The sequence below is a fragment of the Pinus tabuliformis genome, chromosome 3_2 (assembly GCF_031772625.1).
Source record: "Pinus tabuliformis cultivar Carrire ecotype Pingquan chromosome 3_2, CPIR1, whole genome shotgun sequence".
Taxonomy (NCBI): Eukaryota; Viridiplantae; Streptophyta; class Pinopsida; order Pinales; family Pinaceae; genus Pinus; species Pinus tabuliformis.
In genome coordinates, this window is record NC_142302.1 from 745,508,708 (window position 1) to 745,580,796 (window position 72,089).

Genomic DNA, 72,089 nt, shown 5'->3' on the forward strand with positions numbered 1-72,089 from the left:
ACATAAGTATCTATACATATAAGTATTTATTGAGATCATTGTATTTTTTGAAAATATGGAAGTCAAATCTTTGAATTAACACAATTTATGGTACCACTGCCTTATGAAGTCCATTCATTCGAGTATTTATGAAGTCCATTCAAAAATTTCTTCAAGGTTCAAAGTTCAAATAATTAACATGTAGCCTAAAAAAGCTCAGATTTGAAAAAGAGATAACCCAAAGATGTAGATTATACATCTCACATTTATATATCCTAATTTCTAGACATTGAAATGACACTTTCTAGCATACTATTGTGAATTTAGCCTAAAATGCTACGAAAAAGTATTGATGGTTACTTTTGTTAAAAATGGAAACTAGGGCCAAATTCCACTTTGAATGGCTCCTTTGGGGCTAAATAATTTTGGCATTGAATTCCTCTTTTTGAGAGGACCAAAATCAATCTAAAGATCATCAAATTTGGATAAGTAGAAGTGGAATTTTGAATTTATGTTTCTGTCATGTAAATTATTTAGGTCGGCCTCAACTATATGTTGGCTTAAGAAAATAAAAAGTCACATCCCCTCAACTCCATTGAATTGTATATATAGAGGAGAATTCCCTCTCATTTGGGACACATCAATCAAAAGAAAAATATATCTTTGTGGCAGCGAAGATTAAGGAGGATAAATTCAACTACGAGTCAAGGGGACCCAGCAAACAACCACATAAGAAGGTACACTTATACGTAACATAAGTTTCATTTGGATTAAAGTGCATGAAACAATTTCAAGCTAAACAAACTTCAACGGGAAATCTCACAGGTGACATACTACAATTTGACAATTAGCAGTCGACATTGTTTCTTCAAGTCCATAACTGAATGATTAATCATTCAGAATTGGTTAAGGTGCAAAACTTAAAAATTCACTTTAAGGACACTTGTTCCATTTAAAGAGTCATAAAGGCTAAATTTAAACTTAAGATGTCAGCAGCCAGAAAAAGTATTAAGCGCTCAATAATCCAACAATTGTAACACTTTCAAGACCTTTTAAATATTCATAATAGTGACAATTGTGAATCATTGGGATAATGCATTCCATTAAATTATAATCTCAGTTGTGCACATTATATTTTGGATGTATATAGAGCTTTACAAGTTGAGTTAGTTTATTAGCAACAAACCAATTTCATCAACATTCAGAAAATGAAAATGAAGATAGAAATGAATGAAAGGAGATATCTACCTTGTAGGATAGTTTAGTAACCAAAGCGCAGAAATATAGAATTTGGACATAGCGTTAACCACACTTTTGGGACTTTAGCTTCCCAAATAATTCACTTTCTTGTCATCGAAACCCTCTACAAAGAGGGAAACTTTAATAATTGTCAAGGTTTAGAGTTAGAAATATTATGTGAAAGTTCCTGTAGATGGAGATCTTGCTCCCTTATTTCAATCACTGGGTAAAACTACAAGTCACACATCAAAAAAGACCGATGTCACTGATGTGAGTATTTATTCCTTTAGGTATCATGAAGTTTGTGGGTGCTACACACACACATATATATGTGTGTGTGTGTGTGTAATTAAGCCTATAGGTTGCATGTAAGCCTTTCAATGCTCTTTATGCCAGATGTATTCTTACAATGGTCAATGGCTCGTAGGTAAAACCATTGGATAACAAAAATCAATGTTGGATAAAGCAAATAAAAATACCAACTGCAGAACAGAAGATGATAGACCCCAAAAGTTTGCTACCAAATCTACATTTTCTAGTAGACCTTAGGATATACAGTAGTTGCAACTATTTTCATGTCATAGTTAGGATAGAAAGAAACAAGGATAAATTACAAGTTTCCATCACTGATTGCATCAAAATGTTGATATGATTATCAAAGCATAGTGATAATGGTTGCAAGGTGACAAGAAATAATGCATATCTAATTCACAAATTGTAATTATGTATGCTTCAAGACTGAACTCATAGGCTTGTAATTGAACTCTTACAATCATCAAATTAATTCATGCACTATCAAGCAATATCATCAGTGATATATTTCCTTATAAAATATTATGCCTCATACCTTGAATTCGACCTAGAGTTTAATGCACATTCCAATCATAAGAAGTACTAATCCCAGATAAAATGGGTAACCGAGTTAGGGACTAATCTTTTCCACCTAGCCATAGATTGGGCAACATTGTGGCCTTTCTTGCTACCAAATCACCCCCGAGCCAGATTCTAGGGCATAAGGAGGTTGCTCAAGAACAAAAACAATCAGGAATCCAAAAAAAAATCTCGACCCCGGGCTATTAAGGGGAAATATTGAAGATGCAGTTGAACTCATCGACAAAATGCTTGATTGGGGTTTTCTGTCTTGGAATGCAATCATTTTAGCGTTTTCCCAACAAGGCCACAATAAGGAGACTCTGAAGCTTTACTTTTAGTTGAAGCTTGCAAGTTCAAGGCCAGACCAATTTACATTGACAAGTGGTCTAAATTCATGTGCCAACTTGGCACGTCTGCAGTGTGGTGCGCAAGTTCAAGCTTAGGTAATCAAAGTGGGATTCGAATCAAATGCCTTTCCAGAGCTTGCTCTTATTGAAATGTATGTTAAGTGTGATAGAAAGGAGGATGCAATCCAAGTGTTTGATGACATCTACGTGCCTAATGTTTTCACATGGAATTATTTGGTTGTCAGATATGCCCGATGCAGTAGGTTAGAGTGTGCAAGGTAATTGTTTGATATGATTCCTGAGGGGGATGTGGTCTCTTGGAGTAAATTGATTGGGATCTACACCTAACATGTGTATAGTGAGGAATCCCTCCAACAGTTTCGTGAAATGCATAGGTATAGCATGAGGCTGAATTATATTACTTTCAATAGTTCCCTCAATGCTTGTTACCTTACACTCCATTTAGCAAGGAAGACATCTACATGGCTTGATAATCATAAGTGAACTTGAATTGGTTGTATTTTTTTGGAGTTCCCTTGTAGACATGTATACTAAATGTGTTGGAGTATAGATGATGCACACCTTCTATTTGATAAAATGGTTATGTGAGATGCCATTTCATGGACATCAATCATTACGAGTTTGGCACTTTAGAGAGTGCACACCAATTATTTAATATAATTCCTACAAGGAATGTAGTTTCTTGGAATGCAATGATGGCAACATATGCCCAAGTTGGGTATGATGATAAAACCCTACATATTTTTAGAGAAACGTTTTTGGCAAGAATGAAAACAGATTGGGTCACCTTTGTTAGTGTTTTAAGTTCATGTGCCCATTTAGCAACTTTGAAGTAGGGTAGGCAAGTCAATGTACACATTATCAGAAGTGAACTCAAGTCAAAATAGGAAGCCACATGACTTGAAGACTACCATGCACATCAAATTGGTGGGCCATGCAATCTAGCGAAAGCTAGCTGCTGTGGGGTTTGAACCTGCAACCTGCCAACGACAACACCTGTAGAAATTTTGAATAATATGACACATATTCATAGAGATTATCTTGATTATACACTTATAAGTAGAACATGCATAATACATAACCTCCTCTACATTGATCATCAATTTACAAAAGCAGAAACATTCACAGGTGCACATAGAAGCATCAATCAAACTCATTAACACAGTATGTATCCCGGGGAAAGCATCTCGCTAAAAACCCCAACTATCTGTATATTATATTGATTGAATCATGTAACATTACAAAGTACAATGCTTATCACAATAAATCCAGTACCATCTCCACCTGTTACACACAATACAGCTCAGATCTCATCTCCAAATCTATTCCACTGCTTACTTGCCTCCACAGCTCAATACCTGCTCAAGAATGAATTAGAAAGGTTTACCAGACTCGTATTTAACCTCCAAAGAATCACTCACAATGGGAAAGACGTGAGCAGCGGCTATAATACTTGGTATTGGCCAATTCATTAGCATACTCAATCCCTTTGATTGTGCAAATCATCATGCACAACTATAGTCACAACTGATAGCAATATGATCCTCTAACACCTGTCCCTGTTGAACTGAACATGCACTGACATGCAACCGAGTTAACTGATGTATTTTATAGTTTCATTATGAGTTAATAATTAGTTTAACAACTCATCATTAGTCTATTTGCAGTTAGACTAATTACAACTAGTTTAACCAAGTCAAACTGAACACAACTTCATTAACTCTACAATCAACTCCACCAAACTCAACTGCTTGAGTTCTAACTGAAGTCCCTGCATGCAACAACTCAACTAAACATAGGAAACTTGTATTTCCTTCTTTCAGCTGCATGTGCCACATCTTTAGCTCAAACTGAAGTGCTCCAAGAGAATAAGATCAAGTTTATAGTCCAAATATTATTATGACACACTAATATTTGACTTTTCTATTTTTGACAGCCAGTCTAAAAATAGACTTTGATCACTCCTGCTGTGATCAATCCTGCTGTGATCACTCGCACTATGGTCACTCCTGCTGTGATCATCCCTGCTGTGGTCACTCCTGCTGTGATCATCCTTGCTGGGATCCAAAAATAGAACTTGCGCCATAATTTGCCTACGGGCCCACTTAGTGAAGGCGACTCCTTTCCACTAAGCTCCATCATCTTGTTGCATTCTCAACAAGCATTTCTTGTTGCACACTTTTCAACATTCCCTCTCAACAAGAAAGGCTTCCTCTCAAACCCGATCCTGTAACTCTGGAATGTTCTCCATGCAACACATCTGGCCGGTCCACTTGCTCTGTCATTAAAGTCTCTGACTGTTATTGCCTCTATCGACTGAAAACTCTGCATCTCTGTGCTCTTCAGTATCTGACTGCTCTAGCCTCTGTCACTTTGATCTCTGATTGCATCTGTGTTGCTTCTAGTTCTATCTCCTAGCATTGCATCCACACTGCACCTCCCAACTGACCTCCCTGTTGGGCTAGAAACACCCTTTGATGCTGAAGCTCTACCTGTTGCTGACAAGTGCTCCCTCTCTAACATCTGCGCTACTGCAACATCTCCATGCATCTCGCACCATTGCACACCTCTCTGTGCCACCTAGCAATGTGCAAAACACTTGTTCCTCTCGCATTGTTGCAACCTGCTAGCTATGCATTGTCCTGGGATTCCCTGCACTGTCTCTCTCTCTGCCGCTCCATCCACATTTGTCTCTACCCAATCAGTCAGTTCTTGCTACTACACATCAGGGCTCCCGTAGCAAGGTCTCATCCAAGAGGTTGGGTACCTCAAGGATCTTACCCCTCCTTGGGATGATCACTCTACATCGCCCCACCTCCTACCTGGAGGTATGGCTGCGTGTGATCCCTCAGCCCACCTGGCTCGAAGTTTCCCCCTACTAGAGATCTCTGGATGAGTAGATGTCTCTACTCGATCTCCTCTCAGCTTCCCCTGTTGTGGCTCCTCCACAACCTTGTGAAGCTGCTGCACCAATCATGGCTCCTCCACAATCGTCTGAGACTTCTTCTGGCTCTGCATGTTGAGAGGTAATATACGCTCCCTCTCAACCACCAAGTCTCCATCAGTTGCCTCACTGCTCAAAGCTTCGCATGCATCTTGAACCTCAAGAGCATACAGGTTCCTGACCCATGAACCAATCTCATGACAACGAAAGCATCTCACCTTCGACTTGTCAACCTTCTTCCCATCATTGGAAGAACTGGATTCGAAAAGAGAAACCGTCTTCTTTCCCTTCTTCACCTTACTCACTAAGGCACAGTTCTCCTCATCATGCATAGATGAATAAATGTCTCTGGTGCTCCGTCTGATCTCCTCCTGTATCAAATCCGACCATGGTCATTCCCAATTTGGCAGCTTCTCCCTTCCATTCACCGAGTCCTGGTAGCTATGCCAACTCTTAGGAAGGTAAAGGAGTGCTAGACTCACCATCTTCATCCTCAACAGTTACCCCCACACTTCCCTGCTCATCCGGGCATTAGTTGAACTTTTTGAGATACTGGGGCATACTGTCTCAATTCTCAAACCTAATGTTTCTCAGTTTCACTCTTGCTTTGGAATTAAATTCGAATTCCACCAGCTGAAAACTCAACTGCTTCCAATCTAGAATTCGTGAGAACAAAGTATTTCTTGTACAGAGATTGACTATCTGGGCATTCACCGGATATCTCACCTTCCAAAAGAAGGATGAATCCAGAGGCTACCTGGCCCGAATACAGACTCTGCCCGAAGAAATAGAATGTAAACACTTTCTGAATAATAGATCTGATGATCAATCCCGCTTGATATCTGTAAAAATCTCTTCTACAAATCAAGCAACTCTGATACCATGTAGAAATTTTGAATATTATGACACGTATTCACCAGAGATTATCCTGATTATACACTTATAAGTAGAACATGCATAATACATAACCTCCTCTACGTTGATCATCAATTTACAGAAGCAGAAACATTCACAGGCGCACATAGAAGCATCAATCAAACTCATTAACATAGTATGTATCCCAGGGAAAGCATCTCGCTAAAAACCCCAACTATCGGTATATTATATTGATTGAATCATGTAACATTACAAAGTAAAATTCTTATCACAAGCAATCCAGTACCAGCTCCACCTGTTACACACAATACAGCTCAGATCTGATCTCCAAATCTATTCCACTGCTTGCCTGCCTCCACAGCTCAATACCTGCTCAAGAATGAATGAGAATGGTTTACCAAACTCGTATTTAACCTCCAAAGAATCACTCACACTGGGAAAGACATGAGCAAAGGCTATAATACTTGGTATTGGCCAATTTATTGGCATACTCAATCCCTTTGATTGTGCAAATCATCATGAACAACTATAGTCACAACTGATAGCAATCTGATCCTCTAACACCTGTCCCTGTTGAACTGAACATGCACTGACATGCAACTGAGTCAACTGATGTATTCTATAGTTGCATTATGATTTAATAATTAGTTTAACAACTCATCATTAGTCTATTTGCAGTTAGACTAATTACAACTAGTTTAACCAAGTCAAACTGAGCACAACTTCATTAACTCTACAATCAACTCCACCAAACTCAACTGCTTGAGTTCTAACTGAAGTCCCTGCATGCAACAACTCAACTAAACATAGGAAAACTGATCTAGCTTTTCTTAAATGTTGCAGAGACTCCTCCGTCATCCCTGTCTTTGCCCAGATTAAGCATCGCCTTAACACTCCTCATAACCATCAGGTTTTCCTCAAGGCGAGCTTAGCGTTATTACGAGTAGAAATCAGCAGGGTTAGAAAGTCCTTGAATCAGGTTTCTCGGTTTCTGTTAGATTTGCATCTAGATCTTGGGAACTTATTTTCAGCCTCCCTTTGGGCCAGAATAGATGCATGTTCAGCTTTGAAATCCCTTCGGTTAGAAGAGATTCGAAAGCTGGATCAGGTTTCTAAATTTCAAAGGCTTGCTGGTAATTCTGTTAGATCCTTGGGCGAGGTCTACCGTAGCCGGGTCTCATCAGGCCAAATCTCAGCGCTCAAGGAATGGTTATCTGAGCGCTCAGGTGGGATCTCTGGTTCCCCTTCTCTGGAGGTCGCAGCTCCCTTGGATGGAACCGGTCCTCTGTCCGATCTGCGTTCTCCTGTATTGAGTCCTGGTTCGGCGACGGGTTTTGATCTTGGTCACCCCTGCGCTGTTGGTAGTAGGTCTTCCGTGGCACCTTGCAGATCTATGTGGAAAAATCCAGGAGCAGGTATGGTGGGTTACATCTCCCCCGAGATGGTTGGTTCGTAGCCAGTTTCTCCCTCGTCTGGTTTGGGATCTGGTTTGTTAGAGTTCTTAGACCGCAGCCTCCACCGCACTGAAGAAAGCATGGTTTCCCGTGCCTCCTGCGGTTCTGGGTTGGCTTCTCCTGTTAACCGGTTTCCCCTCTGCGCAGAAGAAGGCAGCGCTTCCATTACCCTTCTCGGTTCGATCTCAGGTGCCAGCGCGGTTTCTGCGGGCTCTCCTCTGGTCGCTTGCCCAGTCAAATGCAACGCTTCTCCTGGTGGTAATCTGATTGCAGCGGACAGTAGCTTGGGTAATCTTGGCTCGATTCCTTTGCAGATGTTCGTGGCGTCGGCTCCGAAGCCTAGACCAGCATTTATACCCTCTTATCCGGCGGTGGGTTCTTTGGATTCCTTTGAAGTCGTTGTGGCAGCGGACTCCATTGATGGGAGCATTCAGGCGGACGGTTGTCTAGTTAACCATAGCTCGGATTCCTCAGTTGTCGATGTGGCGTGCTGCGCTGCTGGAGCGGACGCCGGTGATGGGAATATTCATTGTTCGTTGTCTAAGCAGCTTGCCCGGCCCGTCGATTTTAATAGGAATTATCGCATCGAGATTAACTGTGGGAAGGAGAGCGGTTCAGCCATTAACATTGGTAAGGTTATTAATACTCATAATAATAGTTATGATAATTATAATAATTATAAGGTTATTAATATGGATAATAATGTTAATATTAATAGGAATTGTGTCGATTTTAGTATTGATAATGATAGAGCTACTAATATTGTTAATAACATTAATTATGATAATAATAATAGTGTAGATATTAATAATAATATTAATAATTCTTTTAATAGTAATAGTTTTAGGCATAATGATATTAATATTGATAATGGTGGAGATACTAATATTGTTAATAATATTATAGATATCAATAATTTTATTAATATTAATAATTCATTTAATAATAATAGTTTTAGGCATAATAATAATACTAGTATTAATAAGATTTATGAAGATAGTTATATTCATAGCAAAGAAAATATTATTAGTAATAATAATAATAGGATGATTGAAATTAAGAAAGATATGAGGAATAATTCTAGAAAAGGTTATAATAATCATAGTATTAATCTTCCTCCTTCCTCTCATAACAAGGTGATCAATATTTCCAGTTTCTCTTTTCCCCCTGGCGTCTTTAAGGTTTTGAGTAAAGGGCTAAATTTTGCCTTAGCCCCTAAGAAGATCCCTGTGGATGATACTATTTGTGACATAGAATTTGGGATCAGAGGTTTACCTGATAGGGCCAAGGATACTATTAGGCAGGACTGTGCAGTTGTCTTAAGAAAGGCTAAACCCCTTAAGAGCAACCTTAGCAAGGAAGAGTCAACAGCTCTCAGGTCCTTAAACCAGAACAAAGATATCATTGTTCTTAAGGCTGATAAGGGTGGTGCTGCTGTCATCCTCAACAGGGCTGATTACCGTAGCAAAATGTTGGATCATCTTCTTAACAGTGGTAGCTACAAAAAGCTTCCCAAGAATCCTGTAAAGAAGGTTTCTAGGAATGTGGCTCTTGCCATTAAATCCATTAGTTCGTTGAGTTCCCTTCACCATAAACTCATTGAGAGCAACCCTATTACTCCGAGGATCTATGGTCTCCCCAAGATTCATAAGGAAGGAGCTCCTTTGAGGCCCATTGTCAACACTATTGGAGGTCCTACCTACCTTCTTGCTAAGTTTCTTGCGTTAAAGCTTAAGCCCCTAGTTGGTCGTACGGAGTCCTTCGTTAAAGACTCTGCTTCCTTCACTGAGGAACTTAAGGACATTAAGCTTGACCCTGGGGACATTCTTGTTAGCTTTGATGTTGTATCCTTATTCACTTGCATTCCTATTAAGGAGGTCTTGGAGGTGATCTACTGCCTAACTGACCCTGACACAGCTAGGTTGGTTGAGATCTGCCTCACTTCCACCTTTTTTAGTTTTGAGGGGGAGTTCTTCGAGCAAACCTGTGGTGTCGCCATGGGTTCCCCCCTGTCCCCTGTTGTTGCCAATCTCTTTATGGAAGATTTTGAGTCTAAGGCTCTGAATTCTTCTCGTCTCTTGCCTAAGCTCTGGAAAAGGTATGTGGATGATACTAATGTCATTTGGTCTCATGGCCAATAAGAATTAGATCTTTTCTTTGAGCATCTCAACAGTCAATCCTCTGCCATCAAGTTCACTAAGGAACAGGAGGTTGATGGGTGCCTCCCATTCCTGGATATTCTTATTTCAAGGAATGGTGATGGTTCCATCGCCCACCAGGTTTTTCGGAAGAAAACTCATACTGAACAATATCTCCATGGCAGTTCTCACCATTTCCCAGCTCAAAAGATGGGTGTTCTCAATACCCTTGCTACTCGGGCCCTAAGGATCTCGGATAATAAGAGTTTTGAGAAAGAAAAATCCCATCTCCTTGATGTCTTTGTTGAGAATGGCTATAGTAGATACTTCGGTGAGAAGGATTTCCGAAAAGCCACCATGAATTCTCTGACAAAAAGGGAACCGAAGGAACGGATTCCAGGTGTTCATCTTCCTTACGTTCAAGGGACCACTGATAAGGTTGCAAGGATTCTCAGGATGCATAGTGTCCCTGTGACCTTTAGGCCCCTTAACACCATTCGTTCGTCCCTCAGATTAGTTAAGGATCCTATTGACCCCAAAGATATGAAAGGGGTTTATATGATCCCCTGCTCCTGTGGGACCCCTTATATTGGTGAAACCGGTCGCTCCATTAATCAGAGGATTAGTGAGCACGCTGCTGACCTTAAACATAGGAGAGTTAAGTCTTCTGCTTTAGCTGAGCATGTGGAAAAAACCAATCATCATGTTTGCATTGAGGAGGCTAGTGTTATCGCTAAGGTTTCACATTTCCATCATCGGAAATTTAGGGAAGCTATTGAGATTGAAAAGAGATCCAACAATCTCAATAGAGATGATGGCTGGAAAATCAGCAGGTGCTGGGTCCCAGCGCTTTCTTCTTAGTCGTTTTTCCTGTCTCTTTTATTATTTATATTTTGTTATTAGTACTTTTAGTTACTATTATTTATTAGTCAATTACTAGTGAATATACAAATAAGAAACTATTAAACATTTACTTTACTAGTAATCGTTTTCCTTTATATTTATTTTATTATTTATTTTTAATAACTTATTTCTGTTATTATTATGATGTAATATTAGTATTAGTATTTATGTACTTAATCACTTAGTATTTTAATTATTATTTATTTTTTTGTTTATTTATTAACTACTACTAAATACTACTATGTAGCAATATAATAAACGTCTATGAAATACTGTTATTTGGTAATCGCTTTTTCTTGTTATTGATTTATTTTCTATAACTTAATTCTTTTATTATTTTTTCATTTATATAAATTAAATAAAACAATGTATTTACTTTTATATTTATTTATATTTTTCATTTTTTCACTTATTTATATATTCATTCATTTATTTAATAAATAAATAAATTATTATTATTATTTTTAATTCTTCTTTTATATAGTTATATATTTATTTAATAAATTATTATTTTTCTTCATTTGCTTATTTATCTTACACCTAATATAAGTAAATTTATATAGTTATATATGAATTTATATTTATTTACCTCACTAATAATATCATTTATATAAATTAAATAAATAATTTACTTTTGCTATTATATTTGTTAATTTATATTTTTATATTTATTTATTTATTTAATAAATAAATAAATATAATTTATTATTATTTATATATTTATTTAATAAATAAATAATTTATTATTATTTTATTTATATATTTAGTTATCTCACACCTAATATAACTAAATTTATATATTTATATATGAATTTATATTTATTTGCCTCACTAATAATACCATTTATATAAATTAAATAAATAATTTACCTTTGCTATTATATTTATTAATTTATATTTTTATATTTATTTTTTATTTAATAAATAAATAAATATAATTTATTATTATTTATATATTTATATATTTATTTAATAAATAAATAATTTATTATTTTATTTATATATTTATATATTTATTTAGTTATCTCACACCTAATTTAACTAAATTTATATAGATTTATATATATTTATTTATTTTTGATTTATTTATTATTATATTATAATTTATCATTGATATATTTAGATATTTATTTATTTATTTCTTACCTAATATAACTAAATTTGACCTTGCTCCTTAAGTCAACCTTTGGCCAGGTAACCGTTGGTGTCTCTGCTCTAGCTATTTAAACAGGCTAAGCTGGATCTGTTCTTCAACTTGTCCTGACGATGAACCACACTGGTTGGTTCGAAACGCGTCGACAAATGGTTTCTCATGTGATTTTCGCCGAAAAATCTATCATAAACATAGGAAACTTATATTTCCTTCTTTCAGCTACATGTGCCACATCTGTAGCTCAAACTGAAGTGCTCCAAGAGAATAAGATCAAGTTTATAGTCCAAATATTATTATGAGACAATAATATTTGACTTTTCTATTTTTGACATCCAGTCTAAAAATAGACTTTGATCACTCCTGCTGTGATCACTCCTGCTGTGGTCACTCCTGCTGTGATCATCCCTGCTGTGGTCACTCCGGTTGTGATCATCCCTGCTGGGATCCAAAAATAGAACCTGTGCCATAATTTTCCTGCGGGCCCACTTAGTGAAGGCGACTCCTTTCCACTAAGCTCCATCATCTTGTCACATTCTCAACAAGCATTTCTTGTTGCACACTTTTCAACAACACCCACATATGATTTTGCAACAGAAGTGGTATTCCTAGTGAGATGTTAGAGTTTGCAAGGGAAGTGTTTGTTAAAATTCCACTAAGAATATGCGTTGAGGCAGTACAAATGGTCTCACTCTCAAGTTTACTACCCAAGTTTAACAAAGGGTGGATTAGCTTCACAAGTAGCACCAAATGCCTCTATATTCAGAAATTCAATTTTATTTCAAGCTGCTCAAAGCTAAAACATAGCTTTGTTCTTATTAAATATCCACTTAAGGCGTCATACAATTGTCGCGTCTTATCAATTTACAATTTGGCACATAGCAGTCACCAAGAATGTTTACGAAGATCCAAAATCATTGTTGTCTCTTCCATCTTTTTCAAAGAAAACTTTCACCAAGTTGGTAATATTTCTATTTCAACAAAAATGAATACTCCCTCTATTAGCACCTAAATCTGCCTTAGGCTGAAGAAAGGCAAAAATTAGGGTAACCACAAACCACACTCAGTCTGGTAGCTAGCCCTACCAGAGTAGGAGAGGGCTCTCTCTGAGTCACGCTTAGTGAATAGATGATCGAAAATGGTTTGAGATGACTTACAATGCAATATTTACCTTAGGCTAGTAAGTGAATAGGGATTCTAAAAATAAATTTATGAATGACCGAGCTTCTGGGATGTTATGGGACCGACGCTCAGCAAAGAACAGAGAATTTAATATAAAGGCACAGATTATTCCGTGAGGCAAGGTATGCGGAAAATGTAACAAGTTAGTTTGAGGTACCACGGCATGAATAGATTGCTGAAGAAAGTGAAAAGGGCATAGTGACATGAATTCTTTTCAACAGAAGAATAGCACTGAACATGAAATTTTCCCACAGGCAGAGCAATAAAATTGAATTCTAACTAATCTCACTCAGAAAATTTCACTGGAAATGAACATGAATCGAATTATGAAACATAACGAAATACATATGAAAACATAAGAGACACATTTGCTACACTCACAACCACAAGAATCTCATGAAACAGAGCCACTGCCTTTCATTAATTCTCTGTAAAAAATACACAGTGAAGAAAAAAGTTTCTTTCCCAAAGTCTCCCAGAAGTTACAAGCCAACCAACCCTTTACAAATAACTTGCATACAATATATAGAATGTGTGAGGAAGAGATAGAATGCCGAGGGGTTGGGAAGTTACTCGAATCATTACAAAATGGAGATGGAGAGGCAACCATCAGCTACAAGTGCAGCACTACAAACATGACATTTGGCATTAGGTGACCATTTGCCTTCCTTCGCCACTTGGATGGAAGTCAATCTGGAGAAAAAACACTTTAAATGCCACCTTTGGTGCCAAAAACCGAAGTGTAGATGACCAGGCCCACTTAGAGAAGTCGCGAACCGAAATTTCGCGAAACGGAAGCAAATTGGCAATTTTTTCCTCTGTGCGCCGCGCCATTTTCTCTGTGCATCGCGATACTTTGGGGCCTGTTCTGGGGCACTTGTAGGTGTCCAAAATATGCCCAAGCGGGCTTATTGGAAAGCCTGTCCTATCTCCTTTCTAACCCCACTTGAATTTTGAATTTGGTGCTCATTTTCCCCTCCAAATAGTCATTCTCCCAAGACTACTTTCTGTGTGTCAAAAAAGTGGCAGAGAGGCCATTTGTGTGTGTTTTTTGACCTTTAGGAGACCCAGATCTTGCCCAAATCTCTTGCCCAGACACTAGTAGTCATAATTTTCGATGATGAATCCAAATCTGCAAGCCATTTCTCAATTGGAGCCCTAGAATTTTAGCGTCGCGCGGGAGAAAATCCCTGTTTTTTTACCAAAAAATTTCCCTGTGACCAAAAATTGCCCAAATTTTTTGGAATTTGGGCTGGAATTTCTCTATGGGGTGCCATGCTGAGCCAAGGAAGCCTCAGCCAAGATTCTAAGCCTATCTTTCTCTTTTGCCCGTTTTTCCCTTCTTGTTACTTTCCTCAATTTTGCTTTTAAACTCCTTATTTGGGCCTGTGCACTCATGTTTCGTACCCTGTAACAGAAAGCCATATGTCTCAATAGAGCAAGGTCCTGGTTGGCTTTGTCTAGCAGCCTCTCCAAATGCATGTTGACCCTCTCAAGGTTGGCCTCCCGATCCTCATTGATTGCTTGCTCCAAATATGTGAGCACAACCCTTCTTCTTTGAGCAGCCTGATGATGCTCACGGATGTTCTGCAGCTCCATGATCGTCTGTTGGTCCTCAAGCTATTTGTTTCTCTGCTCCAGGTAGTTCATGTTCCATTTGGCCCTCTCCAAGTTAAGGGAAAAGGATTCAATCACTTACTGCTGCTCCTGGATGGTCTCTGTGAGCTCCTCATTTGTTGGTTCTGCATCTGTCTCATCATCCTAGAGGAGAACAAACTCGGTCTCTCGCTCACCTGATGGCCCTTCCTCCTACACTGGCTCCTTTCCCTTACCCTTCTCCTGTGATGCTGATGTCGGAAGCGAGGCCCCTTCCAGCTCGGGTGGAGATAACACTCACTTTGCTACTACAAATAAGGGTCTACTGCCTTTTTGATAGGTGATGTATACTGGCATAGTGGCAGTATCATGTCGCTCATACTAATGAGATGGCCCCCCTACCTCATGCTCTGTCTCTGAAAACACCAGTGGAGTGATGAAGAAGTCACGGGAGATGAAGTCCTCCCAAGCAATACCCTGCAATCCCAACTGATGGTCTACCAAAATCCGGATAAGGGAAAAGTGATACACACTGTTGAGCTGCTGTCGAGGGGTCTTGTGCTGCATGAAATTTCTCATCCTCTCTATGTTCCCACAGATGAAGAATGGGAGGTTCATCATTCGCACCCTGGTAAAGTGCATGAGCAACCTGATGTGATAGGAATAAAGGCGAGAAAACCGCCCCTTGCAACTGAAGTACTTCATGATCAATTTCATGAGCGGGTCATACTTGTCTTTCAGAAATCTAAACGGAAAAACTCTTGTGAGGTGGCTCAAACAACTTTCTTTCATGTAAGGCTCATAATGATGCCTCTCTACCTTCTTTTTCTTATGCCACTGCTCTCCAATGTTTGGTATGCTTGTTGCCACTGATATGGTCTCGGGTGTCAATGTGAAAGTGACCCCAGCCAAGATGGATTGTCCTCCATGTAGGTGAAGTGAAAAAAGTTGGCCAACTCATGATGAACTCTGACATTCGCCACCCTTTGACAAAATTCGAAACATGCTAAGTGCTGGAAGCAAGACATAGCAAGAGGGCATGTCTGCAACTCGGTGAGGGTGTTTGGCTCGTCTCTAAGATGTTTGCCACTCCGGTGAGGTCTCCTTTGGGTCCTTTCTCCTGAAGCTGTGTCACTATGGGTCTCCTCCTCATACTCTGATGAAACTTCTGATGCCATTACTGCTGTTTGTACCCTGAATTTTATGTTGCCCTTGAATTCCAATGAAGCTGGTAGTTGCTTTGAAAATCTGCCACCAAGGGGACAATAAAACAGGGAGTATTAGGAGGGGAATGATGAAATAGGGATAGGGATTTAAAGGGAGAGATTTATCATGGATTTGGGAGTAGTTTGGGTATAGGGTTGATGGGGTAGGTTTTGAACATATTGGCAGCACTGTCACTGTAGCATAAACCCTAGGATCAATGATTTCTTTGTTTCCCCTTTGTTTGCTTTACAATTTTTTTTTTTGCATTTGATTTCTACCCCTACAACCATGCTATCCCTTTCAATTTTGGTGCAAGAACTAAGGTAGGTGGCCTACCTTTCAAATTTGGTGAGCATTCAAAAATATTTAGGTAGATTGGATAGTTTCTGGACCTTGTATTTCTATGCGCTGTGCGCTTTGTCCAGTGCGTCGCGCGCTTGGTATGCGCCGCGCCAGTGTTATATTCACACAGTGGGCGGGCCTTGTGTGCACTGCACACAATGAGTGCACCGTGCTCTTTGGTGTGTGTGCCGCGCACTATGAAAACACTCAAATTTTCCCCTAATCTTTAACTCTTCGACTCTTTGACCATGCATACCTCTCCCAAATCTTTGCTTGCCCAATAAGATGGTCCTATGGTGATTTTGCATTAACCAAACAGTGGAGGAAAAGGGAGAGGGTTTGGTGGTGACTTAGGGCAGGGGTTTAGGAAAAATGACAAGGAAGGATGGGGAAAAAATGATAGGTGAGGGGAATAGGTGAGTGGAGTGGGGCCTTGGCAATATCAACACAAATTTACAACCTCAGCCTTCGTATTCTTGTTGATTTTCTCATGGGTGACATTATGCGTTTTGGGTGACATTCAACCTCTTCGCAAACACCATATCCTTGACAAAACTTGATGAGCAGGTGATGTCATAAGGCTTACCTCTCAATTTGATCGCTTTCCCCAAAGTTTGAAGTGGTTTGGCACCGTTTCTTGGCCGCTGGACTGTGTGCACCACGTTCAATTCCCAGTGCGCCGCACACCTTGTATGCACCACACCCGTGTAATCTTTCAACGGTGGGCTGGCTTCGTATGCATCACACCCGGTTAGTGTGCCGCGCCCCTAATTATATGCACCGCGCACTCCCAAAACCTGCTTCCGCTCACTCAGACTTCTCCAATCTCACCCTCACACCTTTGAAATGCTTTCTCCAAGTCTTGCAAGAGCACAATGCTTTTGATTTGGGTCAAAACATGTATTTATAGCCTTGGAGGAGATGGGTTTGATTTTTGTCTCTTTGAAAACCCTTTTTATAATGTTGAGTTTTCCACTTTTTCATTGACCTTTTAACACACTGATTTTCACTTTCGCTTTGACATTTTGGCTCAAATGATGAAATTTTGGGCACCTCTTTGCAGGGACTGTACGACAGAGCATTTGGCCATGTAAATCATAACTGCATCTGAAAATTCAACTGGTGATGTTTTGGAAAATTTTGTCATAGTTTACCTTGTTTGACTTTTCTTCAAAACAGAGTTTTGAAGAAGAGTCAATGTCTCTCCAGGTGATGGTGAAGCTTTCTAAACCATAGCTATGTAAGGTCTCCCTATGGCTTGCATGGCTTGTTCTGGACATGTTTTCAAAGACCAAATTGATGAATTCCTAGACCCAAACATAAAAATGACTTTGTCCTATAAAGGACCAGACCTTGATTGTCATGAGCTTCAGTGATTATGGACAAAGACCTGAGCCAGCAGGAGCTAGACATGAGGGAAAATGACTAGCATGAATTTCTCCATCAGATCATGGCATGTCCCTAGAGAAATGCAGTTGCGTGAACGGAGCGGGACACCTGAAATTGAAATGCACAAAGAGTTTTGATCTCTGATGGAGGGCTGACGAGACCGACTCTAACATTGGCTCCAATGGGGGATGGTAGCTCCTTGGAGATTCCAAGAACAACAGATCTCTGGAGGAGCTAGATAGTGCCTTTTGTCCATTGGGCTATGGAGTCATCGTTTCGATAAACAGCACAAGACTCTGACTTGTTTATGAAACTGAAATGACCAAGAAATTGGCTCTACTTGACATTGAAATAACTTAAAAACTAACTTTACAGACTGAAACCAAACTGAAATAAAAATGGTATTTACAATGACAGTGGAAGCAGTGTTAATAGATCAGCAGTGATACCACTTGAGTAGCCGACCATTGATCGGCCCTCCAGGACAATCTTCCCCATTCATTTCCTTCAGAAGAAAGGCATTCTGACTCCTATATGCTGCAATCTTGAAAGGACCTTTCCATAGATTTTCGAACTTTCCGTGCTTTCCTTTTTCTTCATTCCTTGCATCCCACTTCATCACCACATCATCCAACTGAAATTTATCTGCTTTTGCTTTTCTGTCATATATTTTCTTTATCTTCTCCTACAACTTGGATGTGTTCTTGAAAACTTCTTCTCTTGTTTGCTGCAAGTGGATCATTTGATTCAGCCTTCTCTGCATGGGATCTTCTTCACTGCCAGCCTCCTGAAGAGGTTTGACCACCGAGGCAGCAAGAGAGTCGGGGAATATTGTGTCAACTCCATAAACAAGCTCAAATGGTGACATACCAATAGACTCTTTCTTACTGATCCGATCTGCCCAAAGCGCATGAATCAACCTCTTGTTCCAGCTCTTCTTATTTATTTCCAGCAGCTCCTTGATGATGTTGACCAAAGATTTATTCAAAGATTCCGCCAATCCATTGCCTTGCAAATGATAGGCAGTTGAATGACCCAAAATTATGTGATATTTATGACAAAATTCTACCATCCTTTTCGATTTGAAAGTTGCTGCATTATCAGTGATTAATTTGTTTGGACAACCAAAGCGAGACAAGATGTTATTTTCGAGAAATGAAATGATTACCGTGTCTTTGGCTTGTCTGGTAGGGGCTGCCTCAATCCATTTTGTAAAATAGTCTGTCGCTGTAAGGATCCATCTATGCTATCTAGAAGAGGCGGGATGAATTTCCCAAATGAAATCCAACCCCCACTGCTGGAAGGGAGTGCTCACTTCAATAGGCTTAAGTGGCAAAGGCTGTAATTTCTGTTTTCCTTCGAAAATCTGACATTTATGACAACGCTTGACCATCTTATGCACATCAGCAAACAAAGTAGGCCAGTAGTATCATGCTCTCAAAATTTTGTTCGTTGTTGATTTCCAAAAAAAATGACCACCACACTCTCCTCCGTGGAAATCCTCCATGACTTTATTTGCCTCCTCTTCCACCAAACAATTTAGCAAAATGCCACCGGGATCTTTCCAATACAGTGCAGAATTCAAAATACAAAACTTGGCAGCCTTCAATTTGAGTGTTCTCGCTTTGTCTCTAGTCATGCCGGGCGGTGGTGATAAATTTTTCAGCACATATATTATATCTGAATACCATGGGGACAAAGCAAACATTTCGGATACTTTAATTCACGTTCCTTCCTCATTCTCATCGGACATGGAAGCGATAAGATTTATGTCCAATGCATGCAAGTTTGATTCGGCCATTAGCTTCGCCAACCCCTGTCCTTTGACCAGATTTGTAGGCTTTATCTCCACATCATATTCCAGCAAGGCTGCAATCCATTTGCCTCTTCTCCCTTCCAGATCGGTCTACACTAAAACATCTTTTACAACAGTATTAGGAACATAGGCCAGAATGTGAGAATGTAGGATATATACCTGGAAATCCTTCAATGCCTTCACCAATGCCAGGGCTTGCTTCTCAATGATGTTGTACTTTAAAGCTGCATCCCTTATAGCCCTGCTGAAGAATGCAATGGGTCTTTCATGATCATCTCTCTTCTGTAATAATACCGCTGCCATAGTGTGCTCAGAAGCAAATGAAAACAATATGAAATCCTGAGTGTAGTCCAGGCTGACTAGAACTGGAGCTGAAGAAAGGGCCAATTTGACAAAGTTGAAAGATTTTACAACCTCCTCTGTCCATTTCATCTGGCTGTCCTTCTTGAGCATGTTGGTCATTTCTTTTAAGTGTTCTGCAAGATTAGGCACAAAAAGACACAGAAAATTCATTTTACCATTGAATGATTGTATTTCCTTTTTGTTCCTGGGAAGATCGATTTGCTGAATTGCTGCACACGTGCTAGGTCTATACGAATGCCATCCTTTGAAATGATGTGTCCAAGTAATTTGCCTTCCTCCATGGCGAACAAGATCTTCTTAGGATTCAGCGATAGACCATATTTCCTGCATTTTGAAAGACAATTTTTAGGTGATGCATGTGCTCTTCATCAGATTTGGAAAATACCGTCAAATCATCCAAGTACACCACCAAAAGCACATCCTTCTCATTTGCAAAAGCCAAGTCCATTGCCCGCTGAAATGTGGCACCTGCATTCTTTAAACCGAAGGGCATTTTGGCATAGTGAAAGGTTCCCCATGGAGTGGTGAATGCTGTCTTGTCTCTATCATTTTCATCGACAGAAATTTGGTTATATCCGGAATAACCATCAAGCAGTGACATACGAGATGCCCCCACTACTCGCTGAAGTATATGGTCCATCTTGGGCAGTGGATAGTTGTCCTTCAATGAGACCTTATTTAGATTTCTGAAATCAATGCATAGGTGGATCTCACCGGTCTTCTTGTGTACAGGCACTAAGTTAGATATCCAATCTGAAAATCTGATGGGCACAATGATACCTGACTTGTACAACCTGTTTACCTCCTTTTCGATAGATGGCAGCAACTTTGGATTTATCCTTCTCAGCTTTTGTCTAAATGGTTTTTGATTGGGCTTGATGGGTATTGTGTGCTGAATAACATTTGTATCATAGGTATTTAAATCAAAATAATCCCAAGCAAACACATCTGCAAATGAAGCCATCAAACTAATGTATTTGTCCTTGATCTTTGGCGGTAATGCTTTGGACAATTTTACCAACTTTGGATTGGAAGCTGTACCGATGTTGACTTCTTCTACACCCTTCTCTATTGGCTACAATGTTGGCTTGCGGGCTACATAATCCTGATCAAAATTTTCCTCTAGAGGTATCAAGCCTTTAGGAATGATGTTATTCTTCAGCTGCAATACGTCCATTTGATTGATCTGCACTTCATCTGTACCATTCCCTTTGCCTTCATCGATTTCTACATCAATTGAGGTTTCTTTGAACTTGCCTTTGTTGAGTAGAAAATCCTTAATCTCCTCATCATCTTGAAACACTTGCCAATATCCCTGATTGTCTGGAATGGTTGGACGATAATTGACATGGATTTCAAACTTATTGCTGGAGTTCATGGGGATCTTCAAGCTGTTCACTGCCTTGGCAAAAGCATCAGCAATACTATTTTGTATATGAGGTACACATGTCAAGGTGTATTCTGAAAATAACTTCAAGATGTCTAAAACTGCATTACGGTAGGCCCACATCCTAGGGTGTTTTGCTTGATACTCACCTATGACCTGTTTTATTTCCAACTCGGAGTCGCCATATACCGAAATCCTCTTTGCATTCAGCTTTCTAAGAATCTTCAGGCCATCAATCAGAGCTTCATACTCAACTTCATTATTTGAACATTTAAAGGTCAGCTTGTAAGAGCAAACTCTCACGCTGCTAGGCACTTTGTTTGGGGCGGAGAAAGGGCTGCGTACCCAAATTCCAATTTCAGTGCCATCATTCCCTATTGATCCATCGAATTCCATGGTCCACAAGCCTTCTTCCTCCTCTTGTAAGTGTTGGAAATCTATTTGCCACGCGTTGTCTTCTTGATGTCCTGTACTTTCAGCTGATTGCCCAACATTTTGCTTCTTTTCTTGTCCTTCTTTCTTCAAAATTTCTCTGAAATTTTCCGCTATTTCTGGTATGTCGTCTGCTTCTACTATCTGACTATCTATCATATCATTTAAACTATCTGAAAACAAAATAAAAGACTCTAAATATGTATGTACATAATTAATAGGATGATTTATAGGTTTCCCCTCGCTTGTGATCATATATTTCATTTTTTGTTCCCGATATAACTTCCTCATTTGTCTAAACTCTGGGATTGTTGCATAGGAGAAATCCAGCTGTAGTGTCCCTTTCAATTTCGCTACCCAAGACCTGGAAAGAAGCATGCCAAACCTTGGAGGAATATCTGCTACCACTACACCCATGAAAACATTTTTCATAGGAAGCTGATCCAAACTCACAACTAAGTCTTTGATGAGTCCTATACACCTTACTCTGCTGGAATCGAATGAATAGAGATCATGATATTGCTGGGTGATGTCCAGACCAAGCTTAGCCATGATAGCCTTGGGCATAAGATTGTGAGAATCTCCGCAATCGAACATGGCATTATGTAACACAAAATCATGCAATTGTAAACTGATATAGAAGGGTGGCACATCGCTATCGGGAGACTCACCATTCATTGTTGGTCCAAAAATCATTTCAGGCTGATCATCTTCTACATTTACCATGTCAGACATTGGGTCCAAATTCAACATTTTAGAAATCTGTCCTCTATAACTGTTGTTCTTCATTATTTCAGTCAAGGGGATGGATACCTTTAACTTAGAAATCTCATTCTCTAGGCTAAAAGCAGGAGCTTTTTCTACCTCTTTGACTCAGATCTCTTTCCTTTCCTTTTCTTTTGATGTCACTGGTTGCTGTGATTGTTCTGCTGATTTTGATTTTCTGCTCTCTGGACCAAGCGCCTCCTTTCCTTTTCTTTGTGTAGCTGATGAATTTTTTTTTGTTGTTTCACCCTCCTTCTTTTTCTGAATTGGTTTGGCCGGCACATCTCTGTTTCTAAGAGAATATTGCTGCTGTTGTGTGGAAAAAGCATTCATATACCCCCTTTGATATTCTTCTGATTCTTCTTCCAACATGGTGTTGCTAGCTAGAATAAAATCAGTGTCTTGGTGTGCAGTTGAATTCACTGCACATTCTTCCTCTTCGGTAATGTAAGTAGGTAGCTCATCTGGAGTAAAGAGGTGGTTTTCTTCACCTATTACATTCCTGTCCTCATCTAACTCTGGTCCATGCAAAAAAAATTGCTGCAAAGGTGTTTGTACGGCTGTTGTGCTCTCTGCTCTTGAGTTCGTTGATCTCTCTGTTGTATTCTATATTGTGGCTGCTACTGGTCACGAAAGTTAGGATTTCTAACTTGTGGCTCTGGCTTGTCAAGTTTTACCCATTCAAGCATCTGCTCTACCTTTTTAAGAAGTTGATCCATTGAAGAAGATTCTTCTTTCACCGTGGTGTTTTTCTCTGCTTTAGCTCTAGCTCTTTTGGACAGCAGATTTGCCTCAACGCTGATCGCAATTTTCTGCATGTCTTCCATTGTGGCCGGTTCTCTTTCTCTTAATTGGCATGCCATGTCAACATCAAAACCATCTAGAAATTTCATCATTTCTAGTCCCACATGCGGCTTTAGATGATCTGGAATTTCGTTATAGACTGCATTAAATCTAACACAATAGTCTTGGACCGACTCACCAACATTCCGTTTGATTTGTTCATATTCGGCCAAAATTTGAAGGGGATTCTTTTTCACTTCCCACTGGTTCAAAAATTGTCTTTGTAGTTCAGCCAAGGTAGTGATACTTGCTGCCAGAAAACCTCTGAACCACTTCCTCACATCACCTGCAAATGTGTGTACAAAGAGCCTTATTGCCACGTTCTCCGCATCGATCTCATGAAGTTCATAGCAGTCTGCCATTTTGTCTACATGTTGTTGAGTAGTAATGATGTTAGGAGTGCCATCAAAAAATGGGATTTTAGTTTGATAATCAGTTGGCATATCATCTAGGACTTGGGGTAGAACAAGGGGTGCAAAATGGGTAGCCATCATTCTTGGTGGATTTGGCCTTGGAGGTGTTGGAGGAGTGTGCGCAGTTTGCGAGGGGCTTGCAATTGGAGTTTGGGGCTGCGTTGCAATGTAATTATCAATTAATCTATTAGCTCTTTCTATTTCAAGGTCTATAAGAAATTACGGATTGGGGATCGTATAATCAACAACCCTTTTGGATTTAGACTCAAACAGTGATATCTCAAATTGTTCGTCAAACTCAAGCTCTTCAAGATACTCAAAAATGTCGGGACATGAAAGGGATTTGAACACGGGAGTTATGGTTCTTTCTTGACGAAGGAGTATTGGGATCAAATTGGGGTTTTCGTAAATATGAGGAGGATCCGGGTCTGGATTTGCTATGGTATATCGTCTCGAAGCCAGCTTGCTATTGAGAAAAATTACAGGACACAACCAACTTACTCAGCCTTTCCAATCCTAAGCTCATCATCCGAAAGCCTAGAATTATTATAAAACAAGGGGATTTGACTTTCAACTGATCCCCAGTGGAGTCACCACTATGTTAGCACCTAAATCTGCCTTAGGCTGAAGGAAGGCAAAAATTAGGGTAACCACAAACCATGCTCAGTCTGGTAGCTAGCCCTACCAGAGCAGGAGAGGGCTCTCTCCGAGTCACGCTCAGTGAATAGATGATCGAAAATCGTCTGAGATGACTTACAATGCAATATTTACCTTAGGCTAGTAAGTGAATAGGGATTCTGAAAACAAATTTATGAATGACCAAGCTTCTGGGTTGTTATGGGACTGGCGCTCAGCAAAGAATAGAGAATTCAATATAAAGGCACAGATTATTTTGTGAGGCAAGGTAGGAAAAAAATGTAACAAGTTAGTTTGAGGTACCGCGGCATGAATAGATTGCTGAAGAAAGTGAAAAGGGCATAGTGACATGAAACCTTTTCAACAGAAGAATAACACTGAACATGAAATTTTCCCACAGGCAGAGCGATAAAATTGAATTCTACCTAATCTCACTCAGAAAATTTCACTAGAAATGAACATGAATCGAATTATGAAACATAACGAAATACATATGAAAACATAAGAGACACATTTGCTACACTCACAACCACAAGAATTTCATGAAACAGAGCCACTGCCTTTGATTAATTCTTTGTCAAAAATACACAGTGAAGAAACAAAGTTTCTTTCCCACAGTCTCCTAGAAGTTACAAGCCAACCAACCCTTTGCAAATAACTTGCATAAAATATATAGAATGTGTTAGGAAGAGATAGAATGCCCAGGGGTTGGGAAGTTACTTGAATCATTACAAAATGGAGATGGAGAGGCAACCATCAGCTACATGTGCAGCGCTGCAAACATGACATTTGGCATTGGGTGACCGTTTGCCTTCCTTCGCCACTTGGATGGAAGCCAATCTGGAGAAAAAACACTTTAAATGCCACCTTTGGTGCCAAAAAACCGAAGTGTAGATGACCAGTCCCACTTGGAGAAGTCACGAACCGAAATTTTGCAAAACGGAAGCAAATTGGCAATTTTTTCCTCTGTGCGCCGCACCATTTTCTCTGTGCGTTGCGCTATTTTTGGGCCTGTTTTGGGGCACTTTCAGGTGTCCAAAATGTTCCCAAGTGGACTTGTTGGAAAGATTATCCTGTCTACTTTCTAAACCCACTGGAATTTTTGAATTCGGTGCTCATTTGCCCCTCCAAATCTTTATTCTCCCAGGACTGCTTTCTGTGTGTCAAAAAAGTGGCAGAGAGGCCATTTTTGGGTGTTTTTTGACCTTTAGGAGACCCAGATCTTGCCCAAATCTCTTGCCCGGACACCAGTAGTCATAATTTTCAATGTTGAATCCAAATCTGCAAGCCATTTCTCAATTGGAACCCTAGAATTTTAGCGTCGCGCCACACAGGGAGAAAATCCCTGTTTTTTGCCCAAAAAATTTCCCTGTGACCAAAAATTGCCAAATTTTTTTGGAATTTGGGCTGGAAGTTCTCTATGGGGTGCCATGCTGATCCAAGGAAGCCTCAGCCAAGATTATAATCCTATCTTGCTATTTTTCCCATTTTGCCCTTCTTGTTGCTTTCCTCAATTTTGCTTTTAAACTCCTTATCCAGGCCCGTGCACTCATGTTTCGCACCCTGTAACGGAAAGCCATCTGTCTCAATAGAGCAAGGTCCTGGTCGGCTTTTTCTAGCAGCCTCTCCAAATGCATGTTGACCCTCTCAAGGTTGGCCTCCAGATCCTCATTGATTTCTTGCTCCAAATATGTGAGCGCAACCCTTCTTCTTTGAGCAGCCTGACGATGCTCACGGATGTTCTGCAGCTCCATGATCGTCTGTTGGTCCTCAAGCTGTTTGTTTCTCCGCTCCAGGTAGTTCATGTTCCATTTGGCCCTCTCCAAGTCAAGGGACAAGGAGTCAATCACTGACTGCTACTCCTGGATGATCTCTGTGAGCTTCTCATTTGTTGGTTCTGCATCTGTCTCATCATCCTGGAGGAGAACAAACTCGGTCTCTTGCTCACCTTATGGCCCTTCCTCCTGCACTGTCTCCTTTCCCTTACCCTACTCCTGTGATGCTGATGTCAGAAGCGAGGCCCCTTCCACCCCGACTGGAGATAACACTCGCTTTGCTGCTGCAAATAAGGGTCTACTGCCTTTCTAATAGGTGATGTATACTGGCATAGTGGCAGTATCCTGTCGCTAATACTCATGAGATGGGCCCCCTACCTCATGCTCTACCTCTGAAAACACCTGTGGAGGGATGAATAAGTCACGGGAGATGAAGTCCTCCCAAGCAATACCCTACAATCCCAACTGATGGTCTACCAAAATCCGGATAAGGGAAAAGTGATACACACTATTGAGCTGCTGTCGAGGGGTCTTGTGTTGCATGAAATTTCTCATCCTCTCTATGTTCCTATAGATGAAGAATGGGAGGTTCATCATCCACACCCTGGTAAAGTGCGTGAGCAACCTGATGTGATAGGCATAAAGGCGATAAAACCGCCCTTCGCAACTGAAGTACTTCATGATCAATTTCATGAGCGGGGCATACTCGTCTTTTAGAAATCCAAACAGAAAAACTCTCGTGAGGTGGCTCAAACAGCTGTCTTTGATGTAAGGCTCATAATGATGCCTCTTTACCTTCTTTTTCTTATGCCACTACTCTCCAATGTTTGGTATGCCTATTTCCACTGATATGGTCTCGGGTGTTAATGTGAAAGTGACCCCAGCCAAGATGGACTGTCCTCCATGTAGGTGAAGTGCAAAAAGTCGGGCAACTCATGATGAACTCTGACATTCGCCACCCTCTGACAAAATTCGAAACATGTTAAGTGCTGGAAGAAAGACATAGCAAGAGGACATGCCTGCAACTCGGTGAGGGTGTTTGGCTCATCTCTAAGATGTCTGCCACTCTGGTGATGTCTCCTTTGGGCCCTTTCTCCCGAAGCTGTGTCACTGTGGGTCTCCTCCTCATACTCCGATGAAACTTCTGATGCAATTACTGTTGTTTGTACCCTGAATTTTATGTTGCCCTTGAATTCCAAGGAAGCTGGTAGTTGCTCTAAAAATCTGCCACAAAGGGGACAATAAAACAGGGAGTATTAGGAGGGGAATGATGAAATAGGGATAGGGGTTTAAAGGGAGAGATTTATCATGGATTTGGGAGTAGTTTTGGTATAGGGTTGATGGGGTAGGTTTTGAACATATTGGCAGCACTGTCACTGTAGCATAAACTCTAGGATCAATGATTTCTTTGTTTCCCCTTTGTTTGCTTTACAAAAAAAATTTGCATTTGATTTCTACCCCTACAACCATGCTATCCCTTTCAATTTTGGTGCAAGAACTAAGGTAGGTGGCCTACCTTTCAAATTTGGTGAGCATTCAAAAGTTTTTAGGCATATTGGATAGTTTCTGGGCCTTGTATTTCTGTGCGTTGCGCGCTTTGCCCAGTGTGCCACGCACCGGGTATGCGACGCGCCAATGTTATATTCACACAGTGGGCGGCCCCTATGTGCGCCGCACACAATGAGTGCACCACTCTCTTTGGTGTGTACGCCGCGCACTATGAAAACACTCAAATTTTCCCCTAATGTTTAACTCTTCGACTCTTTTACCATGCATACCTCTCCCAAATCTTTGCTTGCCCAATAAGCTGGTCCTATGGTGATTTTTCATTAACCAAATAGTGGAGGAAAAGGGAGTGGGTTTGATGGTGACTTAGGGCAGGGTTTAAGGAAAAATGACAAGGAAGGATGCGGAAAAAATGATAGGTGAGGGGAATAGGTGAGTGGAGTGGGGCCTTGGCAATATCAACACAAATTTAAAACCTCTGTTGGGTTGTGTTATATTCTTTCCACGTAGTTAATAAGGGGTTTGAAGGGCACCCGTAACCCCACTTTATGGGGTTCGGTGCAGCGCCCTGAAAATTTTTGGTTTTGGACCATATGTTAGGTTGGGCGGACCCACCTATGGTTTTGTGCATGATTTTCACACATGTTTTTTGGACGCGATGGTTTTCGGTCCATGGTATTGGACGCAATGGTTTTCGGTCCATGGTATTGGATGCTCCGGCATGTATAAATATGTATTGTAACATTGAAAGGAACATAATGAAAAATCAAGCTGGTAGTCCCGGTTTTGGGATCCAGGGAAAAATCTCTGTGCATATGTGTTTTATGGGTTATGCTCTCGCATTGTTTATTTTCTTTGTTTAAGAATTCGTATGCAGGTAATTTCTGTACAGGGTTAAAACCTACATTTGGTATCAGAGCTGTTTTGGCTTCAAGGGGACGCCTTTGTTGTTGAGGGGTTTCGCTCAGGCCTGTGGTAGACCCTGTTCAGTGGGAGATCTGCGAGATCGATTCTAGTGGTGAAAGAAGATGGCGAGCAGTGGAAAGATAGAGATTGAGAAGTTCAATGGTCAGAATTTTGAGTTGTGGAAACTCAAGATGGATGATCTGTTGGTGGATAAAGATCAGTGGATCGCGGTAGATCCGGGTACTAAACCATCGGGAGTGACCGATGAAGAATGGAAGAAGTTGGATCGGAAGGCAAAGAGCACAATACGATTGTGTGTCTCGGATTCAGTATTGCTGAATGTATCAGGGGAAGCTACGACAAAGGCTTTGTGGGTCAAGTTAGGGACTTTGTACCAATCTAAGTCTCTGGTGAATAAACTGTTCCTGCGGAAAAAGTTGTATAACCTGAGGATGAAAGATGGAGACTCGGTGACAGAGCATCTGAATGCGTTTAATACTGTGGTAAGTCAGTTATTATCTGTTGATATTAAAATTTCAGATGAAGATAAGTGCATCAGTCTGTTGTGTTCTCTTCCAGATTCATGGGATAGTCTGGTTATTACAATAGGTAGCAATGCAACTGCTTTGCAGTTTGATGAAATAGTCTCAGCCTTGCCGACGGAGGAGATGAGACGGAAAAATATGGACAACCAGAATGGTGATGCCTTGTCTGTACGAGGACAGTCCCAGAACAGAAACAAAAATAAGTCATTGAGTGGGAGATCTAAATCTAGAGGGAGATCTAAATCTCCAGGAAAACCTACAAAGGTGGTGTGCTGGAAATGCGGAAAGGAAGGGCACTTCGGAAGGGATTGTAAATCTAAATCTCCTGATAAAGGAAAGGGATCTGATGATGCCCCTTCTGCAGAGGTGAAAACCACCTCAGATGAAGGTGGGGATGTGTACTTGGCTTCTTCAAGTACACATGTAGATCATGAGGCATGGTTGATTGACTCAGGTGCATCCTTTCACTTCACTCCCCATAGAGAGTGGTTCTGCGAGTATGAGAAATACGATGGTGGTGATGTCTTCTTAGGAGATGATAGGAAGGCTAGAATCATTGGTCGGGGAAAATTAAAGTTGAAGTTGCAAGGTGGAAGGGTTAGAACACTTCCGGGTGTTCTACATATTCCTGCATTGGCCAGAAATCTTATTTCTGTAAACAAGTTGGATGATGCAGGTGTAAAGACGGTGTTCGAGAAAGATACCTGCAAGATGGTTCGAGGGGCACTGATATTGATGCAGGGAGTTCGGATTGGAACTCTGTACAAGCTGCAAGGTAGCACTGTTGTTGATGGGTGCAATAGTTCTATGGTTCCTAAAAATGGAGTAGAAAATCTAGTGGTCTATGGAGAGAAGAACATGTTGTGGCATCAAAGGCTTGGAAATATTGGAGAGAAGGGCCTTCGAATACTTCATGGTAAAGGTATGGTAGAAGGTATGAATGATATCTCTCTGGATTTTGATTTCTGTGAAAATTGTGTGTATGGGAAGCAAAATCAGGTGAGTTTCCCCTCTGGTGGTAAGAGGACGAAACAAATATTAGAGCTTGTGCACAGTGATGTGTTTGGACTTGTGAAGGTTCCATCACTGGGTAAGTCTGTGTACTATGTATCATTTATAGATGACTTCTCAAGGAATACATGGATATATTTCCTTAAGAAGAAATCTGAAGTCTTTGACAGGTTTAAAGAATTTAAGGCTCTGGTGGAAAATTAGACAGAGAAGAAGATAAAGGTGTTGAGGACAGATAATGGTGGAGAATTTTGCAGCAAGGAATTTGAAGAATTCTATAAGAAGTGTGGTATAGCACGGCAGAAGACTACTCCAGAAAGGTGTTGCTGGTAAAGGTGGACACTTTGAAGAATACTACAGATGCATTGACAAAATCTGTGAGCTCTGAGAAGTTCTCTTGGTGTAGAGAAGAAATGGGAATCTCAGGGCTGAAAAAATGACTAAGCTCTCTTGTGGCCCCCTGTGGAAAGAAAACAACAAGTGGGAGATTGTTGGGTTGTGTTATATTCTTTCCACGTAGTTAATAAGGGGTTTGAAGGGCACCCGTAACCCCACTTTATGGGGTCCGGGGCAGCGCCCCGGAAAATTTTGGTTTTGGACCATATGTTAGGTTGGGCGGATCCACCTATGGTTTTGTGCATGATTTTCGCACATGTTTTTTGGACGCGATGGTTTTCGGTCCATGGTATTGGACGCGATGGTTTTCAGTCCATGGTATTGGATGCTTCGGCATGTATAAATATGTATTGTAACATTGAAAGGAACATAATGAAAAATCAAGCTGGTAGTCCCGGTTTTGGGATCCAGGGAAAAATCTCTGTGCATATGTGTTTTATGGGTTATGCTGTCGCATTGTTTATTTTCTTTGTTTAAGAATTCGTATTCAGGTTATTTCTGTACAGGGTTAAAACCTACAACCTCAGCCTTCATATTCTTGTTGATTTTCTCATGGGTGACATTCAACCTCTCCGCAAACACCATATCCTTGACAAAAATTGATGAGAAGGTGATGTCATAAGGCTTACCTCTCAATTTGATCGCTTTCCCCAAAGTTTGAAGTGGTTTGGCACCGTTTCTTGGCCGCTAGACTGTGTGCACCGCGCGCCTTGTATGTGTTGCGCACGTGTAATCTTTCAATGGAGGGCTGGCTGCATATGCATCGCGCCCCTGATTATATGCACTGCGTGCTCCCAAAACCTGCTTCCGTTCACTCAAACTTCTCCAATCTCACCCTCACACCTTGGAAATGCTTTCTCCAAGTCTTGCAAGAGCACAATGCTTTTGATTTGGGTCAAAAAATGTATTTATAGCCTTGGAGGAGATGGGTTTGATTTTTGTCTCTTTGAAAACCCCTTTTCTAATGTTGAGTTTTGCACTTTTTCATTGACCTTTAAACACACTGATTTTCACTTTCCCTTTGACATTTTGGCTCAAATGATGAAATTTTCGGCACCTCTTTGCAGGGAGTGTATGACAGAGCATTTGGCCATGTAAATCGTAACTGCATCTGAAAATTCAACTGGTGATTTTTTGGAAAATTTTGTCATAATTGACCTTGTTTGACTTTTCTTGAAAATAAAGTTTTGAAGAAGAGTCAATGTCTCTCTAGGTGATGGTGAAGCTTTCTAAACCATAGCTGTGTAAGGCCTCCCTCTGGCCTGCATGGCTTGTTCTGGACATGTTTTCAAAGACCAAATTGATGAATTCCTAGACCCAAACATAAAAGTGACTTTGTCCTGTAAAGGACCAGACCTTGACTGTCATGAGCTTTGGTGATTATGGACAAAGACCTGAGCTAGCAGGAGCCAGACATGAGGCAAAATTACTAGCATGACTTTCTCCGTCAGATCATGGCATGTCCCTAGCGAAATGCAGCTGAGTGAATGGAGCGGGACACCTAAAATTGAAATGCACAAAGAGTTTTGATCTCTGACGGAGGGCTGACCAGACCGACTCTAACACCCTCTTCGGGCCTATAATGTTTGTCAGATTGGTAAAAAGCTGTGAAAAATAAATGTTTTATTGCACTAATTTCATAGATATGGACTTGAATTCCATTTGCGTTAGTGTAACTACTTACTGGTTCTGGTGCAAACAAACATATTATTAGAGTGGCACTTGAATTCTGGCACTCGTTTGAAAGTGGTGGTTCCCTGATATTTTATATTGTGAATGGGTGACTAAAATATAGGACTCTTGACCCGCATGCAAAAATATTTCATTTCAAGGATTTGGTGATATACCCAAGTGCATATTGTAGACTAGGATGTATATGCAGTAGTTGTCGAGATTCAACAATGAAGCACTAGTCGCGTCTTCATGACCCAAATGCAAGAAGTTTGAATCCACATGTCCAAAATGTCATTTTTGGTATTTGAATAGATATATAGTAGGCTAAGTAAATATATATGACATATACTCAGTGGTTGTGGACATACAATGAAGTACTAATCAAGCACACCATGAAAGATAGGTTACTACAATGTCTAAGCAATTATTCAACCTCTTGTCTTGTTGAGAACCAAGAAAAAAAGTATGAACAAAGAAATTGAATGCATATATATTTTGAGCCATGATTATCCTACTTTTGGGTTGATTTGGTACAGACCATTGTAGACTTTGCAATCAAATGAAGTAGTGAAGTTGAAAGGGGAAGTTTAGAGTAGGTAATGAGCATAGGATGAATGCTACCATCATATCAGGGGCAAAATCTTCCCATAGCAGGCTTCAAAACCAGGTGGATATACAAAACATACATGGGTATTTTATTTGTTATTAGGGAATTATATATTGTCTTAGCATGCCTTAAAATGATGTGGTAACTTTCAAGACAAATGAGTATTAGCCTTTCCTATCTTGTTATTCTAGGCTTTTTAGGTTCATGGCTACCTCAGGTCTTCTCTATTAGAGTGTTTTCTAACATAGCCCAGGGCACAAGGAAATGTAGTGAAAGTTGTGGGAATGCCTCAATTCCATATCCTTTCTATATCAATTCAAGGCATTGTCAGCTGGATGGATTCAAATTGCAATTATATAATAATACTGTGAGGATTTAAGTGAAAAACCTTTACTATAAGTTTCTCATCAGATGGGATCATCATCAATCCTCTCTAATCTTCCTATCCTAAAAACCTCAAGGGCTTCAGTGTCAAAGGCATGAATAATTATGCAATTTTTGTTAGCAACTTTCTCCAGTTATCTGACTGCAAGAACACTACAGATTGTCTGCTGAAGTGCAATATTCCTTATATGCAGAGCTGCAATGAGTAGTGCATGTTTGATAGGACATTTTTCTATCCCCTTCTGAATGAGACAATATGGCACCATGGAGATGATGACTTTGCTCACTTCTCCTAGTTGTAGTGCCAAAGTTTCATTAGTTGGATACTCACACCCATATTGACCCGTTTGGATGCAAAGTGTGGGCTAAGTGGGAATTGGGTGTTATGGGCACTTTTTGATGATGTTCACTATGACCCCAATGTGGTCTATCAACATGTAGTAGATGTAACTAACAATGTGAGGTGTGCTTCTAAAGATGGCTATCAAGGAGATGAGTTTTGTCAAGGCACTAGATACGTAAGAGTATGCAAAAAGCATGGTGAGAAGTCATACGATAAGGACTGTTGAAGAGATCACAATGCAACAAAGAGAATAATCCTTGCGACTGGGCTTGTGGCAGCAAGTCTTATTGCACTTTCTTTACATAGACAACATAAATAATCTAGTTTTTGAATTAGACAGTCCAAGGAAGAAGCCAACTTGCAAAGCTTCTACCTATGCACTCTGAAGAATTCAAACTTGATCTATTCTCTTATAAGCTGTTGGAGAAGGCCACCAAAATCTTTGCTACTACAAAAAAAAGTGTGGACATAGTGCTTGTGGGACTATATATGCTAGGAGGCTTGCTGATGGTCACCTTGTTGCTATAAAAGGGATTCATTTTGGGAGTTCTCATGGAGTAGATAAACTGTTAAATGAATTAATATCTTCTCAACATTGAAACAAAATAAAACTTAATACAAATTCTTGGTTTTGTTTATTAACTGAATTTGTCTCTACTTGAACCGAGGGTTTATATATACTAATTTTGATGAAGCGATGATATAATTTCCTACATTGTTTACCTTGTTGAAGTATGTTACAATTCTAGAACCAAGTCAGTAAGAAGCAAAGTTCATCTCTGTCCTACTTACTATTTTTATTCTGCTAGTGTCAGATTCTGCAAATCAGTGTTCTAGAGATTAGATTATTGCATACAGGGTACAAGAGCTATGTGCCATCATTTTCAGAGCAATGCATTAAAGAAATATACATAAAGGGTTGGGAATGAGTTGAAGTGTCATCCGCTCATCGAGTAGTGAACAAATTGGATAAAAGGGAGTAGCATCCAGATTCTCAATTGGAGCACTCTAATGAAAACCATAATTCCCTAGACTCTATTTATTCTCAAGCATAACTACTAGATCAAATTCAAAGGTTGTACAAGATAAAATGACAAATGTTATAGATCAGTGCAATTCCATTTTTTTGAGAAATCTCATCAGATAATTGGCATTCAATTTAAGTTTCAAGAATAGTATTTTGATATGAAGAAGCCTGTGGATACTAGTATGGTTGATCTTCAAAAGTTCTATGTAAGATTAGGACAAGACATAGGGTACCTTCAAAAATTAACTTCACAGATATAAAAGAAAATCACTGAAGTGGCTAGCACTATATCATCTCAATTAGACAATATTCAAAATAAAATAGATGACATTGGCAATGTAGTGAATTTGTCATTGGGTCAACAGAAACTATTACTGGATGACCAAAGTCTTGCTTTGCAAGGCCTTGATACTCTTACACAAACTCAAGTTGAAGCATTTGAATAAAGCAAGTATGAGTACAACAGCTTGCTGATAATGCTTGCCAGCACTAGCTTGAGTTCACTACTTACTAAGAGGAGCTTCAGCCAACTCATAATTTCCTAGCATAGAGCTCCTCTGTGGTTTTGTCAACTCAGGAAGCATTCGAGTCAAAGAAAGCCACTATGGTCATGGCTCAGAACAAGTTATCTTCATTGCAAAATGCCATTCTTCTTGAATCTCAAGCTATTAATACCATCTTCTTCTACTTGATTATGAGGTGTGTGCTCTATATGTTGATAAAAACAAAGCCAAACCAATAAGTTCTGATGTGTTTTGTACTCTGTACTTTGCATATCATTTGCCATTGAGTTCATCATAGCCCATTTCAAAGGCAGTGTCTTTCATAATGATGAGCCCCGGAAATGGGTAACTATATGGGCTCATTTTGCCTATTATTCTCATTTAATCCACCATTCTCCAAAGTTTTATGCATGCTTTTGAATATATTTATGTTAATTGTGTGAATGGGAATAATCACTTTACCACAAGGTCTAATGCGTGCTTATTGCAGATTTTTGGACATTTTTGGACCAAGATCAAGAATTTATGAGTAGATTGGTAGCCAAATACGAAGAAACAAGGCCGAGGATTTGTAGGAGGGGTGTCTCCTGCACTAAATGACCCCTTCCTCTAGTTCTCCACCATCAGCTTAGAGTTCTACAGCCCACCAAAGATGATTTCAAGGGGCAGCCGAGCAGGTCTAGTGAAGTGGCTAATTAACTACAGTTTTGGGTAGCCAAGCTCCTAAAGTTAAGGAGGACTGTTGGGGGTCCTCAGTTGCATAAGTAGGAAGGCTTCAAGCCTTAGGAGTTTAGTCATTTGTTAGTCTATTTTCACACTTTAATGCAGCCTTGTATCAACACATTTTCGAGCTTCTTCTTGTAAACAGTTTTTGGGATGTAACTATTAGTTTTTGATCAATGAAGATGAATCCAGCTTTGCACCAGCTCTAATCTTTCTTAGGACGTTGTATCTCTTGGGGTTGGGTCCAACCCAAGTGCCCAGTACCTCCTTTGTGTACTTTTATGTGTTTTTCTTCCATTCATAGAATAAATTCTATTATTTAGGTTAAAATCTTCCTTTAGTACTTAGGCTGTTTTTGATGATTAAGATAGCTGTTCATGCTTTAGGTTGATTTGAAAGTTTGGCAATAGAAAAGATCCACAAAAATGATACCAAGCAGTCCTTGATCTCATTTCTCCCTCCTTGGGATCATGAATTGAGACCAAGGTACACTTGCTGCCACAAAACATTGTTTTTACTTTCCAATGCAATTGCTAGTGTTAGATTTTAAGTTGGAGAAGTTGATATCAGTTGTGTTTCCATGTTTAGATCTATTATTTCTTAGCTTCCATAGCTCTCTTGCATGATTTTCTGTCTATAAACTTCTGTTCATCATATTTCTGGTTTTTAAGGGCAAATTAGGTGAAAATGGATAGATCTTTGTTCTTTAGTCTTTGTTTGGATCAGTTTTGGAAAGTAGTGTGCAGAGCACCTGTAATAAATTCCTACCTACCCTTCCTCCATCAAAAAACCTGCTCCAGTCCCTCACTCAAGATTTCTTCCCTTCATTCGCCACACTTTCCCAACTTTCCCTAATTTCTACATTTTTGTGCAACATTGATTTCTTCATCCTTGAACAAATCCAACCATATTCATCACTCCTTAGCTTCATTTACCAGGTCATACACCTATTAACATCCTTATCCATCCTTCATTTCCACTTCCCCACCATTTTTCCACCATCAAACCTCTAAAAACCACTTTCGGCCTGTTCCTGTAGAACTTCCTGTAGAATTTCCTGTAGATCCTCTGCAGCCTCCTCTAGAAGATAACGCGAGCGATTTTTCAAGATCTGAGTGCAGTGGAAATTTCTAGAAGGGTGCTAGGGACCCCTTAGTTCATTTCCACACCTTCCTAACCCCCTGAAAACACCCACTCCATTTCCTTTCGCCAATAGACCTCTACACAGTAAAAAATAATTAGAACACATGCATAATAATTCTGCATAAAATTGCTCAAAAATACAAAAAGATGATTTTTCCATATTTCCCTTTAGAAGCAGCTTAAACACATGTATTTTAACTCTACAATAGTCCATGGCATCCATTTTAGTAGTTTTACATCTCTTTTCTTGCACAAGTAGGGTTAGTCAGTAAAACTAGGGTTTGCATTTCGTTTCAACTTTCATCTTCTTTCTGCGAGTAGACTAGCCTCTTTTTAGTTATCTTTCGTCCATCACAGTTAAAAGCTTCTTCTAAGAGCTCATAGATGTTGGCCTAATCTCCTGGCAAACTTGTGCCAGCTGATCAAGTGACAGCCTGCAGTAAGAGCTAGTACTTGTGCATATAGTACCGTCGCTTCCAAGTTTGTTACGAACTACCGGGTTGATAAACGTAAAGTAGGGAGTCCCAGGAGTTACATCATCATTGCTGCAATACTGGAGCTCACCATCTTTTTGGCGTCGTTGTCGGGGAAGTGTCAGAGTATTTTGTGACTACTGCTTTTCTTCTATTTTCTACTGCAACCTTCTACTAAGTAGTTTATTTCAGCAAGAGTCGAGTAGTTGTTTCATTTCAATTCTACAAAAGTAGATTAGACAATTTCCTACTTTCATTTCAATTTTTCAATTTCATTTCAACAAAATAGATTAGTCCTTTCCTGCTTTCATTTCAATTCTGCAATTTCATTTCAGCAAAATAGATTAGTCCTTTCCTGCTTTCATTTCAATTCTGCATTTTCATTTCAGCAAGATAGATTTTAGTTAGTTGCAGTTCAATCTATTTCAGTTTTTGCAGGTACAAGCAGAAAAAAACAAAAAAAATCACCCAAAAAAAGAGATTTCATTTCATGCCTCGTAGGAACAGAGACAATTCAGGAAAATTCCTACCCAACACCCCCACCACATCACTGAGTCACCCTTCTCTCTTCTTTGGTGGCAATGATCCTAAAGAACCTATAGGTGAACCTCCAAAGATATACAAAGATCCTATAACAAAAGAAGAGCAAGAAACTATTCCTCCAGAGACCATGGCTGAAAACAGAAACGGTAGAGGAAATGGGGAGAGAGTAGAAGGTACCTTTCCCATCCGAGAGACCATTGGGGACAAAAAAATGAAAAACATCAGTCCCTCATCCTTACCTCATTTCCACGGATTGACTACTGAAGATCCTGATACCTTCTTGTCTGAGTTTGCTGTCCTTTGTCAAACTTATGACTATGCAGAAGATGAGAAAAAGTTGAAACTCTTTCCTTCGACCCTCAAGGATGCAACACTCCACTGGTTCATGGGGCTACCTGGAAATAGTATCACAACTTGAGCTCAAATGCAGCAAGACTTTAACAAAAAATACCGGGACTACTGTAGGCCAAAGGATACAAAGGAAGAAATCTTTCGAATGACCATGGGAAGTGATGAATCTTTAGAAGACTATGAAGAGAGATTTCAACTCAGTTATAAAAGGCCAGGTGCACACTTGACCCCAAATATCTGAAGTTGGTTTTTCTCAGAGGAGTCCCTGAAGACCTTCTAGATACCCTCCATTTGTTTGCCGGGGGATACATCTACCAACTACCTTATGATGACATAAAGACTGTATTTAGAAACCATTCTAGGGAAGCTAGAAAGAGAGGTAGGGGAAGTCAACTTTTAGCCAGTACCCCCTTATCTAGTTCATTCCTTAAAAACAAGTTTGCAAATCAGATGGAAGATTTCAAGAGCAAGATGAGATAGACCATTTCCATGAAAATGGATACCTTGTGAATCCAAAAGAAGCAAGAAGAAGTTGAGAGGGCTTTGGCCATATTTTGTCCCAGCTGCACCAGAAAGCATCCTAGGAACGAATGTCCATTGCACTCTGTAGAAGTGTGTTTTGTCTGTGAAGAAGGCCATCCTACAAATTAGTGCCCTTCCTTCCCTGGATTTAAAGATATGTACCAAGGGGCTGAAGGAGCCACTAAACCACTCCACTTCATGAACCAAAGGAGGCCACGTGGACCTAGACCTTACCAGCAGGGAATGCAAGGGACATCCCAAACTTATTACAACACCAATCAAGCCACTTCGATGCCTTCTTGGGCTTCCCCTGATCATCCTTCCTGGTCCACACCCCCTCCTTGGTCGTATCCTCCTCAATACCATACTCAATTAGCTGCTCACTCGTTTCATTCTCACACTCAACCACAACCTCAGTGGAATGCCCTCATCAGGGGTGGAGGCCCCAATACAACTCTCCTCCCGCTCTTTTGCCTCCACCACCTACTCAACCACAGCCATTACCTCCTGCTCCTCCAAGACAACCCAAGATACCTGCTCAACCGAACCCAAACCCCAATAACGGACAAGCCCAACAGGTATATACTGGAGAAACCACATGCCCTACCTATGTTGTGGAGATTCGGGAGATCAACCTATGATCTGGGAAGGTCCTCCCAAATAGCCAACCTCCTCCTAAGGAGGATGAGGAAGAGAAACAGGAAAGTGAACCCAAAGCTATTGCACCCTTTCCTGAGAGACTAACTAGAACCATGCAACCAAACCCATAAGAAACTAAACTTCTGGGAGAACTTAAATATTTATGTGTGAAAATACCACTTCTCCAGGCCATAAAAGATGTACCAATCTATAATAAGTTGATCAAAGAGAAGTGTTTCAAGCACCCAGGTAGGCGCAAGAGAGATGCTCCAACTATCAATGTCATAGGACAACTATCTGACCTGATGTTGGGATGGGTAATCTGTCCAAAATATCTAGACCCTGGGAGTCCTGTAGTCGATGTCCACATAAATGGCACCATAATGCCCCACACTTTGATTGATCTAGGGGCTACCATTAACGTAGTGACCAAGGACACTATGCTCAAACTCAACCTTCAGAGTTCCCTAAGAAAGACCTCAACAGTACTGCAGTTGGCAGACCGCTCCACTGTGACTCCTGAGGGGATTTTGGAAGATGTCATCTACATTGATTCCTGGGAGTACCCTACTGACTTCTTGGTCCTTCAGCCAAAGGCAAAACTCATTGGGTATCCCTTCATCTTGGGAAGGCCTTGGTTAGCTACTGCAGATGCTTACATCAGTTTTCGAGCTGGGAGCATGACCATCAAGAATGGGCATATGTCCAAATAGCTAGTCCTATATCCTCCTACCCAACCTCTACTAGAACATAACTTACCTCTCTAGTTGGAGGAGGAAGATGAGGATGAAGTCTACTCTGCCCCATTGTGCACAGCAGCAGCCACTAGGGGAGGTCCTCAAACCGAGTATGATCTTGTTGAGAATTTGATTCAAAATCCACTCCCTAGTGTGCTACCATTATAAGAGTTGGTGGAAGAAATCCAAGCCATTGCTTTAGTTGATCTCTGTGTGGCTGATTGAACCTCTCTCTGAGTTAAGAATGTGGAATTTGGACCTAAAAGAACCTTGAAGATCATCTCATCCCTATCCACCTCTCAGGAGAAAGCGCTGTGTAGCTTATTGAACAACCATTTGGATGCTTTTGCTTGGAGCTATAAGGAGATGAGAGGAGTCCATCCTTCAGTCTGTACCCATCACATCTACATTAAAGAGGATTGTAAAATAGTCAGGAAGCCTCAAAGGAGGATGAATCCAACCCTTAAGGACATTGTCAAAGAAGAACTACACAAGTTGCTGGATGCAGGATTCATCTACCCCATCTCTGATACCGAGTGGGTTTCTCCTTTGGTGCTTGTGCCCAAGAAAAACGGGAAGTGAAGAATCTGTGTATATTATTGATAACTTAACAAAGCCACCAAGAAGGACCATTTCCCTTTTCCTTTCATAGATCAAGTGTAAGATGGCCTGGCAGGGAAGAAGTTCTTTTCCTTCCTAGATGGGTTTAGCGGGTACAATCAGATCCAAATCAGCCCGAAAGACCAAGATAAGACCACTTTCACTTGTCCATGTGGTACCTTTGCCTATTGGGTCCTTCCCTTCAGTTTTAGAAAGAAATTTCTAGCTTAAACAATCATAAGCCTCAGGCATGACAAATTTGATAAGAATCTAGGGTGTTTATTCTTTCTCAGGGAGTGTATAGGTTCATGGGAAAGGATAATTCCATCTAGAATTCATTGACCTTCCACAAAGCCTCTTTATTACAAATATGTGATGGAATTAAGAAGGTGTTTTAAACAATAAGAAATAATCTTTGTTATGATTTATAGAAAAAATTTCACATTGAAATGGATCAAAGTGTATCTATTGTTTTAGCTTCCTGATCCTTGGGAATGAAAGATAGGAATGTATAACTGAAGACTTGGATCATTGATCCTGAAAATATAAATTCCTCCATAATATGTTATTTCATCAAGCCTAAAATTAATATTATGGTAAAACCATTTGGGTCCGGAGATTTGTGTGGAGTGAAATATTTAACTACCTACTCCAATTATTCAAGGGATATTAGTTACATGAGATTACTATTCTATTATATTATGGCTAGAATTGGAATGGCCTCCAATATCGATTGAGTAGCCTTATATTGATCCAACTTGGGTTCCTAAAGTAGAGAGTTAGAGTGTTTAATTAATTCCTTTTATATATCATCATGCTTTTAATCTTAAATCCTTGCTTTGTTTTTAGAGAGGAGATGTGATTGGAACTTCTACATTGAAGGAGAGACTTATGGAAGAAGCATGTGTTGTGACTTACTTCTTTCAACCATATAATTATTAACTTCTTCTTCCATAATTTATCTTCCTTTGCCCTTAGGGTTAGCTCACTTGGTCGAGTCCCTATCATTAATGCACCTCTACTATTGATAGGCCATGCATTCAATTATCTCAACAATATCAAGGTCAGACTCCATGCTTGATTCAATAGGAAGTGATCCCTTTAGGTGGATATACCTGGTAAGAATATTCCATGGACATAGTGGTCACTAATCTCTGGGGACCATGAACCACATAGATTTTTTTTATTTTTTTTATCTTCCTGGAAATCTCATTTGTATAGTTATTTCCTTAGTTTCTCTTCATAATGAAGGAGAACCTTATTGGTTCCATGCTCAATTAGAGAATATGGAAGATAAACCATATATTCATCCAACTTTCTCTTTACTTCAAATATATTCCCAAAACATTTCATGTTTCATTTCCTAATGCTACTCTTTACATAGTTTAAGAATTGTTGGATCTAATACATTTTGGTTCTAGATACAATGTTGTCTTCTTTCCACCATTGAGTCGTACTAGTGATGAAGTCATGATGCTCTAGCCAAAACTTCTCAAATTTGAAATTGCATGGTATTTGTTGGATTGTATCTTCCCATGTTAGTAGCACTAGCCAGTGGTCCTAGCCCACAAATGGAAGAATATTTTCCATCACTATTGCATATTATTGGAAACATGACTTGTAAACCAAGAAATGATCCAATCTAACTATTTTCCAGTCAATTCCTCCCTTCTAATTGTTACAAATGAATATTCCTTTAATAATTTGAATGTCTATCATGAAAAGATGATTAGTAAATTATTTAAATATTTGGCTATCCACACATAGTTTTTAAATGCCTCCGTTCCTTTTTTGAAGAGAAGAGATCATGTTAGAATCCCCTACTACTATCCATAGGTGATTTTTGTTGGGAAAAATACTGAGGGGGGGGGGAATCAATTTTTTAAAGAATCAAAATAATAATTTTCTTTTTTGAAATATATACGTGACTTTGCTGAACCCAATTCGTGTATGTATGTGACTGTTGTAAATGAAACTAGCGTATGCTTAGTAAAATTGTAAAACAACTAATTCTTTATCTCTTAAACATAAACTAGAACGTAAGAGATTTATCAGGCATTTGATAAGAAGTAAGCAGGTGCATTAAGAACAGAATAAAGTATCACACATAAGCAACACACATGAACACTAGTATTTAAGGTGGAAACCCAATGTGGGAGAAAATCACTGCTTCTGTCGTCTCAGTCTTCAAACTTATTAATATAAAAAACTTCTTACATTCCTATACTAGTGCAAACTCATGCCAGTACGAAGGCACCCACCTACTAAATGCTAAAACCTTCACTTGTTCTCTAGCTCCTACTAGAAGGGAGCTCCAACCCCCTCATCTGATTACCAGCTACTACTGGTAGGAAGCTTTGAAATCCTCACTAAAGGATCCAACCTTCAGCAACATACATGGACCACGTTTCATAAATTTTCACACTAGATCCACTTGCTTTAAGACATCACAACTTGTAGATCAACTGAAGCAAACACCAACTTAATTCAAACAGAATAGTGATATCACTATACCCAGAACACAAAACTATACTCAGAATGTTGCATCAACACACAGAATCAACTACAACCCTGATCATTCATATGCCAACATGTATATGCTACTTCACTTAAGGAAACCGGTGTGTATACACACTTTTCAGTAGAGAAACTTGCGTATAGATCTCAATATACTAAAAACTTGTAATTATGAATCAGACACAAAGTTGATCAAAGTTATAATGAAATATTTTGTTAGCTTACAGAACCCTCATACGGTTAGCAACATTGATAATATTTTCAACCAATAAACATGTACCCAAATTCAACTTCGTCATTCAATCAGTTCGACTTCAGACATTATCACTCAGCCCTGGTCAACATGAGGACATCATTGACAAACAACAGAGATACAATAGCAGTGATCAGGTTGATCAATCATTTATGAACATAAAAACTTCCTTTATATACAAGGCTTTGAAGAAACGAACTTGTGTGTATACACAACTTAACCAAGACTAACCTGCATACAGATATACAAATTTTGACCTAAGATTTCCCAACTCTTCAGAACTTCAGAAAGACCTAGATCATAATATTCAAAGATAAAAACATGCATCAATACTTAGATCTAGTTAATACATGAGAAGATCACACAATGGAAAGTCATTTCATGTCTAATGATCCTAATCCATCATTGTATTCATCGGTGCATAATTATTTCAGATCTATGTGTTAATTATGGCCCTTACAATGCAAAAAATACTTTAGATTGAAGTATTCATCAAAAACACTTTCACATGCACACTTAGCACTTTTATATTCACCTCCTTATATACTTAGAGCCTTAGATAATACCATGAGTCAAAACTACACTAGCATCAGTGGTAATGTTATGAACCATCTCACAAAAAGATAGAAAAGATAGATCAACGACTTCAAAATCAGTCTCTTCGAGAGGGATACCTCATTTACATTACATAAATGAACAATTCTTGCATGATACAAATGTCTAAACCTCCTTTATATATATAGGAGTCTAAGGGGTCATAATATAATCAAAGCTAACATAACAATAATAATATAAGGGCACAACAATAACAATAGTGAGCTTCTATGGGGCACACTAATAACAATAAGGGCTACAATGACAATAGTAATGGGGGAATAACTAGTATTATAAGGACCTAACATGCCACTATCCTTCAAAAGAGTGTTGTCCTGAACTCTTGAGTAGTTATGGATGCTTATGTATAAAATTCTCATCCTCCCACGTGGAATCTTCAGTGGGTAAGTTCTTCCACTTGATTAGATACTCCAAAATTGATCGATTTTGTAGTTGTCAAGTTCTTGTTTCTGTGACTGCTTCAGGTTCCAATATGATTTTTCCTTCCTCATCATGTTCTGGCAATATTGTTTGAATTGGGATCTTGTCACCTTTAACCTTCTTTAAACATGAAACATGGAAAACTATATGCACTCGGGAAGCTACAGGAAGCTCCAATTTGTATGCCATAGTACCAATCTTTTGCAACACCTTGTATGGACCATAACACATTGGTGATAATTTATTATCCTTCTTAGCTTGCTTGAGGGACATTTTTTTATATGGTTGTAGCCATAGGAATACCCAGTCACCTACATCAAAACTTCTTTCACTGTGATGCTGATCTACCTGTTGTTTCATTCTATTCTGCAACAATGTGAGGTTATCCTTGAAGAGTTTGAGAACTTATTGTTGATGCTCAATGTGATCTTCCACTACTTGAACCTTAGAATTTTCTCTTAAATATAATGTGATGAATGGTGGATGATATCCATAAATTTCCATAAATGGGGTCATTTTTGTTGTAGTATGGAAGGAATTGTTATAACACCATTTAGCAAGAGGAAACCATTTGATGCCTTGTGTCTGTTTATCAAAGACAAAGCAATGAGGATATCCTTCCAAACATTTGTTTACTATCTCAGTTTTCCCGTTAGATTGAGGATGATAAGATGAGCTATGAGATAACTAAGTATCGAGATAAGAAAATAATTATGTCCAAAAATTTCAAGTGAAAATGGGATGTCTATCGCTTACAATAATCTTTGGGTTTCCATGTAGCTTTTGAATTATTTCCATAAATGAAGTAGAAACTGTATTGGCTTTAAATGGATGAGATAATGCACAAAAGTGTGCATACTTGTTAAGTCTATCGACTACCACCATGATGACACTCTTTCCTTTGGACTTGGGTAAACTTGTGATAAAATCCATTGAAACCTCCTCCCACCGTTGTCTTGGAATGGATAAAGTTTGTAATAGACCTGGGGTCTTAATTGTTTCAACTTTATTTTTTTGGAAAACCAAACATTCTACCACAAAATTTTGAATATCTGATTTAAGACCATCCCAAAGAATTTCCTTCTTAACCTTGTTGTAAGTTCTTAAAAATCCTGAGTGCCCTCCTAAGGGAGAAGTGTGCAATTCCATAAGAATCTTTTGTTTGAGTTGGGAATTCTTACATAGGTATAAGTGATCTTTGTACCATAACGAATCATTTTTCCAGCTAAATGTATTAGATGTACTGGGATCTTGTTATATATTTTGAATGAGTGCCCACACTTCTTCGTCATTCTTCCATTCATCCCTTACTATGTTTTTCCAATCTGGTTAGATAATAGAAATGGAGGAAAGCAATGCTTCAACATCCTCATCCTTTCTTGAGAGTGCATCTGCCACAACATTTTTCTTCCATTTTTTGTAGATGATTTCAAAGTCATAACTCAACATATTTGTGACCCATTTTTGTTGCTCTTTAGAATATAATCTTTGTTCTAAAAGGTATCTAAGACAATTGATCTGAAAAACACCCGTAAGTGATCTCAGTTGATTAATTAATGAATGAAGGTATTACAAACTCATGTGTTGGTGTGTGTCTATGTTATCTTAGGCAACAGATCGATCAGATTGCAAAATACACAGACACTGGAAAATGGAAACCAATAAGAGAAACACAATAAGAAAATGCAAGAACACAACAAATTAATATGGAGTTCACCCTATCCTTTAGGGCTACGTCTTCGGTCCAGCTTTCAGTGGTGGCCTTCTTTTATTGTGTCTTTAAAACAGAGTTTTTACAATGAAGAGCTCAATTTGAGTCTTCTGAAATAGATGATGTTTAGTAGGGTGGTTCTTGGATTCCCCAAGCCACTAGAGTGCATAGACTCTTCCTTACCAAGTCTCGACCTCACAGGTCTCAATGGGATGAGTCCAATTTGGTACTTAGTTCCAGACAGATATCCTCTCAGGGATTGCTTGAACCTGTCAAGCCTGGCTCTGTCTGCTCAATGCTACCTTAGGTCAGCTCGGCTCTCTGGTCTCTGCTTCTTGCTTTTCTCTGTTCTAGCTCTCTGTCTCCTTCTTTCTTCTCACTCGCTTATTCGCTTGTTCTCTGTCTGTTCGTTCATGACTTAAAGCCAAGATGTCATTGACTATTCGCTTCCTCTTCGACCCCTTCGGATCACCTACTGTTGTTCGCTTGGAGTTCCCTTCCTCTGCGTCATCACCACTGTGTAACATCTCACAGGGAAGTGGCCACTTGTCCTCTCATGAACTGCACCAGCTCTTCCTCAAACGGTTCGGTATCTTGGTTAAGCTGTGTAATGATTCACCCGCCAACTTAGTGGTCAAATAGGACTTCAGACTTTTATATGCTGTAACTTATTTCTCCTTCCAGATCTGGTTTCTCATCGGGCGAAATCTCCGCTGTTAGATCTGGAGCCCCTGGATCCTATGGTGTTCACTCTTATCATGCAGTTGACTTGCTTCACCATTAGCCCACGATGATAGGTGGTTTTCTCTCTCATCTGCTGGACACGTGTCATGCAATGTGTGGAATCGCTCGTTCTCTACCAAATCCGCTTATTGCCCAAAGTGTTTCCGGTATTTCACTGTTTTTGGAGCACAGGACCCGCCTTTCACTTTAGTGCTTTCCCTACAGTTTCTCGGTTTCCCATGCAACCGAGTTCTCAGGGCCTTTCCTTCTCAAGGGGTTTCGCCCAATGATGTGCTAATCGAACATCAGAAATGGCCTCATTTTTCTGATCCAGACTTCCTAACTGCTAGTTTGCGTCCTGCATGGTCTCCATGGGCCTCGGTCATTGCGATTTGACTGAGGTCTTCGTCGTTCCTTGCTAGTTAAAAACTACCACTATTCAGAGGTCCTTCCTGATAGCTCTTTGTTCACAAGTTTCTAAATTCTGTCATGATTTGATACAGTCATAGAATTCTGATAATCTTTCTTGCATCCAATTCGAATTATGGCCTTCCCACTGAAAAAGCTTTTGGAGCACCAAAAGTTGGCTTTCAAGCATTGACTAAGTGAGGATACAATTGTCTCACTTGTCCAATCTCTATCCATTTTTCACTGCTCAGCTTTGAATCCTTGAGACCAACTCTGAGGTACTCAACATCTCCCGTAAGCATCGTCCTCACCTTCCTATCCAGAACTATGTCTTCCTGCAATTCATTAAGATATTCAGGTAGCAGGTCATCAATAGAAGGCAATTGACTCTGCTCTTCGGGATCTTCAATTAGTGAGGGTTCAAATAATCTCAAGCAATCTTCACTTACGACTGAGTAGATTTGCATGTAAGCTTGTAGATCAAGGCAAAAAGCATTCTCACCAATTTTCTCAAGTATCATGAAAGGTCCATACCTAATAGGTTTTAGCTTTTTACCTTCCCCTTGCATTCTGTCTTTGTTGATATACAGCCAGACTTGGTCACCAACTTGGAAACTATGATCCATCCGATTCTTGTCATGCCTTGCCTTGTATTTGGCTTGGCTCTTTTCTAGCTATTCTTGTACTTCCTGGTGTATCTCTTGGATTTGTTCAATGAACCTAGTTTCCTTATCCACATCGTTGTGTCCCTCAACTATGGTGTCTTTACCAAAGACAAAATCCAAAGGAGACCTTGGTGTGAAACCAAAACAGGTCTCAAAAGGAGATCTCCGTGTAGAAGAATGTTTTGCTCTATTGTAAGCATGCTACAAATAACATAAATGTTCATCCCAAAGCTTAGGATTTTTGCTGCAATATCCCTTGAGGAACTGGATCACTGTCCTGTTAACTACTTATGTCTGGCCATCAGTTTGTGGATGAAAAGCTGTGCTTTTCTTTAGTTTGGTGTCCATCAGTTCCCACAGACTTGACCAAAATTTACCCACAAATCGGGTGTCTCGATCAGACACAATGGAAGTGGGTAATCCAAAATGAACCCATACATGTTGAAAGAACAGTTTTGCAATTTGTTCAGTTGTAATCTGTTTATTACAAGGTATCAAAATACTTATTTTGTTGAACGTATCCACAACAACATACAGATAATCATGAACTTTCCTAGATTTAGGTAGTCCTCCAACAAAATCCATGGAAACACTTTCCCAAGGGTGAGAAGGAGCTGGTAATGGAGTGTACAAGCCTATTTTTCTATTGCTGGGCTTGATTTTAGCACACATAGTACACCCTCTTACGTATCTAGAAACTGTCTCGTTCATTTTTGGCCAATAACAAAATCTTTGCAGTTGTGCAACTATTTTACTTACCCCAAAGTGACCTAATATTAGAGAAGTGTGTGCTTCTCAAATTATCTTTACTCTTTCAGTTTTTGGAATGCATAAATTCCCATAATGATATAAGAGTCGGTCCTTTACATGATAGTTCAATTCTTCTACTCTTTTGCCTTGACTTAAAGTTGTATATACATATTTGAAATCTATATCTTGAGCATACTGTTCAATGTAGCTCTCATGTAACATAGAATTATGCTTAAGTATAGTAGATGCATTTATAATGGGTCTAGATAACATATTTGCAACTTTATTGTGTATGCCCTTTTTATATCTGATGACTAAATGAAACTGTTGTAGAAAACCCATCAATCTGTAGTGTCTTGATTGCTGCAACTTAGTTTGGGAGTGTAGATATTGAAGTGGTTGATGATCAATATGTATTACTGTCTCTTTTCCCATTAAGTAATGTTTCCACTTTTTCACACTCTGTACTAATGCATACAATTATTTGTCATACGTGGGATAGTTAACTACTGCAGTATTAAATGACTTAGAATGATAACATATTGGTTTACTATGCTGCATCAACACTGTCCCATGGCATAGTCACTGGCATCCGTTTGTATCTCAAATGGTCTTTGAAGATCAGGCAGTGCTAGTACAGGTGCTGTACTAATCTTTTCTTTCAAGGTGTCAAAGGCTTTCTACTATTTGCCTCCCCATTGAAACACCTTGTTCAATCCTATTAAAGCATGTAAGGGAGCTGCCATTAAGGAAACGTTAGAAATGAACTTTCTTCAATATTGTGTTGATCCTAAGAGGCTTCTAACTTCTGTAGAAAATTTGGGTTTAGGCCAATTTACAATGACTAACACCTTAGAGGGATCTATCTTCAATTCACCAACCCCTACTATATGACCCAAATAATTCAAAGATTTTTTTCCAAATTCACATTTTGAGAGTTTAACATAATTTTTTTCTCTTTTCAAAACATCTAGTTTCTACTTAACATGCTTTAAATGTTCTTCCCATGTTTTTCTAAAGATCATAATGTCATCCAGATACATAATAACAAAATCATCAAGAACAGGTCTGAGTACATCATTCATTAATCTCATGAAAGTAGTAGGAGCATTAGTTAAGCCAAAAGGCATAACCAACCACTCATACAATCCCTGTTTTGTTTTGAAAGCATTCTTCCATGCATCTTGTTCTGCAACTCTGACCTGATGATATCCACTTTGCAAGTCTAGCTTGGAAAAATAAACAGCTTCTTTGAATTGATCCAAAAGATCATCTATGTGAGGAAGGGGATAACGATTTTTTATTGTTATTTTATTCAGTGCTTGATAATCAATGCACATTCTCCACGAGCCATCTTTCTTTCTCACCAAAACGATTGGTGACCCACATGGTGATGTGCTAGGTCTGATGAACCCTTTCTCGAGCAACTCCTACACCCGCTTCTTGATTTCAACATTCTCTAAAGCGGACAACTTGTACATTCCAATGTTAGGCATCTGCAGCAAAATAATATCATGCACTATTTCCTTTTTGGGTGGCCGACCTTTAGGTTCTTAAAACAAGATATCATACTCTGAAGCAACCTTTTCTAAATTAGCTTACTGTTTAGCATTACAGCCCTCAAATACATTGGTTTTATCAGGTTTCTTTTCCTTTACAACCATTAGTAAGAATTGTTTGCATGAATTTATCATTCGTTTCATTTGCCCTGAGTTTATGAGAGTATAATTATTCTTGAGCTTGTGAGCTCTTACAAAGTATTTGATTCCATATTTAACAAGTATATACTTGTTCTTAGCTCTATAGAAAATAGCTTTTCTGTCATACAAGTAAGGAATTCCTAAAACAATTCCACATATATCTAAAGGAATTATGTCTAACTCAACCTCATCCACAAATGCTGACCCAAAAGAAAACTTGAGTTTGCATTGTCTAGTCACTCTAGTTGTACTTTGTCATTTAACCATCCTAATGGGTATGGTTTCTTGTGAGGTGTAGTCACTAATCCCAACTTCTTTACAATTGCTTCAAAAATTAAATTTACTTGTGAGCCACTATCAAACAAAGTATCAATCTTTTGATGTTTGGAAATAACTCGAATATGGAACAGCTCATGTCTTTTTCTCTCCTTTTCTTCATCAATAGTAGATTGTGCAGAATTACTAGTAGATGCTTCAGAATTCTTACCTTTCATACCTATGGCTATAATAGTTGTTTCATCTCCTCAGTCTGACCCCAAATATTTCTGAATAGTTGTAGCAATCTTCTTCTTCTTGCCCTCGAACTTCTTAGGTCTCAGCTCCAGATGCAGAATCCAATAGTGCTCATCATCATGCCCATCCTTTTTACAGTAAGTGCATGAAGCCTTGATTTTATGTGCAGTGTTAGCCTTCCTTGCTTTCCATTTCTGCTTTCTTTTATCCTTATTCTTACTTGCAGTGGGTTAGGATGATCCCCCAACTTCTAGACTTCCATTCTTTCCTCTAGCTTCTAGGTGAGTAGATTGTATAGATACCTCATCTATACTAGTGGGATTAAACATGAGGATAGTGTGCCTCATCTAGCTGTGTAGACCACCGATGTACTTCAAAAAAGTCTCAGGTGAGTCTAATGAGATTCCTAGAATAAATGCTCTCTTCCTAAATTCTTGGGTGTAATCTTGTACACTTTGCCCTTTCAATTGTCGAAGAGTTTGCCAGCTCATCATGGCATGCTGCATGTAGGCCAATGGATAGAACTACTTTTTGATTGTAGAAACAAATTCACTCTAGACAGAGATAGTATTACCATGTCTCTTCAGGTCAACTTGGTTCCTGCCTTCCCACCAAACCAAGGTAGTGCCTCCAAGGCATAGGCTTGCCAGCTAAATCTTGCTCTTGTCTAAGTCGATACTCTATACTCTGCAATAAACATCAATTTGTCTAATCCAATTGTCCATCTTTTCTGCATTCAACTCTCCATCATATATAGGTAAATAAAATTTAACATCTAGTTTAATCAAAGATGCCTTATTTTTATGTTCAAGTCTATTAGGAGGTGTGGGAAAGCTTTCTTCTTTCCATTTTCCTTTTGAGTGGTCATGGAAGTGAGACTCATCCTCTCCTTTGTCTTGTTTGGAGCCTGATGAATCTTCATCCTTGTGTTTTCTAAAGCCCCTATACATTTCCTCTACCATGGACTTTATGGCTAGGAAACTATCTATGAATTGAGGGTCTGGCCCCATAGAACGTTCTTTTGACATTGTCTTATGAGGATAGACTCTCCCAATTTCAGGATTAGTTTCAACCAACTCTCCTTCTCCTAATTTGAGCTTTGATCTAGTTAACATTCAATAGCTAAATCCAAAACAAGCTTGTCTAACCTTAACAGCCTAATGCTCTGATACCATTTGATCTGAAAATCACTCGTGAGATCTCAGTTGATTAATTAATTAATTAATGTCTTACAAACTCATGTGCTGGTGTATGTCTATGTTATCTTAGGCAAAGGATCGATCAAATTGAAAAATACACAGACACTGGAAAATGGAAACCAGTAAGAGAAACATAGTAAGCAAATGCAAGAACACAAGAAATTAATAAGAAGTTCACCCTATCCTCCAGGGCTACGTCTCTAGTCCAGCTTTCATTGGTGGCCTTCTTTTATTGTGTCTTTAAAACAGATTTTTTACAATGAGGAGCTCAATTTGAGTCTCTTGAAATAGATGATGCTTAGTAGGGAGGTTCTTGGATTCCCTAAGCCATTAGAGTGCACAGACGCATCCTTACCTAGTCTCGACCTCACAGGTCTTAAAGGGACAGGTCCAATTTGGTACTCAGTTCCCGATAGATATCCTCTCGAGGATTGCTTGAACCTCTCAAGCCTAGCTCTGTCTGCTCGATGCTACCTTAGGTCATCTTGGCTCTCTATTCTTTGATTCTTGCTTTTCTCTGTTCTGGCTCTTTGTCTCCTTCTTTCTTCTCACTCACTTATTTTCTTGTTCTCTGTCTATTCGTTCATGGCTTAGAGCCAAGAAATCCTTGACTGTTCGCTTCCTCTTCCACCCCTTCAGATTGCCTGCTGCTATTCACTTGGATTTCCCTGCATTTACGTCATTGCCACTATGTAACATCTTACAGGGAGGTGGCCACTTGTACTCTCATGAACTGCGCCAACTCTTCCTCAAACAGTTCGGTATCTCGGTTACGCTGTGTAATGATTCACCTTCCAACTCAGCGATCAAATCAGACTTCAGACTTTTATATGTCGTAGCTTATTCCTCCTTCCAGATCCGGTTTCTCATTGGGTGTAATCTCTGCTGTTAGATTTGGAACCCCCAGACCCTACGATGTTCACTCTTATCGCGTGGTTGAATTGCTCAACCATTAGCCTGCGATGAGAGGCAGTTTTCTCTCTCATCCACTGGACACGTGTCATGCAATGTGTGGAATTGTTCATTCTCTACCAAATCTTCTTACTGCCCAAAGTGCCTCCAATATTCCACTGGTTTCAGAGCACAAGACCCACCTTTTTCTTTATCAATTTCCCTACGGTTTCCTAGCTTCCCATGCGATCGAGCGCTCAGGGCCTTTCCTTCTTGAGGGGTTTTGCCTAGCGATGCATGATCTGGACTTCCTAACTACCAATTTATGTCCTGTGCAATCTCCATGGACCTTGTTCAGCGCACTTTGACCAAGGTCCTCATCGTTCCGTGCTGGCTACAAACTGCCACTGTTCAGAGGTCCTTCTTGATAGTTCTTTGTTCACAAGTTTCTAAAGTCTGTCATGATTTGATATAGTCATAGAATTCTGATAATCTTTCTTGGATCCATTAGGTAGGGTCACCATTTCTTAAGTGCATGTAGTATTCAACATTTCCTTCTCATAAATAGCTTTGTGCAAATACTTTCCTTTGATTGGACAACTTTCAAAAGCAATGGGTCTTTCTTCTTGCATTAAAACAACACCAGTTCCATTTCCTGATGCATCACATTCCACAATAAAGGTTTTTGTGAAGTCCAACGCGGCTAAGACTGTTGCTTGGCACATTTCCTCTTTAAGATGTTCGAAGGCCTTTGTTTCTTCCGGAGTCCATGAAAATGCATCTTTCTTCAATAATGTTGTCAGAGGTGATGCTATTCTCCCATAATTCTTAAAAAACTTGTGATAATACTCTATCAACCTGAGAAATCCTTACAAATGCTTTATGGATGTGGGGATTTTCCATTCCTTAATGGATTTAATTTTGTTAGGGTATACCTTAACACCTTCATGAGATACAATATGACCTAGATATTCGACCTCTTGTACTCCAAAGAAACATTTGGATATTTTTGCATATAACTATTTCTCCTCCAATAGTTTGAGCACCCTGCCAACATGTTGAACATGATCTTTCTAAGACCTTTTGTAGATTAGTATATCATCAAAAAATACTAACAAAAATTTTCTAAGGATTTGAAAATGGAATTCATCAAACCTTTAAATGTTGAAGGTGCATCGGTAAGGCAAAAAGGCATGACCAAAAATTCATAATGACCCTCATGAGTTCTAAATTTTGTTTTCGAAATGTCTTCAGCCTTCATTAGGATTTGATGATATCCTGAACAAAGATCCAACTTGGTGAAGTAAATTAATCCATGCAATTCATCAATGTTAGGAATGGGAAATTGATCTTTAATAGTGATCTTGTTGAGCTCCCTATAATCCAAACACATGCACCATGATTGATCTAGGTGGATATTGGTTGCTACCCACCAATTCCACTTGGACCCCCACCATTGTTTCTTTTAGCTTTTGAGTTTCCTTAATTGTAGCACAATTTACTATTTTTAGCAGTTTTTCAGGTCCTGAACTTCCAGAGATGTTTTGAGGCGCTAAATGATGTTTTTTGGGAAAACTGGGTGCAACATCGGTCAATGGACCAATGTTTGTCTTCCCAAAGTTGTAATTCTCAGATAGATCTTTCTAATAAGATATTGTGCATGTCAAACGGAGATCGTATCCCAAAGTTACAACCCCAGGAAGTTGATGTACCAATTTACCTAAACAGGGCCCATAGTTTGGTGTTTCATCTTCTAGGGTTAGGTTTTTGGATGTTGAGGTTTTTCCATTATTTCTCAACAATAAATAGGCCTTCGAGCCTCATTGTAACACAGTTCAGAGGCATGTAGCTGCCACATCTCTTCTCAAAGATAAGCTACCATCACCCGAGCTGGTTTATTTCCATTTCTATTTGTAAGCGTATTTCAGTAGTTTAAATTAATTAAATGAAGTATTATTTCCACTGCATCTCTATGTTTATGGTTATCTCTATAATTTGTTGCATTCTTGTTCAAATCCAGATCAATGGTATCAGAGCGGTTTGCTTTTTTTTTCTCTGTTTTTCTTTGCATGTCCCCAATGAGGTCGGGATATAAGGAGTTAGGGCTTGAACTGGTCGAACCTTTGCAAGACCAGCCTCACAAATCCTGATGGCCTCCCATGGTGGATGAAAAGAAAGATGATGGGGCATGAGATCCTATCAAAATCTTGCTCAAAGAATCCCTCGAGCGAGAAAGGAACACGATGATGGACAACTTTGCCCAGATCCTTCAGTAGCTACCGAGGGGCAATGCATCGGCTTCCAACATCTACTCTGGAAATGCCACACCGTTTAAGGTACAAGTTAATTTTGAAATCCCCATATTTTAGGGTCAGATAGACGCAGATGCCATCGATAAATCGTTAAATATGCTAGGGTTATTTTTATGTTCATGATTTTTAGAGTCAGGAAAAGATTACTTTTTCTCTTCTCAAAGAAGCCCCCCACATCAAGAACTGGTGGGAAACCTACTGCAAGAAGAAGGATGATAGTATAGGCTCATTATTTTCAGACACACCCACTTAGAATTCATTCCGGGATGTCATCAAGGAGTAGTACTACCCTGTCGGAAGCTATGAGGACCAATACATAAAGTGGAGCATGCTGCGGAAGGGAAGGGACCAAGACATGCTAAAGTTTACCAATATTTTCCATACCCTTTGCACAAAATTGGGTATCAAGGATTCAGAGTAGCATTTTGCACTCAAATACCACGACTTCCTGCAAAAGTAAATCCAAGAAGAAATCGAATTCCTGAACATCTCCTCCCTCAACACGACATACCAATATGCCGTCAAGGTCGAGCAAAAGTTTAAACAGAAGAAGAGAGACTTTGGAGCTATGAATCCAAAGCAAGGGAAAGGTGCCCCCAAACTGCACAACAAAGGAAAAATCCAAGGCGGGGTAGCCCAAGACAACCCACCAAAGCTGCAAGCAAAGAACAGTGCCGCGAAGCCAAAAAAGGACACAGGAAAGTAGTGTGATTTCCATAAGAGCTCCACTCACAACATAAGTGAGTGTCGGGCCAAGTAGTCATTGGTGGCCGAGCTAAAGGTTTCAGAATCAGATGCATGTTCTAACTCTGAGTCAGCACTCGATAAGGGGAATGAAAAAAGGAAGCATATTATTGATGCAAAGCCCAATGCCACCATTGCCACCATGAAGATCCGGAAGGAGGAATCGAAAGATCCAGAGGAGGAGGAGTGTCTCTTCCACTCCCAGATGTGGGTAAAGGGCTCCCCACTATAGTTCATTGTCGATAGCGGGAGCCTAAAGAACCTCATTTCGGCAGAGGTCGTGAACCGGCTAGGCTTACCGACCACATCACATCCACAACCCTACACAATTTGGTGGCTTCACTAAGGACGGGATCTTCGCGTGAGCCAGCACTGTCACCTTCCATACAACATCAAGCCCTTCACAGATAAGGTATTGTGTGACATTGCTCCCCTTGAAGTTTGTGATGTATTATTAGGACAACCATACTTGTGGAAGTGACATGTTATGTATGAATCAAGGCCCCGTGATGTTATTGTTACTTTGGGAAATAAGTTGTACAGGATGTCGGAGGTAGCACCGCCTACCTCCATCTCTTTGGTTACTACAAAACAATGCAGTAATCTCATTTCCAAACTGGGAAATTTGTTTTCCTAATGATACGCCCTCGAGGAAAGAAGGAGACGATGGCCACGACCTCTCTGGCCCCCCCGCACGACAACTATAGATGGACAAGGTCGTGGAGGAGTATGAGGACATCTTCACCTCCCTTGCAAGGATTCCTCTACATTGTCAGGTCAAGCACTCCATCAATCTAACCCAAGGTGCGTTGTTGCACAATGGACCAATTTATCAGTGCTCCATTCTGAAGAACGATGAAATCAAGAGGTAGATTCAGGAGTTTTTGTAGAAAATTCACATCCATTCGATTTCATCATCCTGTGGGGGCCCGATCATGTTGGTACAGAAGAAGGACAAGACTTGGAGACTCTGTATTGACTATCGGGCGCTGAACAAGATCAATATCCATAATAAGTACCCGATCCCACAGATTGATGACCTCCTAGACCAACTGAAGGGGGGAAAACATTTCAGCAAGATCAATTTGAAGTCAGGATATCAACAGGTACCAATCAAACCCTCCGATGTGTGGAAAACTGCCTTCAAACCCAAGGAGGGCCTTTTCAAATGGTTGGTTATGCCTTTCGGATTGACGAATGCTCCTACAACCTTCATGAGGCTAATGGATGACATATTACGGCCATTCACCAACTCATTTGTAGAGGTATACTTGGATGACATTCAAATCTTTAACTAGAGTTGGGAAGAGCACCTCAACCACATCCTACACGTTCTCCAAACACTGTGGCAACACAAGTTATGTGCCAATTTGGAGAAATGAACTTTTGGAATGACCCAGGTTCAGTATCTAGGATATTGAATGATGAACAGGGGGTGCATGTGGATCCAACCAAGATCCAAGTTATTCGGGATTGGTCATCTCCAACCACTCTGACAGAGCTCCACAACTTTCTAGGTCTTTCCAACTTCTACCGCAGGTTCGTGTTGGGATTTTTTCATATCACTGGGCCCTTGAGTCAAGTCACCAAGGGAGGAGCAAAAGAAAAAATTCTTTTGGTCTGAATCTCAATAGAAGGAATTCACAGAGTTGAAAGATTGCCTCTGCTCGACACCAATGCTCACATTACTAGACTTGCAACAACCATTTGAGGTCGAGACAGATGCCTCTGACTATGCTATTGGGGCAATCCTTACTCAACATAGGCATCTAGTGGCATATCACAGTGAGACACTTTCAGACATTGTCTGGAAGTATCCCACTTATGACAAAAAGATGTATTCCATTGTGCAGGCCTGCCAACAATGGAAGCATTACATTTTGCGGAAGGAAACAACCATCCACACAGACCACCGACCTCTACAGTTCATACAGGCCCAAGGGAAATTGCAGAATGATCGCCATTAGAAGTGGTCCACATACCTGCAACAATTCCATTTGAATATCATGTATAAGAAGAGCAACACCAATAATGTTTCATATTGCCTCAGTCGACCATCGATCATGGCGTTAACCACCGTGCTCAACTCTTGTGGGCACGAGACTTATGATTGGCCACTTCTCTACAAAAGTGACCCAGAATTCAGCCACACATACCAGACACTCTTGGAGGGTCAACATGTTCCAGATTTTCACCTCCAGCATGCCCTGTTATGCCACCTGGGTCACCTTTGTGTTCCTTCAAGTGAGAGTGCCAAGATGATTTGGGAAGCACACTACAGTTGGGTTGTTGGGCGTTTCAGGGTCAAGAAAATAGTGGTAGTATTACAGAAGTATTTCTATTGGCCGAATCTTCGGCATGATGTTGGGAAGTACATCAGATCATGCACTCCCTACACCATTACCAAATTGACCATCAAGAAGCAAGGCCTCTATACCTCACTGCCTACCCCTAGTTGACCTTGGGAATCCATCTCCATGGATTACATGTCTATCCTTCCTTCTGGTAAGCATGGAAATGACTGTGTTTTTGTGGTCGTCGACAGGTTCTTGAAGATGGCCATTATGGCGGCCTGCAAGAAGAATATCACAGCAGAAGCCAGTACTAAACTCTTCTTTGGATGAGTGTGGGTACACTTTTGGATCCCATAGTCTATCATCTCAGATCAGGACAACAATTTCCTCAATACATTTTGGTCCAATCTCTGGTCGATGTTGGAAACCAAACTCACTAAGTCCATAGCCTTCCATCCTTGAATTGATGGCTGGACAGAGGTTGTCAACAGGATGATCGTACACATTCTGTGTCTGTACAACTCAAAGCATCCACACACATGGGATGAGAGCCTCCCCTATGTTCAGCATAGCTACAACTGGGCTCTCCATAGCTCGACTGGCCACAACCCTTTTTAGGAGGGCTTGGGATTCCAGCCACTATGTCCCATTGATGTGGCCATGCCATTTGCAGCTACTCACGCAAATTCGGCTCATGTCCAGTCCAAAATAGACAAGGAAAATAGCTTCATTGAGCACATCCAACATATTCGCCAGCAAGTCCATGACATTCTGGAGAAACCAAATGCCAAGTACAAGAAGCGACATGATCAACATCAGGTGCCACACAAGTTTTAGGTGGGCAACAAAGTATGGTTGCATTTGCAAAAGGAACGCCTTACCGAAGCCTATCAGAAACTCAGACCACTCTGATACGGTCCTTACACCATTACCAAGGCTATGGGAGACAATGCATTTGAGCTCAGGATTCCCCCATTCCTTGGCCTGCACCCGATGTTCAATGTCGACCGCCTTCGGCCATACTTTCCATCATTATTAGACACATATGACATTGCAGAACAACTCACACCCACAAATTTAAATCGAGATTGCATGGAACAAGCTGCAACTTATCTGATCACGGACACATAGATCAAGCACACTCATCAGTAGAATATCCAACTGTATTGAGTTGTCAAAGCAGGCTAACTCCTTCACCAGGGCAAGTGGCTCACCAGGGACCAAGTTCAGAAAAAGTTTCCTCATCTCATGGAGGAACTCAATGTAATGGGGACCATTGCTTCCTAAGGGGGAAGGAATGATCCAAGTGGATATTGGTGGCAACTCACCAAGTCCACTTGGAGCCCCACCATTATTTCTTTCAGCTTTTCAGTTTCCTTAATTGTAGCACAGTTTACTATTTTTAGCAGTTTTTTTGGTCCTGAACTTCCGAAGCCATTTTGAAGGCCTAAACGATGTTTTTTGGGAAAACTGGGAGCAACATGGGTCCATGGGCTAATGTTTCTCTTACTAGAGTTGTAGTTATCAGATAGATCTTTATAATGAGATATTATGCATGTTAAACGAAGATCGTATGCCAAAGTTACGACCCCAGGAAGTTGATGTACCAATTTACCTAAACGGGGACCATAGTTTGGTGTTTCATCTTCTAGGGTTAGGTTTTTGGATGTTTAGGGTTTTCAATTATTTCTCAACAATAAATAGGCCTTCGAGCCTCATTGTAACATAGTTCAGAGGCATGTAGCTACCACATCTCTTCTCAGCGATAAGCTACCATCGCCCTAGCTAGTTTATTTCCATTTCTGTTTGTAAGCATATTTCAGTATTTTACATTAATGAAATGAAGTATTATTTCTATTGCATCTCTATGTTTATAGTTATCTCTATAATTTTTTGCGTTCCTGTTTAAATCCGGATTAATGATCCATCCTTCTTGTGCACCAATACTACTAGAGTAGAGAAAGAACTTTGACTAGGTTAGAATTTTACCAGCCTCTAGCATTTCTGTAACCATACATTCAATTTCACTTTTTTGGGCATAAGGATATCTGAAAGGCTGATGTTTGGAGGAAAACTTATTGGAATCAAATGAATAGCATGATCATGATCACAAATAGGTGGGAGGCCTTTGGAAGTCTCAAATACATTGGAATGGTTGTCCAAGAATTTTTTGAGATCTGGAGAAATAGATGATTTCAATGTGGGAGCCTCTAGCGAACATAATTATGAAATTACACCTGGTTTTTCTTTCTTTAGAAGCTTTGTCATTTCGTTATATCTGATTATCTTTCCCAGTTTCCCTGCGATACCCCTTAATTCAACTTCCTTTCCTTCCGAACAAAATTTCATGAAAAGTTCTTGAAAATTAAAAGCTATTGTACACAAGGATTGTAGCCATTGGACTCCTAGTACAACATCAACACCACCCATTGGAATGGAAAGAATTGTGCTATTCAATACATATTCTCCCATGGATAGTTTGATATTATGGCACTTCCTAGAGAAATTTATGGCTCCTCCACTTGAAACCATCACTTGACACTCTGGTGCTGGATATAGGAAGCAATTCAATTCCTTGACTATCTTGGAATGAATAAAAGTATGGGTACTGCCCGAATCAATGAACATTATTACCTTTTTCTTCTTGATATGTCCTTCTATCTTGCTAGTTTGAGGATTGGTAATTCTAGCCAATGCATTACGAGATATGGTCAGAGTCATTTCTTCTTTCTATAAGGTTTGTTCCTGGTGTATATCCTCTTTTTTGACATTTCTTGTTCCTTTTCTTCCTCTCCTTCACAATCTATGTAAAATAATTTCTTCTCAGCACACTTATGACCTTTAGTGTATTCACTATCACAACTGTAACAAATCCCTTTTTCTCTTTTTTCTTCCAATTGTTGTGGTGTCAACCTTTTGGTTGTGGAAGGCTAGGGGAAACAACACTTCCATCTTTATATTTGTGAGTGGTAGGCTTCCTGGTTGCCATAGTTTTGCTTTCCATTTTTCTTTCCAACTTGAATTCCTTCTCCAATGAATCAAGTTCCCAAAGGCGAACCTCATATTGGATGTTATCCTTTAAAGTCACTATGAACACATCAATCCTATGCTCCTCTCGAATATATTTTACCCTTATATTCAATTTTTGGTAGTCCTCAATGTGCTCCATCATTGAACCCTTTTGTTTGACATTTATCAATTGGCCAAAAAAGGTGTTGCTTTTGTATCCTCATAATGTGCTATCATTTCTTCTGTAAAAATTGCCCTAGTGATAATTTGTTTAGGAGAGCAAAGTCATCGATACCATGCAAACTAATTTGGTTCCAAATATAAAGTTGCAATGCGTACCTTTTCTGTGTTTTGCACATTATGGAGATCAAAATATTTCTCCATCTATAGTATCCATGTTACGAGATCCTTGCCATCAAACTTCCTCCAATCGATCTTTGGAACATGGTGGGTCTTCAATATAATGTTAGAGTTTATGAAATCATGATTAAAATTTATTTTTTTCTCATCATGAGTTTCCTTTACTACCCTTTCACCATTAGTAAACATTTCTTGTAGCAACTTTGTCAAATCTACCTTCAAATCGTCCATTTTGCCTTACATCTTATCTTTCACGTCATTCATCTTAGCTTCCAAACTATCCATCTTAGCTTCCACACCTTTCTTTAAACCATCCATCTTAGCTTCTATTACTTTTTGTGAGAGTAAATTTTGTTTCACTTCGTCTCGTAATTTTGATATATCATGTTGCATTTCTTCCTCTTCTGCATGAGTCACGCTAGAGATTTCAGGTTGATTACTATGTGTTTCCATTTTCTTTCTTCAAGGAATCAATTAATGATAATTGTGCTTCAGTATGCCCTTTGAATTCCTTCAAACTATTTTTTCAAACCAAACTTATGCAAAATTAAAAAAAAACTACACACCTTTTTTCACTTTCTAGGAGCTCGATATTGAATCTGATGTATCTCTGAAATTTAGGATCTCCAAGGTCTAAAATTGCGAACTATGGTAGCCCTATGAGTTGTCTTTCTAACTCCACCATTTTGATCAAAATTTGATTCTCCAAATAAGAGTTATTCCCAATCTCCAAAGATGACCTAATTATACACGTTTTCAGTAGAGTGAACATGTATGAACTTCCACATGTCATTGTTTCAACCTTCAGACCTAAAAACGATGCATAAAAAAATATAGTCCATCCTCTTTCTACAACTTCTTATGAAATTTCATCTGATACTCAGAAAGAAAGTTATGATGATTTTCCCAAGGTCACCTGTTTTGGATGTAATTCGGGAGCCTGCAAAACCCTAAATTCCTTAGATCATATCTCTGAAAATATAGCAAGACAAGATCTAAAATTCAGACCTGAGGATCATCATGATTTTGGCTCAAAGAGTTTTTTGTTTTAGCTTATGAAATTTCATTGAAATGTTTTTATAGATAAACTTCCACGATGACCTATTTGGAGCAGCGAAACCCTAGAATCCAAAACTCTGATACCAAATGTTATGAACCAGCTCACAAAAAGATAGAAACAATAGATCAACGACTTCAAAATCATCCTCTTCAAGGGGGAATCCTCCCTTACATTACAAAAATGAACAATTCTTGCATGATACAAATGACTAAACCTCCATTATTTATATAGGAGTCTAAGGGGTCACAATATAATCAAAGTCGACATAACAATAATAATATAAGGGCACAACGATAACAATAGTGGGCTTCTATGGGGCACACTAATAACAATAAGGGCTATAATGACAATAGTAATGGGGGAATCACTAGTATCATAGGGACCTCACAGATAATCTTCGACGAGATCAAGTAATTGTTACTGCACTCAATATTGTAGGCTAATACCATGGTAACGACCCTTGGTATTCTTAAATTAGTGCACTAACATGTATGTGACATTTCTTCTTTGTACCTACGTGGATTCATGACTTGGCCTGGATGAACCTGCATATAGATCTTCAAATATTCACCTTTATCAAACTTCTGATTCTGATCTGTAAACCTTCATCCCATCATTTTGTTATTCTATTCCATCACTTCGTCACCTCTAAATTGACATGTGGATTCATCTAGTTACCATATACATGTTTTGTTACAAATGAGTTTCCATCAAGGAAAGCACATGCATCGTAATGCCAACAATCTCCCCCTTTGGACTTGATGGCAACCATGATGTTGTTTATCACCTTAACCGGTAGAAAATTGTTAGATACATCAAATAAATATTATTCAAACACCAAGATACTCTCCCCCTTTGACATCAAGGGAAAAGGGCAGACCAAATCTCCCCCTTTGGATCTGATTTGCACTATACTGTCCATGATCCCCCTGAGCACATGCTGAATCTTTAGAAAGATTTTCAAATGAAGAAAATGACTCTATAACTCAATTGAGTATCACCTTCCTATCACCAAGGACTCATACTTATATCAATCGACCAACCAAGTGGGGACCAAGTGGGGATACATATTTGACTCTACCATCCAACTAAGTGGGATTACATTTTTGACACTACCACCCAACCAAGTGGGATTACATATTTGACATGACCTCAAAAGTCCATACATGACTAAATATGACAATTATTACATCATAGGTCTCCACATGACCTTTACATCAAATGACAGATATGACATTAATAACTGAAACCAAAATATCTTAATAGTAACATAATTCAGCAACCATAATGCCAACAATGCATTATATTCTGTAAGGCTAATGCTCTGCCTGAACTTGTGCTACCTGTTCATTGTCAAAAACTCATTCATCAAAGCATATTCATCAATCAAATAAATATCAATGATAAAAACATAACTCAATACCATATAAGAAAACTGTACCCATCAACACCAAACTAAGAAAAATCAAATCATAGTAGTCAGTAGCATGTTAGAGGTTGATCTTGAGTCTGTCCCACTGTTTTTCTTTTAGAGAAAAAAATACACGACTGTATACAAAGAAACTCACGTATATACGTGACTATACTTCATGAAACCCGCGTACAGAAAGAAATCTTCTAAATTTTCACTTGCAGACTGAGCAAACTAGATTAATAGCAAAATGAGGCAGAGACAACTCCCAGTTTCTATCTGAGATATTCAAATTCTTCTCTGCGAAGAGGTATAGTAAATATATCAACAACTTGTTCTTTAGAGGGAACATACTCCAATTTAACCTTTTTCTTAAGAACTTGTTCTCATAGAAAGTGATACTTAATAGGAATATGCTTGGTATTGGAGTGCATAATAGGATTTTTCGAAATACTAATAGCACTTGTATTATCACAGAGGATGGAGATGGGTGGAGAGTATTTGATTTGTATATCTTGTAATGTTTGCATCATCCAGAGAAGTTGTGTTCAACAAGATGCAGCAGCCACATATTCTGCTTTTGATGTAGATAAGGCAATGGAAAAAAATTCTTGCTGAACTAAGATACCAATCGGGGCCCCATTTAAAATGCACCTCCACTAGTGCTTTTCTAGTCATCAACATTTCTAGCCCAATCCGCATTTGTGTATGCATGAAGGGTAAGATATGCATCTTTAGGATACCATAGAACAAAGTCTTGGGTTCCTTGGAGATATTTGAATATTCTATTTACTTCCTCAAGATGTGATTACTTTGGATTGGCTTGGAAATGTCCAACAATCCCAACTGCATGCATGATATCTAGTCTGGTACTTGTTAGGTAAAGCAGACTTCCAATCATAGACTTGTACTCTGGTTGGTTTACTGCGGGAGAATCATCATTAGGATTGAGGCTACATCCTGTCATGATGGGAGTACATACAAGTTTTCAATCCTCCATCCCATATTTATTTAGAATCTACTTGAGCTATTTTGTTTGTGAGAGAAAGATGCCATCTTTTTCTTGTCGCACTTGTAGACTAATAGAATAGGTTAGTTTCCCAAATAAAGACATTTCAAATTCTGGCTGCATAACAAAAGCAAAGTTTTGACTCATAAATTCTTGATTACTGCTAAATATGATATCAAACATAAAAAACATTAATTAGCAGTTTATCATCCTCAATTTTTGTGTACAATTTGTTGTCTGTAGATCCTTTTGTGAAACCTTGTTGTTGAAGATATCTGTCAAGATGATAATACCATCCTTGTGGAGCATGTTTTAGCCCTTATAAAGCCTTTTTGAGTTTTCACACAAGGTTTTTATCATTCCCAAAAATGAATCCTTCTGGTTGTTCAATAAATACTTCTTCTTCTAGATCTCCATTAAGGAAAGCATATTTTACATCCATTTGATAAACTTTGAAATGTCGAAAACTTGAAAGTGTAAGAAACATTCTTACGGCTTCAAGTATGGCTACTGGTGAAAATTTTTCTTCAAAGTACATACGTTATTATTGAGCATAACCTTTACAAACAAGTCTATCTTTGTTCCTAATGACCTCTCCATTTTCATTCAACTTATTTTCAAATATCCATTTTGTCCCAACAACATTTTTATCATGAGGCCTTGGAACCAATTCCTAATTATCATTCTTTTCAATTTGATTAAGTTCTTCATCCATGGCCTTAACCCAACATTCATCTTTACTATCTTGATTTACATTTTGTGGTTCAATGGTGGATAATAAAGCTAGATAATTAGGAGATCCTACAAGGGTTCTTCTTGTTTGTACTCCAAATTCCTTTTCTCCTAAAATTTGAGTTTCTGGATGATTCTTTTGAACATACCTGGATGGAGCCTTTTCTTTATCTGATGTGTCTTCTTCTTCTGCTTCATTAGTTTCTTCTTCTATATCATTGTGATTTGATGTGGTAAAGAATTCATCATCATCATTCTCTTTTACTAATGTTACCTTTTGGGATCTGTGCATGCTTCATCAATCACAACATCAATGCATTCAACAATTTTCCAAAGTCTCTTATTGTAACATTTGTATCCTTTGCTTCTAAATGAGTAACCAAGAAGTATTCCTTCATGTTCTCTAGCTTCAAAATTACCAAGTTTTCATCATTTTTTTATGAAACATTTGCTTCCAAAAACTCTAAGATGCTTTACAGTGAGAGGTTTACCATACCAAATTTCATATAGAGTTTTATCACTATTCACACGAACATGATTTTTGTTGAGAATATTTACTGCGGTATGTGCAGCTTCACCCCAGAAGGTGTCAGGAGTTCCAAACTCATCAAGCATAGAGTGAGCCATTTTTTGAACAGTTCTATTCATTCTTTCTGCCATGCCATTTTGTTGAGGAGTTTTAGCTACATAAATTTGTCTCTTTATGCCATGTTGTTTACAAAAATAAAATAATTCATCTGATGTGTATTATCCTCCTCGGTCAGATCTGAGACATTTGATTTTTAGATCTAATTCATTTTCAACTAATGCTTTGAAGGCTTTAAATTTATCAAATTCTTCATATTTATGTTTCAATAAACCGATCCAGCACATTCTAGAAAAGTCATCAATGAATAATATATAGCATTTTTCTCCACAAGGTGACTTTTTCTTTAATGGTCCAAACAAATCAGTATGTATAAGTTAAAGAGGCTTACTTGTTGATACTTCTTTGGAATTGAATTGAACTCTGGTTTTCTTACTGAATTGACATGACTTACATATGGTACTTTCTGGTAGGGTGATGTTGGGCAGATCACGAACAGATTTGAGCCTACTTGATTTTATTATTTGAGAGAAGCTTAGATGTCCCAACCTTTTGTGCCATAACCAAATTTCCTCTGCCTTGCCTAGGTAAAATTGTTCTTGGCCACCTTTCAATATATACGTATTTCTTGGGGCTTTGTTCCTTTTATTATGGTCTTTCTTGTGTCAAGTTCATGAACCACACATTCTTTTGATCAAAATACCACCTCATTTCCTTGGTCACACATTTGGCTAACACTCAAAAAGTTATATTTAATCCATAAATATACATAACATTACCAACTTTAACCTTTTCTTTTAGAAAAACATAACCTTTACCCTTAATGGCAGCAGGTGAGTCATTTCCAAAAGTGACATTCTTTTCTTTCTCTAAAGCATTGTATGAAATAAGTTTATCTTTATCCCCTATCATGTGTTTCGAGAATCCACTATCAATGTACCATTTATTTTCTTGTCCTTCTCCAATCAATGCTATTCCACAACTTTCAAACTGTAACTCCTTCCTTTTCCATACCTTATCATTTGTTGATATTTTCTCTTTTTCATATGTTGGTTGTAATTTGCACCTGCATTCAGATTCTTCATGTCCAAAGTTACTGAAAAATTATCATTCAATTTCATATTTAAGAGGTGAGAATTTATTATAAGTGTTCTTCTTGACTCTTGTCTCATTCCTTTGTTTTCTTGCTTCTCTAGTCATGATAGTTTTGTATGCAACACATTGAGAAGCCTTATGACCAAAATTATGACATGAGAAACATTGTCCATTAAAGAAGAAATTTATGTGATCATAGAATCTTCTAGTGTTGTTTACCTTTTGATTGGTGCTTCTATTGTTGTTCATCCTTGGATTAGAGTGAACATGATTTACCTATGGAATGCCTTTATTCTTTTGTTGAGGATTGAAGCTTTGCTCACTGGTTTTTGCTGTATTTAGATAGCTTCTAGTGGTGGCTAAATATTTTTCTGTTTGAGATGTTTTTCCAGTGTATATAAGACCTATCTTCATAAGAGGAGAGTTTTGTAACTTGATAAATTTACCGAAGGTTTCTGATCCTTTAGAAAATCTAAGATTCAAAGTTTTTATTTTCTCAACTTCCTTTCGCAGACTTACTACTTCACATTCTAACTTTTCATTACGCTTTTCCTTTTCTATGAGTTGATTCTTCAATGTATCTATGGCTACTTTTTTATCTTCCAAGAAAATTTTGAGTTGAGTAATTTCTTCAAAGAAATATTTTTCCTCTAAAGCATCCACAAATTTATCGTTAGACTCATTAGTATTTTTCTCAAAAGACATGAGTATTTTAAGATCTTGATCAGATTCTCCTTCTTCACTATTTGAAAATCCATCATTATCTTCATGTGTATAATAACTTCTTCTATTGTCAAATCATCTCCTATTACCTTTATCAGTATCCTTCCCTTTGTCATGGTTGTCTTTATGAGGACATTTAGAAGCATAATGACCAACTCTACCACAAGCAAAACATTTGAAGGGAATCTTACCTCTAAACCCTTCGATTCCAAATTGAAGTTTCTTTAAAAAGTTCACCTCATCTTCTTTTGATATGTATATTGATTCCTTGTGTTATTCCTTTTCTTTTCCTTTTGCAAATTCTTTAAATGTGGCTACTATGACTTTTAAGGAACCTCCTTTCCTCATTTAAAAAGTAGTCAAGATCCCGTGAAGTTGAACAACTGTAAGAGTCTACAGATCCCACTTCTCTTCAATGGAAGACACTTTTGACTCGAATTTAGGAGTTAGAGATCTTAAGATTTTCTCTACTAAAGTGGTGTCCTTTATTTCTTCACCCAGATTTTTCATGCGATTACAATTTCATCTATACATAGAAAGAAACTAGAAATACTTTCATCATTATGCATTCTAAGAGTTTCATACTAAATTCTGAGAGTTTTGAGTTTAGGACTTTTTACCTTGGTATCAGCTTCATATCTTTGAATGATTTTTCCCATATTTATTTTTCTATATTTAACTTCATAACTTTGACAAATTCTGATTCTGTTAGACTTCTGAATAATGCATTGAGAACTTTGGCATTGGTTTCATATGTCTTCTTTTCTGTTATATCTGTGGGAACTATGAATGGATATTGGTAACCTCCTTCCACAATTGTTGAAACATCTAATCCAAGGTACTAAAGATAGGATTTGGTTCTTGTAGTCCAATATATTAAATTATATCCATTTGAGAGTGGTGGTTTGATATATGTTGTTTCGTCTTGATTGCTCATCTTGGGAGATCTTCCTTCAAGCGATCAAGCTTCTTTTGAAGGACCTTCTCTAATACCAATTGTTGGGAAAAATATTGAGAGGGGGGTGAATCAGTGTTTTAAAAACTCACATTAATAATTTTCTTTTTTGAAATATGTATGCGACTTTACTGAGCCCAACTCACATATGTATGAGACTATTGTAAAAAAATATAGTGTATGCTTACTAAAATTGTAAAACAACTAATTATTTATTTGTTAAACTTAAACCAGAATGTAAGAGATTTATCAGGCATTTGATAAGTAGTAAGAAGGTGCAATAAGAATAGAGTAAAGTATCACACATAGGCAACACACATGAACACCAGGATTTAAGGTGGAAACCCAAAGTGGGAGAAAACCACCATTGCTGTCATCTCAGTCTTCAAACTTATTAATGTAAAAAAATTCTTACATTCTTATACTGGTGCAGACTCACGCCATTATGCAGGCACCCACTTGTTGAAGGATACAACCTTCACTCATTCTCCAGCTCCTACTGGAAGGGAGCTTGAACCCCCTGGTCTGATTACGAGCTACTACTGGGAGGAATCTTGGACTTCCTCACTGAAGGCTCCAACCCTCAACAACATCCATAGACCATGTTTCAAAAAATTCCACACTGGATCTAACTTCTTTAATACATCACAACTTGTAGATCAATTGAAGCAAACACTAACTTAATTCAAATAGAACAGTGAGATCTCTGTAACCAAAACATAAAACTAAACTCAAAACACTGCATCAACACACAGAATTAGCTACAACACTGATCATTCATATGCAAACATGTATATGCCACTTCACATAAGGCAACCCGCGTGTATATTCTCTTTTTTGTAGAGAAACCTACATACAGATATCAATATACTAAAAACTTGTTATTTTGAATTAGACATGGAGTTGATGAGAGTTATTCTGAAATATTCTTTTAGCTTACAAAATCCTCATGCAGTTAGCAACATCAATAATCTTTTCAGCCAGTCAACATGTAAACAAATTCAACTTCATCATTCAATCATTTCTACTTCAGACATTATCACTCAACCCAGAACAACATGAGGACATCATTGACAAAAAATAGAGATACAGTAGTTGATCAGGTTGATCAATCATTTATGAACAAAAACCCTTCATTTATGTACTCGAGTTTGAAGAAATGAGCTTGCGTGCATATGTGACTTAATCGAGACCAACCTGCGTACAGATCTGCAATGTTTTACCTAAAATTGTGCAGCTCTTTAGAACTTCAAAAAGGCCTAGATCATAATATTCAGAGATAAAAACATGTGTCAATACTTAGATCTAGTTAATCCATTTTGCAGATCATACAATGGAAAGTCATTTCAAGTCTCATGATCCTGATCCATCATTGTATTCATCGGTGCATAATTATTTCAAATCTATGTGTTAACTATGGCCCTTACAATGAAAATATACTACATATTGAAGTATTCGTCAAAAACCCTTTCACATGCACACTTAGCACTTTGATCTTCACCTCCTTACATAGTTAGAGCGTTAAGCAATAGCATGAATCAAAACTACACTAGTTTCAGTGGTAATCTTGGACGCAATCAAGTAACCATTATTGTGCTCAATATTGTGGGCTAATACCATGGTAACGAACCTTAGTATTCTTAAATTAGTGCGTCAGCATGTACGTGACTTTGCTTCTTTGTACCTACGTGGATACGCGACTTGGCCTTGATGAACTCGCATATAGATCTTCAAATATTCACCTTTATCAAACTTCTTATTCTGATTTGTCAACCCTTGTCCCATAATTTTTTTATTATGTTCCATCACTCTGTCACCTCTGAACTAACTTGTGGATTCTTCTAGTTACCATATACTTGTTCTGTTACAAGTGAGTTTCCATCAAGGTCAACACATGCATCATAATGCCTACATTTTTTACAAGTGAGTCCAAGAGTTTTGAAGTGATATAAGAAGCTCCTCTAATATGATGAGATTTAGGGGCCAAATCTATTAGATAGTAATTCTTTTTCACCTAAATATAGCACTACATAGTTAACCTATGAAATGTATTGGAATGATACTAAGAGATTACCGCATACTTGATTTGGGTTCCATAAAATTGCAAGTAAATTTTCTCTTGTAGATATAACACATTCTAGAATTCCTGATCTAGATTAGATCAATATATTGTTTTTCATCCATCTTGATGCTTGCAGAGTGGAAAAAGTGGAGGAATCAACTCTCACGACCATTTTTACTAGCGGGGCCCAGTTTTGAAAATTGGGGTTTGAAACCTTCTAGGAGTATTCAAACTACATTTTTTGGGAATAAATCTTTGTCACTTTATCACTGCACCATTGTTTCATATTCTACACACAAATACATTTCCAATGGTGCAATAATTTCATCAATCAGGGTTAGTATGCAAACGTTATACCGCTCAGAATTTGACCTTCCTATTTTCACCACCATAATTTGCGAGGATGCCATGTTAGCCCCCATTATTCATGAAAAGGGGGCTAGTCACATGATTATGATGTAGAAGACTTTAGATAAGTCTATCATTTAAATCTAGTTAAGTGTTGAGTTATTCAAACCTAACCACTAGAAGGCTACCGGGTTGTGCTATAACCAGGCCACTAGGAGGAAAAGGAGTTCCATTTTTTTGAGTAAATTTTTTCCATTGCTGAGTGAAAATATCCAACAGGGATAGGAGGTAGAGCACACATTGAGGATTTATATATTGTAGT